This window comes from Pongo pygmaeus, chromosome 7, assembly GCF_028885625.2.
Source record: "Pongo pygmaeus isolate AG05252 chromosome 7, NHGRI_mPonPyg2-v2.0_pri, whole genome shotgun sequence".
In the NCBI taxonomy this organism is placed as follows: domain Eukaryota; kingdom Metazoa; phylum Chordata; class Mammalia; order Primates; family Hominidae; genus Pongo; species Pongo pygmaeus.
This window is the reverse complement of record NC_072380.2, coordinates 122,736,817-122,808,905: the sequence shown is the minus strand read 5'-3', so window position 1 is coordinate 122,808,905 and position 72,089 is coordinate 122,736,817.

Genomic DNA, 72,089 nt, shown 5'->3' with positions numbered 1-72,089 from the left:
GCTGGGGTGGATGAGCTGCCTTATACTTGTGTTTTTTTGTTTATTTGTTTGTTTTAATTTTCTTACTTTTTATGATATCTTCCCAATCCCCCCCTCTTAGCTTATAGGGCATTCCAAACACCTACTTTGTGAGATAGTGTTTGGATTCAGTTTTCTTATGTTTTAGGTATATTAGCTTTTCTAAGCTGCTCCTCTACTTCACCCACTGCTCCTGCTCCCAAGAGGTATGGCTCTGAGATTTTACCATTATTCAACTTCTCACAAAGGAAGTTAGAAAATATATTTTAACATTTAAACTTCTAAATTATTTTTCACATACTTCAGGCTAGTAAGTTTGGATTTACCTCAAATCCACATATTTTGTAAGCGTTCTATACTAATAAGCTCTCTCCAATAGAACTTTATGAGATGATGGAAGTTTCTATGTATGTTAAATATGGTAGCATGTAGCATAGCCACCTGTAGCTATTAAATACTTAAAATGTGGCTAAAAACTACATTTCAAAATTTCTGTATTTAAAGGACTTCATGTGAGTAGTGGCTACCATCCTGATCAGGACAGCCACAGATCTTCAAATAAACACATTAGAGGAAAATGTACAAATTGCTTCAAGTACTACTATTCTGTTTATTTTGCCAAATTTTTCTATCAATTCAGAATGAAGTTTAAAATACCTCTTTGGTGTTACTATTGGAAGAATATTTCTTCTGAATTATTTTAACATATATAAACATATAACACCTGATTCTTTGTGGTAGGCAGAAATCATAAAGAATGAAGGTAAGTGGGTACATGTCAGAAATCTATGCTTCATTTTTTGTTCTTATCTTTTGTAATTCATCATCAGTCCTTAAACTTCCAATTCTGTTTATCAGGTGCTCAAATAATTTCATTTCCTTCCCACCAACTTTGCTCTGTGCCTTACACTTAAAAAATATAAAACTACCTATTTGTTTGGTCCCCAATGTCATGAAATATGAGTAGGAATTTGTCAGGTAATGAAGGAGAAAAAAGTGTTGCTTCAGCCAGAGACAGCAGAATATGGGAATGCCTGTAAGCAGACAAAATGTTCAATGAGGCTAGAAAGATAGTTCTGGAACAAATTAATGTAGAGCCCGTTAGGGCATACTGATGATGCAGAACTTTATGCTATGAATGACAGAAGAAAATATTGACATATTTTGGATAAAACATGGCCTTGCTCTGCCACCAAGGCTAGAGTGCAGTGGCACAATCTCAGCTCACTGGAACCTCTGCCTGCCAGGCTCAAGCAATACTTCTACCTCAGCCTCCTGAGTAGCTACTCAGGGACTACAGGCACAAGCCACCATACCTGGGTAATTTTTGTATATTTTGTAGAGATAGGGTTTCACCATGTAGCCCAGACTGGTCTCAAACTCCCAAGCTCAAGCCATCTGGCCACCTCAGCCTCCCAAAGTGCTGCGATTACACATATGAGCAACCATGCCCGGTCCCAGAGTAGAACCTTTAAAAAAAAGTTTGGCTACTATGTAAGAGAACAAAGTGTGAGGACAGTATAGTATTATCATATAAGCAATGATACTGATATTGACTAGGGAAATGTCATCAGACATGGAGTGAATACATTTAAGATATATTTAAGAATCAGACTCAAAGAACTTGAAGGTGAGTTAAAATAGAGCAATTAAGTAAGAGGAAGAATTAGTAATATAAATAGTCTCTGTCATGAGCAGCTGGATGAATTAGGATGACTTTTACTGTGACAAGAAACCTAAGTAGAGGAAAAGATTTCCCAGGGTGGTGACACTTTATTCTCCTAAACCCATGACCTAATTATGGTGTTATTTAACAAATATGACAGCCATTTATTTAATAGTTACCATTCATATCTGTTAGCAGTGGGTTAGAAAAACGATGTAATTAGAATACCACAAAAGTGACAGAATATATGTGATTACATGATGTCAATGATTATATTACATATGATTGCAATTTGCCTTCCTAGGAACTCTTCCTGGCTGACTTTGAGGAAAAAGACTACTGTGTTGGGAGCCATGACACATCAAGGAGCTGAGGGAAGCCTCCAACCAACTGTTAGGGAAAAACTGAGACCTTCAATCTGGCAGCCTGTTAGGTACTAAATACTGCTAAAAACCACAACACGAGTGTAAGAGCGGATTCTTCAGCTGAGCCTCAGAAGAGACTGTAGCCTTGGTCAATATCTTAACTGCAGCTTTTTGAGACCCTGAAGTAGAGGACCTAGTTAAGCCATGCCCAAACTTCTGACCTACAGGAACTGTGAGATTTAAAAACAAGTGTTGTTTTAAGCCTTAATGTTGTTAGTAATGTTGTTATGTGGCAATCTTTAATTAACACTTCTACTCACAAAGAAGAAAAAATCTAGACATGCTCTCTGCCTGCAGTCCTAAATTAAGGAAGTACCCTTTTTTTAGATATTCCCAGAAATATTATCCAAGCTAGCTTAGATCAAGTGGCCGTTATTGAACTATTCACATTGCACTCTGATTTGCAAGGTTGGATCATATGTAAATGCCAAGAGTTATGGATACTGATAATATTGGAGGGCCATTTCTAGAAAGAAAAATAATGGCTGGATATGACAGAGAGGAAGGAATTCTTACAAAAACATATTTCTACCACAACACTCCTGCATTGCAGCATGAATCTTGCTCTCTATTCGAAAGTGATCCAGGCTAACATGATAAGTGGTTGTTGCAGTTAAATCTAACTTACATTTTGAAAACAATTAAACATAAATATTTTGGAGGTCATAATAACAAAAAAACTGAATCTGTTACTAAATTACCAGGTGTTTGCTCTAGGTCTCATTGCTTATTACACAGAAAGCCAATCACTGAGAAGAGTATTGCCAAGGAAAAAGGCTTTATTCAGGTGCTGCAGCAGAGATGGGAGGTTAGTATCAAATCCATTTTTTTTAGCCAGTGAAAATTATGTGTTTATATGGAAGGGAAGAAATGTATCCATGTTTGAGAAAACAGAAATGTGGGGGTAAGAAAGAGGAGTTGGACAACAGGAAGCAGGTGGTCAGATAAGCAATCATAATGGTTGAGGGATCTGGTGTCTAATTTTCTAGATGCAATGATCTGGCAAATTTCAGTTCCTTAATACTCTCTGGGAGGCCTGATGGTTGGTTTCTGGAGAAAGGAACTCAGAGATAAGACAAATGTAACTTTCTCAAGTTTTAAGACTGGGGGGTCAATTTCTATATTTATTCAAAAGAAACCATAAATATGAGTTTTATGGGACAATTAGGCCAGTTTCAAATCCTTGAAGAGTATTCACTGATATGTGACTATGAAATACAAAAATATTTCCAAAAATAAAAAATAAAATTTTGAGTTTTATACATTTAATACAGTTGTCTAAAGACTATTAGATCACTGTATTTAAGATGATGACAGAATATCTAAAATATTCAAGCCATAAGTATTTTCTCTGGGATTAACTTTCTATATTGGGCTTAGAGCATTCACCAGAAAAGCTAGAGTTTCTGATTTTCTTATTTGTCATTGATAGAGAGTTTTAAAGTTATTATTGCAAAAGCAAGGCTACTATGGCAATCACCTACTTATCAAGTAAATGCATCCAAAGACTCAGGTTTGTTTGCAACTATAGATACATAAGCTTATTGAACCTATTCATTAACTCTTTGAAGACATTTTGTAAGAATTAGTTTTTAGATATCATGATGTTTCTCCATATTAATACAATTGTAGCTCATCTCCTATACAAAAATCAACTCAAAATCAATGAAAGACTTAAATGTTTGACTCGAATCTATAAAGCTAATAGAAGAAAATATAGGGAGAAAGCCCTAAGACATTAGTCTGGGCAATGATTTCTTGGGTAGAACTCTAAAAGCAGAGGCAAAAATAGAGAAATAGAGAAATGTGATTGCATCAAACTAAAAAGTTTCCACACAACAAAGATAACAATTAACAAAGTGAAAAGACAACCCATAGATTGAGAGAAAATATTTGCAAACAATACATCTGAAACAGAGCAAATATCCAAAATATATAAGAAACCCAAATAACTCAATAGCAACAAAACAAATAATCCAATTTACAAATGGTCAAAGGTCTGAACAGACATTTCTCAAAAGAAGAGATACAAATTGTCAACAGATGTATTAAAAATGATCAACATCTCTAATCATCAGGGAATGACAAATTAAAACCACAACCAGATAGCTCCCCACTCCTGTCAGAACGGCTACTATCCAAAAGACAAATGATAACATGTGTTGGTGAAGACATGTAGAAAAGGGAACGCTTGTACACTGTTGGTGGGAATGTAAATTAGTACATATTGGAAAATAGCATGAACGTTTCTCAAAAAAAAAAAAAAAAATAGAGCAACCATATGATCCAGCAATCCGCTTTCTAGGTATATATCCAAAGGAATTGAAATTGGTATATGGAAGATATATCTGCGCTTTCATGTTTATATAAGCATTGTTCGTAATAGCTAAGATAAGGAAGCAAACTAAGCATCTATCAGTGAATTAATACATAAAGAAATATGGTATATACACATGATGGACTACTATACAGCCTCAAAAATGAAGAAAATTATGTCATTTAAGACAACATGGATGGAAATGGAGGACATTATGCTAAGTCAAATAAGCTAGGCACAGAAAGACAAATACTGTAAGGTTTCAGGTATTTGTGAAATCTAAAAAAGTAATATATGTGGAATTTAAAATGTCTATCTCAGATACGAGTAATATATTACTCACATATTTGAGAATATTCTATGCCCATTCAGCTTCTCTTCCTCTATAGCACTATTTTTCATTTATTTATTTTTAGTTAACAAATAATAATTGTGTAGATTTATGAAGTACAATGTGATATTTTGATATGTATTCATTTTCATTTTTTAAATTTTTATTTATTATTTATTTTTAAATTTTATTTTAGGTTCACAGCTTTTCAAAATACAAGCAGCCAAGTAACAAAAACATTACCCAATTTATTTGTATTCTTTCTGTTCATAGCCAATAACAAAAAAGTTTGGCTGGGAAATTTCCCCTCATTCTAGAAAATCAAACATATTTAAAGAAGTTTTAGATAAAACACATCAGAAAGCAAATTTTGTCTCTTTATTAAGAAACTAATGCTATGTTCATGCGGCTTGATTTATCACTTTACAAAATACTGCCTTGTCATTCAGTGTAGTAATGAAAAATAAGTTTCAGTTTCTCAACAAAGGAGAACTCCAAGAATTTGAGAATGAGTTTAGAAAATGTTATTACTGAAATGAAAGCTAGTAAGCAGATTGCATAAGTCAAATAAAGTAACTATTTCCAAGAGTGCACCTATGTGTGGAATTCAGATATATCTTAAGTAGCTTAATGTGAAATGAATCTCAAGTCACCACTGAAAACACAGAGATGACCTACTTCACTGACACAAGAGTAAGGCAGCATTTTATGTAAAGGGGAGAAAGAAGCTTGGGTATCATTCAAAACAATCCAGAATTTAAGTTGTGTAAGTAATTATTATAAGTAACATAGGACTGGAAAATTAGAGGCATATAAGGGAAGATCAATAGAGAAAACTATCAAATTTGCCCATTTAGTAAAAGTCTCAAAACAATATAAATACATCACTAGATCTAAGATGATGATGGAGTAGACAAGATGTGCATGGCATAACTGATTTTTCTGGATAGATATGTTGTAGAGAAAGACGCATCAGATATTATTCATGACTACCATGTCTTTTTGCTCTTGATATGTGGTTCCTAAACCATTTCCATTGGTCCAAGGGAAACAATCAAAAAGTAATTGAGCATCTTGTATTATTAAATAGAGATTTCTGTTGACCTTTGCATTCTGAACCCATGCCTTTCAGCCTGACCTACATCAAGGTACAGATATGAGACACCACTGAAAAAGGCTGCCGTCTCTTTTTCCCTCTGTCTCTATCCCGTACATTTCTTAAGTACACACCAGGAATATGAAAGCTTAAGTACTTTAAACAGAAGAAATTTTCTACAACTCATATATTACAGTGATAATATGCAATAATAGTTCCAAAGTATACTGACTAATTGGATATTTATTGTGAAGAAGAGCCATTCATATGAGCAAAACAGAAGCTATGAAATGGATATTGAAATAAAGAGCTATAGAAAAGTAAGGGAATTTTAAATTAACTTATATTAAAATATTATTAAAACTGAGGCAAGCCTAATTGTACATTCTTGGTGTTTGATGAAGATACTTAATCAATTGTTACATAAAATCCATTTTATACTCTACTGTATGCCAACATTTTTTTTAATTGCCAATACATAAGTAGAGCTTAAAACAATGAAAATGTCAGAATATCAGTAAGATTTCATCTAACTTTGACTCTTGTTAACCTGAGCATTAATAGAATTTGAATTGATATTAAATTAGCAAAGATAATTTATTTAAACTAAATTCAAATTTACCTTAACCCCATAATCCTGTTAAAGAAAAAATGTGCTATTGAGTTTCTTGAATTAAGAAGATTTATGAAAAATATGTTTATGACTTGAAAACAATGTCTAATCATAACACATAAGTTATGTTTATCTACCTGTTCCCTATTTTGGTCATGAGAAAAAAGAAAACTATATCTATATCCTTCTTGCTTAATTGATGATCAAGCTTTCTAATCCAGCTTCCAAGATTCAGACATCAGATTGCTATTTCCAGCTACAGATGGAGAGTAGGCAAGCCTTTCTAAGATATAGAGGCAGACATAGAATTGGGTGAGAAGTTAGTTGAAGAGAAGCCAGAAGTAAGGCCTGCCTGAAAATAACCGAAGTCAAAGAATGTCTGAATTTAAACCTCACTCACAAAAACTGTGATGAGGAATGAATAAAGATAAAAGTTCACAAATGCAAGTTGGAACTAAGATTATCTTATAGTACAGGGAGAGGAGTCAAAGGAAAGTGCCACCTCTACGGTATGCCATGAAGAACCCCAAAGACATAAGTCTGTGGGCATGTTATTCACATTTTTTAAAAATATAAGTTTCTAGTTCTAGATCCTTGAGGAATCGCCACACTGTTTTCCACAATGGTTGAACTAAATTACACTATTATTTGACCCAGCAATCCCATTACTGGGTATATACCTGAAGGATTATAAAGACATATGAACATATACTATAAAGACGTATGCACATGTATGTTTATTGCAGCACCATTCAAAATAGCAAAGACTTGGAACCAAACCAAATGCCCATCAATGTTAGACTGGATAAAGAAAATGTGGCACATATTCACCATGGAATACTATGCAGCCATAAAAAAGAATGAGTTCGTATCCTTTGCAGGGACATGGATGAAGCTGGAAACCATCATTCTCAACAAACTAACACAGGAACAGAAAACCAAACACCACATGTTCTCACTCATAAGTGGGAGCTGAACAATGAGAACAAATGGGCACCGGGAGGAGAACATCACACATTGGGGCCTGTCAGTGGGTGGGGATCAAGGGGAGGGATAGCATTAGGAGAAACACCTAATGTAGATAAGGGGTTGATGGGTGCAGCAAACCACCATGGCACATGTATACCTATGTAACAAACCTGCACATTCTGCACATGTATCTGATAACTTAAAGTATAATAATAAAAAAGATCAATGCAGAAAAAACTCAAAAAATATGTTTCTTCATCTTTTAAATCAAAGTACAAGTAATAGATAGCTCATGAAAATAAAAATTCTGTAAAAGTTAAGTCAAATAATAAATATAAAACATGTTGCTGCAACTACTACTTAAGTGGCCAATAAAGAAGGATTATTAATAGAAGAATTATCTACTATAATTATTCCTAGGAGATGTAACATTTAAGTCATTTCAGATAATATTTGTAAAGGAATCAATTGACTTTCAGCTGAGAACTAGAAAACTATCAGAAGCAGCTGGAATGGGAAAATGAAAAATTTGAAAATCAAAATTGATGGAGTCCTGCACAAAAACAACAACAAAAAAATTGGAAACATTGTCTAGGATAGGCCCTTGTTGACACTGAATGAAGTGCTACTTAGTAATTATCCAGAGTTAAAATATGTGAACTTGATTTTGTCACTTTTCTATAATGTCAACGTGTACAAATAGCAGGTATTTTAAAACACAACCCAGACCCTCTATATCTTGGCAGAAATGCTAAAAGAAATACTCAGTGGATTTAATAAGAACTTTCTATAGGCTTTAAATTTTGATTTCCCAACTCTCCCCTTTGTAATTTATTCTTGGGAGACACATTTATTTGCTATACTAATGGATCAGTAAAGAAAATATCACTCAGTTAAGCATATGCACATAAAACAGAGAATTACAGAATTTCTGATAGAGTTCTGAGGTCTATAGAAAAGCCTTTGTTTCATTTGAGACTTTACAGATTTTTTGAAAACTTAGCACTGAGATTAAATATGTGAAAATGTTCTACTATAGTGTTTGGGATATTGTTACAAAAATACACCATTTACAAAAATATACACATGTAACCCATTTATTTTTATTACATATTAAACATTTCTAAACACCTTTTACATTATAACACTGCTGGGGTATATAGGAAATTATAGAGGAGTTATAGTTTCTCTAGAAACACAATTTTTTTCCTATTTATGCAGCTTTTGAATTATTCTCACAAGCTAAAATCAAGCAATTGGTCTTCATTTTCCCTATTTACAATTTATTGATTTATCTTATACAGGTAATAAAAGAAAATGTCAAATTAAGATAAGAAGAGTTTAAAACTATGGAAATATCATTTACATACGACACTGCAAGAATAATAGAACAAAGAGTTTGCCACATTTCAATCTCAGAAGGTTTTGGTGAGGTAGATTTAGACCTAAAAGTATGATTCTATTATACGAAATGAGAATGTAACTCCATAGACAGCAAGAGCCTACACCTTGCTACAGTTATAGCTGTTACCCAGGCCTACAGTTTAACCTTCAACATCCTGAACAAAGAAAACTATAGATTATAACCTTACTTCACATATATTCATAGAAATAGCCATGAATAAAAACATTGCCTAATCCAATTTAATCTTCAGAGCCATATAAATTAAGGTAGATGTATTTCTTAGTATTTGACAGTCTAGATATATCCTTAGGTTTCCAGCCCATGTAAGCGTTTACAACACTTTTAACCTAGTATTTATAATAACATATTTGAACAGTCAGGATGTTACAATGATACTGTCAAATATTTGCATTAACTAAATGAAATTTAGCCCCATGGGCAATTATATCCTAATTGGCATTCTAATATGTGTAATTAGAATGTTAAAAACCTACTTTCTATGGAATATTACACACAAAATAATATGCTTAGGCACATGTTAGCACCTCACAAAACAATGTATTCATATATTTGAATTTCTGTATTGCTCATTTTTTTAAGTAACTAAATATGAAAAAAAATTCATGATGAAAGTCCATTTCACAGTAACCCTAGGGCCCACCTTATAATGCTCCTGATTTCTAACCTCATTAAAATTTAATAAATACCATTTGAAAACCCAAATACTGTGTGCTTGGGGGGAAGGTCTTTTACATTCATGTTGTGAGAACACTGCCTGCTTTTCCTTTCCCTGAAGCACTCGGCTCTCCAAAGCTGTAAGTAACAGAGGTGGAAACAACAAACTCCCCAGAGGATGGCCAAGGATTATACTTTATTAGATAGCACATATAGAAACTGCGGCATATTTTTCAGTATTTTGAAGGCGTTTTTGCTTTCTCAAGTAAACCACACTTACCAGGTAAATTTTTGATATAATGAATGAGACCAACCTTATGGGCTAAAACTCTTCAGGGCTTTGTTATTGCATTGTTCTAGAGGTTAGAGTGATTAAAAAAAAAAAAAAACTCTAAAGTATCAATATGCATGGGAGATGTTTCTGGAGTGTGGGTAAAGAAAGCAGAGGGAGGAGATAAATTAGACTACCATCCACTAGTCAGACATTTTCTTTATTTTTATGTTTTATCCTGCACCCACCACCACTCCTGGCTACTTTTTTGTTTTTTAGTAGAGATGGGGTTTTGCCATGTTGGGCAGGCTGGTCCCGAACTCCTGACCTCAGGTGATCTGCCCGCCTCAAACTCCCAAAGTGCTGGATTACTTCCATGAGCTACCATGCCCGGCCACAAAAACTTGATTTTTATGCTGTCCAGAACCAGGGGAATACTATTATATTTCTAGTCCTCCCTACCCCCAATTAGAATGCAAGCATTTTCAAGACAAGGAATTTTGACTCTTCGGTTTACACATGTAGCCACAATTCTAAGAACATTGCCTGGCACATAGCAAATGCATGATAAATACTGAATGGACAAGTACATTTTTCATCACATTTTCCACAGTTTAATATTTTCTCTCTGTCAAAACAGTAAGTGTGAAGAAGACATAGTATGAGTGAAATGTTGGGATACAATTTCTGAACATAGGCATAGACTATACTTCTAAACCCAGAGAGGCTTTCCTAAAAACACATAACCTTAATCACAGAGAGGATCAGGTACAAATGTGACTTAATAGAAATATATCATCACACTAAAAGAAAAAATGGGATTTGTCAGAAGGCTTAAAACACTTAGTCAAAATAGAATCACAACTCACTGTGAAATAAGTCATTGATTTCACCAGAGGGACAATCAAAATATTTCAAAGGCAAACGCAGAAAGTTGCATGGATATTAAACACCCACACACACACACACACACTCACACACTCATGAAGCACAGAAATTATCTTGATAAAAACACAAACATTTTATTTTTTAGGCCTAGACCAAAAGGTAAAGCAACAACAACAACAAAAAGCCCTCCTACACTGATTGCTTCTTCTTATGGGAATCCCATTTTGATAATCTGAAAGTCAAACCTGATGAAAAGATACTTCAATTCAATTAAACACTGGAAAAGCATATTCCCAAGGTTATGTGTGTACTTCATATAATGGAAGAAATAAACAAGAAGACCAGTACCTTAAGCATGGGAATGCATGGCTTTTAGGAAAAAAAAAAAGTCGAACACGTGAAATTTTCTGGTTGCATTGAGCAATTCAGATACATCAAGAAAAGCAGAGTACAGAATCAAGTAATACCAGAGGGAAACGTTGCTCTCCTGGGCCTTCAAGACAAACATTTTTAGTGTGGGGCTTCAATAGCAGAGTCAGAAGGAAATGAAGCTGGAAACCATAATCCTCAGCAAACTATCGCAAGGACAAAAAACCAAACACCGCATGTTCTCACTCATAGGTGGGACTTGAACAATGAGAACACTTGGACACAGGAAGGGGAACATCACACACCGGGGCCTGTTGTGGGGTGGGGACAGGGGGGAGGGATAGAATTAGGAGATATACCTAATGCAAATGAGGAGTTAATGGGTGCAGCACACCAACATGACACAGGTATACACATGTAACAAACCTGCACTTTGTGCACATGTACCCTAGAACTTAAAGTATAATATATATATATATATAAAATGCAACAAAAATAAAAAAATTAAAAAAAACATGGCAGAAGCTGTAGAGATAATGCTCTGAATATCAGAGAACAGCGACTTTTGAAAAATATTTCTTAACTTACTATTGTTCAATGTATCCACACTGAAGAGGGTAAAGCTAGCAAAGAGTATGACCTGGCAAATCAAGGTACAAAGTTCTATGGTGTGAAAACAGAATGGCAAAACTGATTTAACTTTCTTTGCCAAAATTAAGGTAGCATAGAATAACCTAAAGTGATGGAAGATTTGTAAATAAATGCACTTTATTAATTATTGCTGTCTTTCCTTTCCAATTCAACAGCTAATGCACGTGTTGAAGAAAATACATACACCCATATGTATGTTTGTAGGTAAAAAAAGGAGAGGGAAGGAATAAATCAGATAGCAATCCAGTAGTCACAAATTTTCTTGTTTTCATGTCTTATCCTGAACAAAAATTTGATTTTTATGCTGTCCAGAGCCAGGGGAATACTATTATATTTCATGTTTCCCCAATTAGAATGCAATCATTTTCATGACAGGGGATTTCAATTATTTGTTTTACACATGTACCCACAATTCTAAGAATAGTGTATACATGTATACACACATACACACATTATACACACACACACACACACACACACACACACACACACATATATATATATATATATTTCTTCTCTAGCTCCCTCATGGCAATTGAACACTTGGAGTCCTTAAAGAGTTTCAACTATTTATGCAACTGAATATTCCCCTTCAATATCATGAAATGCTGAAGCTAACTAACTGCTCAATAATATTAGAAATCAATATACATCTAAGCTAGAACTGTCTTAACTATATTAACTTTACATCACAGCCTCATAAGAACACTGAACAAAGTCAAGCCAAGTGTGAGGTGTGAGTTTTCTGGAAAATCTTCAATGTGGGGGCGAGAGGGGTGTTAGAATTTAAATAGGTTCCCAGAGTAAAAATACATGTCAGCAGGAGGAAACCACAAGTGGAAAAGGATGGAGCTGATGTTGCAAGGAATGTGTCAGAGATGTTATAATTTGACTCAAGCAGAACACCCACACCGGGGGACAATGGGATCAGTTTGCAAGCAAGCATGTGTTAACAATGAATGCCTTCTCTCTCCCTTGCTTGAATTATGATCGTTTCACAAGACTCTTTTTGACATTCTCATCTTAGTGATTTTACCTAAGCCAGTAACTTCAACATTATCCTTTTCATAGCTTCCCAAATTATTATGCAGTGGTTTTGAGTTACACAGACATGGATCTAAATCTTTCTTTAAAATACTCTTTTTAAAATTTTTATTTATTTGTGAGTACCTAGCAGGTACTCACAAATAATTAAAAACATATATATGTGTGTTTTAATAATTAAAAATGTGTATATACATATATATTTATGGGTTACATAAAATATTTTGATACAGGCATGTAATGCATAATAATCACATAACAACAACTGGAGTATTCATCACCTCAAGTACTTATCCTTTGTGTTACAAAAAATCCAATTATATTCATTTAGTTATTTTTAAATGTACAATTAATTTATATTTGACTATATTCTCCCTGTTGTGATAGCAAATAGTAGGTCTGATTCATTCTTTCTAACTATTTTTTGTACCCATTAACCATCCCTGCCTTCCCCCCACCCCCACCCCTACTACCTTTCTGAACTTCTGGTAATCATCATTCTACTCTCTATCTCCATGAGTTCAATTATTTTAGTTTTTAGCTTCCAGAAATAAGTGAGAACATGCAACATATGTCTTTCTGTGTCTGACCTATTTCACTTAACATTAACCTCCAGCTAATCCAAACTTTTGCAAATAACAAGACATCATTTTTCATTATAGCTGAATTGTGCTCCATTGTGCATAGGTACCACATTTTCTTTGTCCATTCATCTGCTGATGGACATGTAGGTTGCTTCCAATTCCTGGCTATTGTGAATAGTGCTGCAATAAACATGGGAGTGCAGATAGCTCTTTGATAAACTGATTTCCTTTTCTTTGGGTATATACATAGGAGTGGTATAGTGAGATCATATTTTGCTCTATTTTTAGTATTTTGAGGAACCTCCAAGCTGTTCTCCATAGTGATTGTACTAATTAACATTCCCACCAACAGTGTATGAGGTTTCCCTTTTCTCCACATCCTTGCTACCATTTGTTATTGCCTGACTGTTGGATTTAAGCCATTCTAACTGTGGCAAGAGGGTGTCGCATTGTAGTTTTAATTTGCATTTTTCTGATGACCAAGGATGTTGAGCACCTTTTCATATACCTACTGGTCATTTGTATGTCTTGCTTTGAGAAATGTCTATTCAAATATTTTGCCCATTTGTTTATAAGATTTTTAGGTTTTTTTCTATATAATTGTTTGAGCTCCTTATATATTCTGGTTATTAATCCTTTGTCAGATGGGTAGTTTGCAAGTATTTCCTCCCATTCTGTGGGGGGTCTCTTTATTGAGTATTGCCCTTGCTCTGTGATATGGTTTTGCTGTGTACCCACCCAAATCTCATCTTGAATTGTAACTCCCATAATCCCATGTCATGGGAGGGACCCAGTGTGAAGTAACTGAATCATGAGGCCAGGTTTTTCTCTGTGCTGTTCTCATGATAGTGAATAAGTTTCATGAGATCTGATGGTTTTATAAAGGCAGTTCTTCTGCACACACTCTCTTGCCTGCTGCTATATAAGATGTGCCCTTGCTCCTCATTTGCCTTCTGCCATAATTGTGAGGCCTCCCCAGCCATGTGGAACTGTGTGTCAGTTAAGTCACTTTCCTTTATAAATTACCCAGTCTTGAGTATGTCATTATTAGCAGAATGAGAACTGACTAATACACTGTGCAAAAGCTTTTCAACTTAATGTGATCCTATTTGTTCATTTTTGCTTTGATTGCCTGTGCAGAAAGGGTATTACTCAATAAATCTTTGCATAGTCCAATATCCTGGAGAGTTTCTCCTATGTTTTCTTCTATCAGTTTCATAGTTTGAGATCACAGACTTAAGTACTTAATAAATTTTTATTTTCTTTTTGTGTGTGGTGAGAGATAGGTGTCGGCTTTCATTCTTTTGCATATGAATATCCAGTTTTCCCAGCACCATTTATTGACCATAGTCTCCTTTCCCCAATGTATGTTGTCAATGCCTTTGTCAAAAATGAGTTCACTGTAGGTGTATGGGTTTATCTATGGGTTCTCTATTCTGTTCCACTGACATATGTGTCTATTTCTATGCCAGTACCATACCATTCTGGTTACTATAGCTCTTTATTATAATTTAAAGTCTAGTAATATGATTCCTCCAGTTTTGTTCTTTTTGCTCAGGATAGCTTTGGCTATTCTGGGTTTTTAGTGGTTCCATATAAATTTTAAGATTATTTCTTCTATTTCTGGGAAGAATGTCATTGGTATTTTGACAGGAATTGCATTGAATTTGTAGATTGCTTGAGGTAGTATGGACATTTTAACAATATTGATTCTTCCAATCCATGAACATGAAATATCTTTCCATTTTTGTGTCTTCTATTTCTTGCATCAATGTTCTATAGTTTTCATTGTAGAGATCTTTGACTTTTTGATTAAATTATTTCCTAGGTATTTAATTTAATTTGTAGCTATTATAAATAGGATTACTTTCTTGCTTTCTAGTTCAGATTGTTTTCTGTTGTCAAATACAAGTGCTACTGATTTTTGTATGTTGATGTTGTATCCTGCAACTTTACTGAATTTGTTTATTAGTTCTAATAGTTTTTTGGTGCAGCCTTTAGGTTTCTCCAAATATAAGATCATATCATCTGCAGACAAGGATAATTTGACTTTTTGCTTTCCAATTCAGATGCCCTTTATTTCTTTCTCTTGTCTGGTTGCTCTAGCTAGGACTTCCAGTACTATGTTGAACAATAGTGGTGAAAGTAAGCATACTTATTGTGTTCCTGAATTTATAGGAAATGTTTTAAGTTTTTCTGCATTCAGAATAATACTAGCTTTGTGTCTGCTGTATGTGGCTTTTACTATGTTGAGGTACGTTCCTTCAATAAATACTCAGTATTCTTTGTTTTTAATTATAAAGGTACATTGAATTTTATCAAAGGCTTTTTTCAGCATTAATGGAAATGATAATATGATTTCTATCTCATTCTGTTGATATGATGTATCACATTACTTGATCTGCAGATGCTAATATACCCTGGCATCCCTGAGATAAATCCCAATTGGGCATGGTAAATAATCTTTTTAATGTATTGTTGAATTTATTTTGCTAGTATTTTGTTGAGAATTTTTATGTCATTATTCATCACTGGTATCGGCCTATAGTTCGTTGTTGTTTTTTTTTTTAACTTGGTGTGTCTTTGTGTGTTTTTGGTATTAGTGTGAGAATACTGGACTCATAGAATATGTTTGGAAGTGTTCCATCCTCCACTATTTTTCAGAATAGTTGGAGTAGGATTGGCATTATTTTTTCTTTAAATATTTAGTAGAATTCATCAGTGAAGTCATTGGGTCGAAGGCTTTTCTTTAGTGGAAGACATTTTATTATGGCTGCTATCTCTTTACTTGTTATTGGTCTGTTCAGGTTTCATGTTTCTTCATGGTTGAATCTTGGAGGGTTATATATTTCTAGGAATTTGTCTATTTCTAGGTTTTACAACTTATTGGCATATAATTGCTCATAGTAGCCTCTAGTGATCCTTTGAACTTCTGCATTATCAGTTGTAATGTCTCATTTTTTCCCCAGTTTTATTTAATCTGCATCTTCTCTCTCTCCTTTTTATTTCTTAGTCTGGCAAAAGGTTTGTCAGTTTTGTTTAACTTTTTAAAAAAATAACTTTTTGTTTCATTGATCTTTTGTATTGTTTTCTTCATTTCATTTATTTCTGCTCTGATCTTTATTATTTATTTCTTCTACTAATTTTGGGTTGGGATGCTCTTGCTTTTCTAGTTAAGACACATAATTAGATTATTTATTTGAAATTATTGTCATGTTTGATGTAGGCACTTATAGCCATAAGCTTCCCTCTGAGTACCACTTTTGCTGAATACCACAGGTTTGATATGTTGTGTTTTCTGTTATCATTTGTTTTAAAAAATTTTTCAACTTGCTTCTTAATTTCTTCATTGATCCACTGGTCATTCAGGAGTACATGGTTTAAATTTCCTGTACTTGTATAGTTGTAAAAATTCGTCTTGTTATTAATTTCCAGTTTTATTCCATTTTGGTCAGAGAACATGCATGATATTTTATTTTTTGACTATTTTAAAACTTGTTTTGTGACCTAACATATGTTCTGTTGTTGAGAATGATCCACTTACTGAGAAAAAGAATGTATATTCTGCAGCCATTGGATGAAATGTTCTATGAGTATCTATTAAGTCTATTTGGTGTATTGTGCAGATTAAGTTTGATATTTCTTCATTGATGATCTGTCTGGAATATCTGTTCAATGCTGAAAGTATGGTGTAAAGTCAAAAGCTATTATTGTATTGGGGTCTATCACTCTTTAGCTCTAATAATATTTGCTTTATATATTAATATCTGGTGTTCCAGGATTGAGTGCATACATATTTACAATCATTATATCCTCTTGCTAAATTGACCTCTTTATCATTATATAATGGCGTTCTTTGCTGTGTCTTATGGTATTTGTTTTGAAATCATTTTGTCTGATATAAATAGAGCTACTCCTGCTCTTTCTTGATTTCCACTGGCATGAAATATTTTTTTCTATCCTTTTATTTTCAGCTTACGTGTATCTTTATAGGTGAAGTGTGTTTCTTGCAGGCAAGAGATAATTGGGTCTGGTGTCTTCATCCATTGAACCACTCTATGTCTTTTGATTAGAAAATTTAGTCCATTTATATTCAATGTTATAATTGATGGGTAGGGACTTACTCTTGCCCTTTTGTTATTTTTTCTGCTTATTTTGTGGTTTTCTCTTCCTGCTTTCCTTTCTTCCTGTCTTCATTTTGGTGAAGGTGATTTTTCTGTGGCGGTATGTTTCAATTTCTTGCTTTATACTTTTTGTGTACTTGGTGCATGTTCTTTTTTTTATTTGAGGTTACCATGAAGCTTGCAAATATTATATTGTAACCCATGATTTTAAACTGGTAACAAATTAACACTAATATGCATTAAAAGACACTAAAAACTACAGTGCAATTTCATCCTTCCACTTTTAAACTTTTTTGTTTTTTCTCTTTATATCTTATTGTACTGTCTTGAAAAGTTGTTGTAGTTATTAGTTTTGATTGGTTCATTATTTAGTCTTTATAGTTACAATAAGCATAGTTTACACACCACAATTATAATGTTATAATATTCCATGTTTCTCTGTGTGCTTACCATTACCATGAGTTTGGTACCTTCGGATTATTTCTCCTTGCTCATTAACATCCTTAACTTTCACATTGAAAAATGCCTAGCATTTCTTGTAGGATAGCTTTAACGGTGATGAAATCCCTCAGCTTTAATCTGTCTGGAAAGGTCTCCATTTTTCCTTCATTCTTGAAGGGTATTTTTGTTACATCTACATTCTAGGGTAAAATTGTCCTCCCCCACATTTTTGGCACTTTAAATAAGTCACACCCCTCTCTCATGGCCTGTATGGTTTCTACTGAAAAGTCTGCTGCCAGATGTACTGGATCTCCATTGTATGTTATTTATTTTTTCTCATGCTGCTTTTCAGATGCTTTATCCTTGAGCTTTCAGAGTTTAATTATTAAATATTAAATAGTCATTGGTAGCTTGATGGGGATGGCATTGAATCTGTAAATTACCTTGGGAAGGATGGCCATTTTCATGATATTGATTCTTCCTACCCATGAGCATGGAATGTTCTTCCATTTGTTTGTATCCTCTTTTATTTCCTTGAGCAGTGGTTTGTAGTTCTCCTTGAAGAGGTCTTTCACATCCCTTGTAAGTTGGATTCCTAGGTATTTTATTCTCTTTGAAGCAATTGTGAATGGGAGTTCACTGATGATTTGGCTCTCTGTTTGTCTGTTATTGGTGTATAAGAATGCTTGTGATTTTTGCACATTGATTTTGTATCCTGAGACTTTGCTGAAGTTGCTTATCAGCTTAAGGAGATTTTGGGCTGAGACAATGGGGTTTTCTAGATATACTATCATGTCATCTGCAAACAGGGACAATTTGACTTCCTCTTTTCCTAATTGAATACCCTTTATTTCCTTCTCCTGCCTAATTGCCCTGGCCAGAACTTCCAACACTATGTTGAATAGGAGTGGTGAGAGAGGGCATCCCTGTCTTGTGCCAGTTTTCAAAGGGAATTCTTCCAGTTTTTGCCCATTCAGTATGATATTGGCTGTGGGTTTGTCATAAATAGCTCTTATTATTTTGAGATACGTCCCATCAATTCCTAATTTATTGAGAGTTTTTAGCATGAAGGGTTGTTGAATTTTGTCAAAGGCCTTTTCTGCATCTATTGAGATAATCATGTGGTTTTTGTCTTTGGTTCTGTTTATATGCTGGATTACATTTATTGATTTGCGTATATTGAACCAGCCTTGCATCCCAGGGATGAAGCCCACTTGATCATGGTGGATAAGCTTTTTGATGTGCTGCTGGATTCTGTTTGCCAGTATTTTATTGAGGATTTTTGCATCAATGTTCATCAAGGATATTGGTCTAAAATTCTCTTTTTTTGTTGTGTCTCTGCCAGGCTTTGGTATCAGGATGATGCTGGCCTCATAAAATGAGTTAGGGAGGATTCCCTCTTTTTCTATTGATTGGAATAGTTTCAGAAGGAATGGTACCAGCTCATCCTTGTACCTCTGGTAGAATTCGGCTGTGAATCCATCTGGACCTGGACTTTTTTTGGTTGGTAAGCTATTGATTATTGCCACAATTTCAGCTCCTGTTATTGGTCTATTCAGAGATTCAACTTCTTCCTGGTTTAGTCTTGGGAGGGTGTATGTGTTGAGGAATTTATCCATTTCTTCTAGATTTTCTAGTTTATTTGCATAGAGGTGTTTGTAATATTCTCTGATGGTAGTTTGTATTTCTGTGGGAGAACCAAAAAAGAGCCCGCATCACCAAGTCAATCCTAAGCCAAAAGAACAAAGCTGGAGGCATCACACTACCTGACTTCAAACTATACTACAAGGCTACAGTAACCAAAACAGCATGGTACTGGTACCAAAACAGAGATATAGATCAATGGAACAGAACAGAGCCGTCAGAAATAATGCCACATATCTACAAGTATTTGATCTTTGACAAACCTGACAAAAACAAGAAATGGGGAAAGGATTCCCTATTTAATAAATGGTGCTGGGAAAACTGGCTAGCCATATGTAGAAAGCTGAAACTGGATCCCTTCCTTACACCTTATACAAAAATCAATTCAAGATGGATTAAAGACTTAAATGTTAGACCTAACACCATAAAAACCCTAGAAGAAAACCTAGGCATTACCATTCAGGACATAGGCATGGGCAAGGACTTCATGTCTAAAACACCAAAAGCAATGGCAACAAAAGCCAAAATTGACAAATGGGATCTAATTAAACTCAAGAGCTTCTGCACAGCAAAAGAAACTACCATCAGAGTGAACAGGCAACCTACAAAATGGGAGAAAATTTTCGCAACCTACTCATCTGACAAAGGGCTAATATCCAGAATCTACAATGAACTCCAACAAATTTACAAGAAAAAAACAAACAACCCCATCAAAAAGTGGGCGAAGGACATGAACAGACACTTCTCAAAAGAAGACATTTATGCAGCCAAAAAACACATGAAAAAATGCTCACCATCACTGGCCATCAGAGAAATGCAAATCAAAACCACAATGAGATACCATCTCACACCAGTTAGAATGGCAATCATTAAAAAGTCAGGAAACAACAGGTGCTGGAGAGGATGTGGAGAAATAGGAACACTTTTACACTGTTGGTGGGACTGTAAACTAATTCAACCCTTGTGGAAGTCAGTGTGGCGATTCCTCAGGGATCTAGAACTAGAAATTCCATTCGACCCAGCCATCCCATTACTGGGTATATACCCAAAGGACTATAAATCATGCTGCTATAAAGACACATGCACACGTATGTTTATTGCGGCATTATTCACAATAGCAAAGACTTGGAACCAACCCAAATGTCCAACAATGATAGACTGGATTAAGAAAATGTGGCACATATACACCATGGAATACTATGCAGCCATAAAAAATGATGAGTTCACGTCCTTTGTAGGGACATGGATGAAATTGGAAATCATCATTCTCAGTAAACTATCGCAAGAACAAAAAACCAAACACCGCATATTCTCACTCATAGGTGGGAATTGAACAATGAGAACACATGGACACAGGAAGGGGAACATCACACTCTGGGGACTGTTGTGGGGTGGGGGGAGGGGGGAGGGATAGCATTGGGAGATATACCTAATGCTAGATGACGAGTTAGTGGGTGCAGCGCACCAGCATGGCACATGTATACATATGTAACTTACCTGCACATTGCGCACATGTACCATAAAACCTAAAGTTTAATAATAATAAATAATAATAAAAGAAAAAAAAAAAAAAAAAGAAAACATTCTGGAAAGGGATGTTGGGGATGGTTGCACAACCCTGTGAATGTACTTTAAACTGTACAATTAAAAATGGTTGAAAAGGTAAAAAAAAAATAAAAATAAAAATAAAAATAAATAAATAAATATTAAATAGTGTTTTTAGGTAGTTTTATTTGGGTTACATCTGCTTGGTGTTCTATAGCCTTCTCATACTTGAATGTTGATATCTTTTCCTAGGTTTGGGAAGTTCTCTGTTATTATCCCTTTGAATAAACTATCTACCCCTATCTCTTTCCCTTCCTCCTATTTAAGTTGAATAACTCTTAGATTTGCCCTTTTCAGGCCATCTTCTGGATCTTATTGGTGTGCTTCATTTTTTTTTTATTATTTTTTCTTTTGTCTCTTCTGATTGTATATTTCCAAATAGCCTGTGTTCAAGCTCACTAATTCTTTATTTTCCTTGATCAATTCTGCTGTTAAAAACTCTGATACATTCTTGAATATGTCAATTACATTTTCAACTCTAGAATTTCTGCTTCATTCTTCTTAATTATTTTGATCCATTTGATGAATTTATCTGATAGAATTCTGAATTTCTTCTCTGTGTTATCTTGAATTTTTCTGAATTTCCTCAACACAGCTATTTTGATTTCTGTGACTGTAAAGTCACATATCTCTGTTTCTCTAGGATCAGCCCCTTGTGTCTTAGTGTGTTTGGTGAGATCATGCTTTCCTTGATGATCTATATGACTGTAGATGCCCATCGGTGTCTGGGCATTTAAGAATTGGGTATTTATTGTAGCCTTCACAGTCTGGGCTTTTTTGTGCCTGTCTTTCTTGAGAAGGATTTTCAGGCATTTGAAGGGACTTGGGCCCCAGGCCTAGTAACAGTGTGTTTTTTTCAGATTCATAGAGGTAGGTCTTGGGTAAGATCTGAAAGAATTCTGTAGATTACTAGACAGAGACTCTTGTTCTTTTCTCATACTTTCTCCTAAACAGAGTTCCTCTCCTTGTGCTGATCCACCTGGACCTGAGTGTGTGGTGATGCAAGCACCGTATAGCCACCACCACTGGGGCTGCACTGGGTCAGACCTAAAGCCACAGCACCAGGTGTTGCCCAATGCCCACCATAACCACTACCTGGCTACCACCTATGTTCACTCAAGGCCCTAGGGCTCTATAATCAACAAGTAGCAAAGGCAGCCATTCTGTGTTCTTTCCTTCAGGGTGATGTGTTCCCCTGGCCCTATTCAAGTCCAGAGATTCTGTCTGGGGAACAGAGATTGGAGTCAAATACATTAAAATTTTATTTGATATTTTATTCTAAGCTGGAATGCACACCACAATACAAAGTCCTTCTTACTCTTCCCTCTCCTTTCCACAACAGCACCAGTGGCACCAACAGCACCAGCCCACAGGGTGTTCTGCCAGGCCACCGCTGATGTTCACTTTAAGCCCAAGAGCTCTTCAGTCTGCTTGTAGTGAATGTTGCCAGGCCTGGGACTCCAAATTCAGGAAAGTGGGCTTTACTGCTTTACCAGAGCTGTTTTCAGAAATGTTGTCTAAGAGCCTAGCCCTGGACTCAAAAACTCCAAGAGACTGCTTATTGTTCCCCTACTATGGTTGACCTGGCATCTAAGGTGCAAAATAAAGTCCCCTTTATTTTAACGTCTGCTTTTCTTAATCAGAGGGAGTCTTTCACCATAGTCACCACAGCCAGGAGTTTGCTGAGCCACACTTAAAGTTAGCATGTCTCAGATCCCAAGGCCCACAGTGTACTACCTGGGTATTGCTGATAGTTATTTGGTGCCCAAGGGCCCTTCACTCAGCAAGTAATGAATCCTCCCAGGACTGAGTCCTTTCCTTCAAGGCTGAAGGTTTCCCTTTGGCCTGGATGTGTCTAGAAATGTCATCTGGGAGCTGGTTGCCAGAAAGGAGGGCACATGCTTCTGACTGGTGCCCTATTGTACTGTGGCTGAGCTGATATTCAAGATGCAAGTTCTTATTACTCTTCTCTCTCCATCCTCAAGTGGAATGAAGGTGTCTTTTTTGGAGCTATACACTGGGCAGCCTGAGGTTGGGAAGGGGTAGCCCAAGTGCTCCCTTAATTCCCCTGGCTAGGTTCTCAGTTGGTCACATGTCCACCTGGCTCATTGGCTCTGAGCTCAGTTCAGCACTTGTACTCACCTAGGAATTTCAGTACTTGTTGCCTAGACTGCCTTTCAAGTTTATTTAGGACCCAAGTGCACTTTAGTCTGTGGAAAGTGCTTGCTGGAACTCAAGTTCTGATCTCCAGAATGAGAAATTTCTCCTCTGGCTAGAGCTGGTTTAAGTACTCCCTCTGTGGGTTGGCAGCAGGTGAGTTCAGCCTGGTTTTGCGTTCTGCTGTGACAGGGCACCACTGAGTTCAATGCAATATCTCACAATTGCCACATTCTCCGTCTCTCAAGTGCACAGATTCTCTCTTTGTGCTGTGCAGCTACTGCCAGGTGATGGGGAAGGGGTAGTGTTGACAATTCAACCCTGTCTCCTACCCTCCTTAGTGCCTCTTTCAGTGATATGACGTTAAAATCAGATACTGTTAGTGCTCACCTGATTTTTCATCTTATGAATGTGCTTTATTGTGTGTAGGTAGTTGTCAAATTGGTTTCCTTGCTGGGGTAACAAGTAAAGGCTTCTATTTGGCCACCTTGCTCTCGCGCCCAGGTCTGAATCTTGACATATCAAATTACTAAAAAGGAAATATTGCAATAAAACTCTTTTATTTGCACAATGGGTATAATATTGGCCTTAACATATTAAGTTTATTGTAAGGATTAAATAGCAAAATATATTTTAAAGTGAATAACAAAATTATCAGGCCTAGCAAGTACTCAATAAATGTTGTAAATTTTAATGATTATTCCTATGCAAATTTAATCTTATATTTTCATTGAATCTACACACTGATTCATCCTTTTAAGCCTATTGTCTGCAGTTGCTCTTCTTTTTTAGAAGTGTCTTTTTTTCTCCATGTTTACTATTTGAACAATGAAAAATGTAGATTTATTTTCTACGCACATAGTTTAGTTTTTACAAAAAAATATATAATCTGCCATCTTAGCAATTTAATTATGGCATTTTCCTCATTAAATAATTGAATAAATATTGTTTCAATGGTTTTATAGCATTATTTTATGCTAACATATTAGAATCTATTTAACCACTTATTCTGTTTTTTATTGTGTAAGGAGTATTACAATGATTGTGTATAAGAATTTTTTTGTGTTTGGGTGTTCTGTGAATAATTTTCCCCCTTAATATAAATGCCTTCAATTGATATTTCTGACACATATAGAATGAGTTTATACATTATATACTTTTATAAGTAAATTAATGTCCTAAAATTTTGCAGCAATATCCATGCTGAGCAGTCATGTACATTTTACTTTATTCTCACATGTACTTGGTAGTGGTTTTTAAAAACAAGTGATAATTTGATAGTGCTGGAATGGCTTTCCATTTCATATGCCTCACTTCAGCTTTCTTTTCATCCCATCCACCATACCACCTCTAGGTTAATACTCATTAATCACTGATTTTATATGGCAGTTCCTACACAGATAATTCAATATCTTCCATCATCTCCCAATTGAAATTCCAGCTCTTTATCTTAGAATCAAATACTTTAACAGTCTGACCATAACTATTGTTTGTGCCTTCACTTATTTATCTGCCTAAAATTGTAATTTTACATTTATTTGGGACTGACCATCAAGGCTTATTTTGTAAATTCTGAAGAATCTCTTATTTATACAAACTCTCTACAGATTCCCAGTTCTTACATTTAGCTGACTTCTTGATATCACCACTTGAATGTTTCAAAGACACTATAACCCTAACACATTAAAAATAGAACTAACTAAAGCATGTAGGTTCCACATTCTTTCCCATTTGTGAACATGGCAACACCACTCACACAGTTGCTCAGGTCAGAAACTCTCTTTATCAAATCCACCATCTAAACTGGCAGCAAGCATGACGTCCCTACCTGCACAATGTATCTCAAGTCCTGGCATGTGTCTCCATGCTCATTGCAGCCATCTCATCTAAGTCAGCTTCCTCTCTCTCTGGATAATGCTGCAGCTTGTTAACACATCTTCCTAACTCCATGCTTCACTCTCTCCCTTCTATTCTTATATCAGCCAAACTCACAGAAAAATTTAAAGAAATAAAAAACAATCTTGTCTTTTTTCTAAGCATGTGTCTACTTAAATTTTTCTAAGCATGTTTCTACTTATTTAGTATAAATAAAAAATATATTATGCATTTAAAATTGCATAAAATATTTTAACATTGTTATGTTGAGTAAAAAAACACAAATATAGCGTCATCTCTCTCATATGTGGAATGTAAAAATTTGATCTCAGAAATAAAGAATAGAATGGTGGTTATCAGAGACTGGGGCAGTTGTGAGGAAGGAGGATATGGCTATTGGGGAGATATTGGTTAAAGGATATAAAATTCAAGTTACATTGGAGGAATAAGTTTAAAAGGTCCACTGTATAGCATGGTGGCTGTAGTTAATGAGGATATGCTGTATTCTTGAAAAATGCTGAGACTGGATGTCAAGCATTCTTACTACAAAAATGACTATGAGAAATAATGCATATGTTAATTAGATAGATTTAAACTGTTTATAGTGTATAGGTATATACTTAAAAACATCAAATTGCACACTATAAATATGTACTATTTTATCTGTTAATTTAAATAAATACATACATAAATTTGAAAAAAAAAGTAAAATCTTCAATGGCTTTCTATTGCACGTAAAATAAGTGCAACCTCTTATCATAGTATATTAGGCCTTAAACAATATGGCCTTGCCAATCTTTCCACCTCCGTTTTATGCTACTCTCCCCCTTACACTATACTACAGGTACATTAGCCACTTCTCAAACCCTCAAAGATGCCAAGTTCTTTCTTGCCACTGTACTTCTGCACATGCCGTTTCTACATGAAAAATTGAGATCAACTTCTCCTTTCATTTTGGATGGTATGTTTGTTTTTACAAAAAAATACAGCTATATGCTACTTCTATATGATAGTAAATACTGTAGTGGATTCATGGGACCTGTGCTGAAAAAGGAAAATATATAATCACATAGAGGCAGTAACATGAACACCTTTATTTGGCACCTTTCTTTGGCTGGTTTGGATGCAGGGGAGCTTCCTTCTAGCATCACACCATCCAGAGGTTAATTATTAATAATAGCCATTCTGACTGGTGTTAGATGATATCACATGTGGTTTTGATTTGCATTTCTCTAATGATCAGTGATGTTGAGCTTTTTTTCATGTGATTGATGGCCGCATGTATGTCTTTTGAAAAGTGTCTGTTCATCTCCTTTGCCCACTTTTTTATGGGAGTTTGTATTTTCCTTGTAAATTTGTTTAAGTTCCTTATAGATGCTGGATATTAGACTTTTGTCAGATGCAGAGTTTGCAAAAATGTTCTCCCATTATTTAGGTTGTCTGTTCAATCTGGTAGTATCTTTTTGCTGTCTAGAAGCTCTTTAGTTTAATTAGATCCCATTTGTCAATTTTGGCTTTTGTTGCAATTGCTTTTGGTGCCTTTGTCATAAAATCTTTGCTCTTAACGTGTCCTGAATGGTATTGCCTATGTTGTCTTCAAGAGTTTTTATCATTTGGGGTTTTACACTTCAGTTTTAATCCATCTTGATTTAATTTACAGCAAAGACATGGAATCAACCTAAATGCCCATCAATGATAGACTAGATTTTTTAAAATGTAGTACATATACACCATGGAATACTGCACAGCTATAAACAAAAATGAGATCATGTCCTTTGCAAGGATATGGATGGAGGGCATGATCCTTAGCAAACTAACACACGAACAGAAAACCAAATGCCACATGTTCTCACAAATAAGTGGGAGCTAAATGATGAGAACACATGGACACATAGAAGGGAACAACACACTGGGGTCTATTGGAGGATGGAGGTTGGTAGGAGGGAGATGATCAGGAAAAATAACTAATTGGTACTGGGCTTAATATTTGGGTAATGAAATAATCTCTAAAACAAACCCCCATGACGTAAGTTTACCCATGTAACAAACCTGCACTTGTATCCCTGAACTTAAAAGTTAAAAAAAAAAAAAAAAGGCAAGGAAATTCCTAGGGGAGACTGGAATCCAGAGAAGAGCTTTAACGTATCTAAATGATGTTGTACAGCAACATGGTGTGAGACTGTGGGTTAGAGAATTCTGATGTGTAGCAGTAGGTTGGGTCTTCATAGCCCCAGAGTTTATCAAACCCATAGCTAGTAGATGTTGGGCACAGTATCTCTAGCCATTCAAATAAGTCAGTCTCTAAATGATTAAAAGTCTGCTATTTTGGGCTATTTTAAAAACAACTGTATTAAAACAATTGCCACAGGCACAAAAATGTATATTTTCTGTTACTAACCTATTGTCTTCTTTTATATGCAAAACAAAGATTATGGTTCCTGTCATTTATGCGTTATAAAGCTATTTTTACTTGTTTACGAGATAGCTTAGTGTTAGTTGAATCCTTTAATTTTTATTATATCTCCATACAACCTGAACTATTGTTTTTAAGTTTATTTTAAATCAGTACCTTTTAGTAAGACAGTATATCACTACAGTCATATTGAATAGCTATTCATATATTTTTCTAATATATACAACATAAACTATATTTTGTGTAGACTAAATATATAGTCTTGTTTGTAATTTCAATCTTTAATAACTTCTGAAAAATGAATGCTACAAACTTACCAAAAAATTTTAAATTGCTACTAAATTCCCTTTATACTTATTTTATTTTGTTAATTTTGAATAACGAATGCATTTTTAAATGTTAGTATGGTACAATATATATAACATAAACTGTGCCATTTGACCTATTTATAATTGCACAAGTAGTAACATTAATTATATCCACAATGTTATACAACCATCATTACTATCTATTTCCAAAACTTTTCATCACACCAGAAAAACTCTGTACCTAATAAGAAATAAGTCCTCATTACTATCTCTCTCTAGTACATGGTAAACTCTTAATCTGATTTTAGGGGAAAAGCTTTTGATTTTCACCATTACACATGATATTGCATTTGTTTTTGTTTATGTTTTTTTAATAAATACTCTTGATATGTTGAAAAAAGTTGTCATCTATTCCTAGTTTCTGATTGTTTTTAATCATGAAAGGGTATAGGAGTTTGTCAAATGCCTTTTCTGTGTCAGTTGAGATGATCATGTGGTGTATGACATTGATTATCTTTTGTTGAGCTACCCTTGGAATCCTTGGATAAATCCCACTTGGTCATTGTTTATGCTGTTGAATTTGACTTGCTAGCATGATGTTGAGAATCTTTGCATCTACTTTCATTAGAGATCTTTGTATTTTTTCTTTTCTTACAGTGTATTTATCTAGCTTTGGTATCAAGATCAGGGCAATTCTGGTCACATAGAATGAGTTAGGAAGTGCTCTTTCCTCTTTTATTTTTTGGAAAAGTTTGAGACAGATAGGTATCAATTCTTTTTAAATATTTGGTATAATTTTACCAGGGAAGATATCTGGTCCGGACATTTGTTTGATGGGAGGTTTTTGATTACAGATTCAATCTTATAATTGTTACAGATCTGATGATATTTTTCTATTACTTCTTAAGTCGGTTTAGGTAATCATGTATTCCCAGAATTTGGCCATTTCATCTAGGTTGTTTTTTGGCATATGATTGTTCATAGTATGCTCTCATATGCTTTTGTATTTCTGTAATATCAGTAGTAACATCCCTACTTTCAACTCTAGTTTTAGTTATTTGTATATTTTCTCTTTTTTCCATTAGTCAAACTAAAGGATTGCCATTTTTTATTTTTTTCAAAGAACCACCTTTTGCTTTTGTTGATTCTCTCTGTTGTTATTCTATTCTCTATTTTACTTATCTCCAGCCTAATCGTTACTAGTTCATTTCTTCTGTAAGCTTTGACTCAGTTTTTTCTTCTTTTTCTAGTTGCTCAAAATGTTAAGTTATTGATTGAGATCTTACTTCTTTTTAATGTAGGATTTAGAGCTATATATTTCCTTTTAATTACTGCTTTTGCTACATCATAAGACTTTTTATTATGTTTTGTTTTCATTCTTTTCAAATTATATTCTAACGTTCTTATCATTTCCTTTTTGACCCATTGGTTGTTTTAGAGTGTGTTTAATATACACATATATATTTTTAATTTTTCAATTTTTCTTCTATTGTTGATTTCTAGATTCATTCTATGTTAGTAAGAGAAGATACTTTGTATGATTTCACTGTTTGCTTTTGTGGAATTTTGTTTTTAATCTAGCCTCGGTAATACCCTGGAGAGTGAGTCATATGTCCTTGAGAAGAATGTATGTTATGTTGTTGCTGAGTAGAGAGTGCTGTATATGTCTGTTAGATGTGGTTGCTTTACAGGATTGTTCAAGTCCACTCTCCCTATTGATCTTCAATCAATATGTTCTAGTACTTATTGAAAGTGAGATATTAAAATTTGTTTGGTTTCCATATTTGTCTGTTTTCCAGAGTTCTAACAATGTCAATTCTGACAATTTCCATTTGTTCTTTGATGTTTTTGTGGGATAATAATATAATCTTGGAGCTGCTTATTCTGACATTTTGCTGATTCACTTCTCTATAATTGTTTTTTAAATCTTTTCTATGTATCACCTAAAGGCTTCTTGAAGATGACCAGAGGAACACACATTATACTTTATAAAAACAATAAACTATGGCATATTCTGAAAATTCAAGCAGGGGCATTCTATGTTAGAAAAAAAAACTACAATTAGAGTATCTTACCCTTGTTAATCGTTTCTGAACTCAAACTCTTTTGGCTTTAAAGAAAAACATTTTACTGGATTGACAGAAATGAAGAAACGTAAGAAAATCTAGCATGTATATTTAACTTTGTAATAGATGGAGATAAATTTCTGGGTAAAGGAATGTTATTGATCTTTAATAAACTGAATTTAGGATAGATAAGAAATATTCTAGAAGTAAAGATTTGGGGGAAGGATGTTTAGAAGGATGATCAATACCAAGCAGATGATTGATAATAATCATTTCTACATTTGTTCAGTCCCATTACTAGTAGTAAAGCAGAAATGAATTAGGAAAAACTGATGAGTTCAATATGGTACAGTTCCCAAAAAGATTTCTTAGAAAAAAATAGAAAAATGTGTAAATTTTATAAATTATTTTGGACCCAGAAGATTGGGTGACCATATATGTAGGAGAATCTCAATGAAACAGTTCATATTATAATTTCTTGTGCTATAATAAGCTTTCTTGGAAGAAGTATTTCTTATAAGAATGAGCCAGAAATGGTCTCTGCTTGTTGGTCTAGGTTCTTCACAGTAAGGTTCACTAGGTTCTTCACAGCCTGTGCTTCTTCACAGTACAGTGAAACTCCTTAGCTGAACAGCCTGCTGCTGCCAAACTCAAATTTTTAAACATACAATTGTATGTACATAGAAGAATGCTCAGGACAGAGCAGGTACTAAGTATAAATGAATATTTTTGAATTGACTAACATTGAGCCAATGTCAAATATATATATGTGTGTGTGTGTGTGTGTGTGTGTGTGTGTGTGGTACTTAAGAAAAAGGATAAATCACTAAGATTAAATGGAATAGATGTCAGCTGGTTTGGTATAAAGCAACTTCCCAGTGAGTCTTCCTTAACTAAAATTAAAGTTTATTGGCAGCAATCTATCCTGCCATGGCCATCAACTTTGCAAGTGGCCAGGTGAGATTTTAAGTATTAAAGCCACCCTATGAATCTGCCACATCTAGCCACCAGAAGCTTTTGTGTACTTATAAAATGTATTTCCATCTGCCTGCCTCTCGTAAACTCTCCATAATGCCATACTGACCTCAATCCTCATTGATTATGTCTTGTTAAATGGGATCCTACCGAGAGGTGACAGCGTGCTGGCAGTCCTCACAGCCCTCGCTCGCTCTCCGTGCCTCCTCTGCCTGGGCTCCCACTTTGGCTGCACTTGAGGAGCCCTTCAGCCCGCTGCTGCACTGTGGGAGCCCCTTTCTGGGCTCGCCAAGGCCGGAGCCGGCTCCCTCAGCTTGCGGGGAGGTGTGGAGGGAGAGGCGCGAGCGGGAACCCGGGCTGCGCGCAGCGCTTGCGGGCCAGCTGGAGTTCCGTGTGGCCATGGGCGTGGCGGGCCCCGCACTGGGAGCAGCGGGCCGGCCCTGCAGACCCCGGGCAATGAGGGGCTTAGCACCCGGGCCAGCGGCTGCGGAGGGTGTACTGGGTCCCCCAACAGTGCCGGCCCACAGGCGCTGAGCTCGATTTCTCGGGCCTTAGCTGCCTCGCCGCGGGGCAGGGCTGGGGAGCTGCAGCCCCGCCAGGCCTGAGCCTCCCCCGGCTCAGTGGGCTCCTGTGCGGCCTGAGCCTCTCGGACGAGCAGCGGTCCCTGCTCCACAGCGCCCAGTCCCATCGACCACCCAAGGGCTGAGGAGTGCAGGCGCATGGCGCTGACTGGCAGGCAGCTCCACCTGCGGCCCGGTGCGGGATCCACTGGGTGAACGCAGCGGGGCTCCTGAGTCTGGTGGGGACATGGAGAACCTTTATGTCTAGCTAAGAGATTGTAAATACACCAATCGGCACTCTGTATCTAGCTCAAGGTTTGTATTCACACCAATCAGCACCCTGTGTCTAGCTCAGGGTTTGTCAATGCACCAATTGACACTCTGTATCTAGCTAATCTGGTGGGGAAGTAGGGAACCTTTGTGTCTAGCTCAGGGGTTGTAAAGGCACCAATCAGCGCCCTGTCAAAACAGACCACTCTGCTCTACCAGTCAGCAGGATGTGCGTGGGGCCAGATAAGAGAATAAAAGCAGGCTGCCCCAGCCCGCAGTGGCAACATGGTCGGGTTGCCTTCGGCACTGTGGAAGCTTTGTTCTTTCACTCTTCGCAATAAATTCTGCTGCTGCTCACTCTTTGGGTCCACACTGCCTTTATGAGCTGTAACACTCACCGCGAAAGTCCGCAGCTTCACTCCTGAGCTAGCGAGACCACAAACCCACCAGAAGGAAGAAACTCAGAACACATCCAAATGTCAGAAGGAACAAACTCCAGATGCACCACTTTAAGAGCTGTAACACTCACCGTGAGGGTCCGCAGCTTCATTCTTGAAGTCAGTGAGACCAAGAACCCACCAATTCTGGACACACACACACTACCATACTGATTTGGGTCACTTTTGTTATTTTTTGAATTTTAGGCCTTGCTAACACAGAATCTATAGTATTCGTATCTGTTTTAATCCCTAGAAACTAGAATCTCATCCATCAGACAGTAGTTTTAAATTATTTGGTAACAGAATGTTTGGGGTGAGAAGGAATATAATAGAGAAAAACATACTTTTAAAAATATTTATCCTTTAAATAAGGAATAATATATTCACAGAAGAAATGAAAGTAGAAGTCACACTGTGCTTTTAGAAAAGTGGTTTTTCTGGCAAAAGTCTCATTCAAGACACTGTAAACTTTGTCAAAGCCTAAATAGGCCCTGCCTCAAAAGCAGTTTTCACATTGAAATAGAAAAGAAAAAAAAAATTCTGTGAGTTTCCTCTACAAGTGGGATATATTTAATACAAATTAATGGATTCATTAATATGAAATTGTGTGCTAAAGATTGTTAGATGCAAAATGAAATCCAGAGAAGGAGCATTAGGGCTAAATTGCTTGTCATTGTTTTTTGTTTCCATGTGTAGCAGCATGGCCTCTTAAAGGCAAAAATAGAAATGGAATGAGCTTGTAATCATAGAAACTGCATGTGGCAGTGAAGGAAAAGTGCACCGAAGATGTAAAAGCACCAAGTGAATATACAGCACATAACAAAAACATATTGTTGTCAAGCTAAAGTACGGGCATTAATGTTGTTCACAATAGGCTTCGACACTAATCCTAATTCTTAAGGAAATGCCAGCTGAAAACATAGAGTCTAGGGAATATCTCCAAAGAGAAAAGGAGAAAAAAATATCCTTACTGGTATTACTAATTGTAGTCTTTGAGCGTGCAAGTAAGAATTTAATGGAAAGCATATTAAACTGAATTTAAATTTCATTTACAGTTATATTATTACAGTCTGTTTTCAATAATCAAAGAGTATTATTTATTGATTATATAACCATGAACTTTAAAAAATCTAACATTGAGCATTATTTTCTAGAGGAAATATGAGAATATTAAATTCTCAAACTAAACTTACAGACACATGAACGTTATGAATAAACAAGTGATAAAATCAAGGGATTATATAAAAGATCAAAGGTAGAGAATTGCATTTTTCACAGGAAAAAGAATACATCAAAATTGTATAACACTATATTAAAAGTCATTAGTAAATATGTACACTACACTTTTCTATGTAATGTTTATTGCAATAATATTTCAATAAAAGTCAGAGTTTTCTTTTGTTTGTTGTGTTTCTCCCCAGCCAGACAGTAACTGCTATGGAAGTAGGGATCACACTGTTCATTATCGTATCTTCAGTGCTTAACACCATGCCATCCATGGAGTAGACAACTCAAATATTTGCGGAATAACTTAAGAAGAATACTTTGGGGAAATCAAAGTGGTTAGGTTCAGGTGAAAAACAGATTACAAACTGAGAAAAAAGAATAGAAGAAATGAAACTGATACTATTAGAAATTCATTGGCATTTCAAAGTCAAGAAAGAACCACACCTATTTCTAAAGTATTATGTCAGCTTTTCTACACCCACATTGTTTTTGTAGAAAATCAGAAGGATTTTGAAGCAGCTCTAAGGAAAATGCTATTATATGAATAAGAAAACTTGAACTTATGAAACTCTCTATAAATGTGTGTATGAGAAGTCTCTCAACTTTTTAAACAAGTTATACTTCTAAAAGAACCAGAAGCCTGTGACTGCTCCCAAAATAACCAAAGTCCTAAAACTGTACCAACAGCAAGAAAACTAAAAGTTTTACTGCCCCCAAGAAGTCCAGTCTATCCAGTGGACATTAATAATGGACAAATCACAATTTCTGAGTTTAAAACAAGGCCAAGAAGGACAATAGACAATATACAAGGGGAACCCACACTTCTACCCCTGAAATACAGACAGAAGGGCCACCATGTCTGGCAACCAGAGCTGTTACTCCATTTCTGGTGCAGAAAGGGCAGATAGATTTCATTATTTTTGTTCATGGGGATTTATTGATTACTACGGACCAGCGATTGATGTCTATTTTAGTCTTTACATTACTCAACAGCAGTTTTATGGCATCTGTTTTATTCTTACACTGTTATTTTAAAATAGGCATATGTTGATTATGGGTAGGGGTCAATAGATAGCTTATCTTTTTATTTTATAGTGGGTCATACCGTGAGTAGTCATATCCTGACATAATGGAAAGAATGACACTTCATTTCTATTTTGAACTGGACACAATAACTATGGTCTTTAGGATTGTTCCTTGGAGAAGGGGTGAGTAGATTCTGTGTGTAGGGAAAAGGGTCCATAGGCACTTAACTAGTCACAGTACTCTGCTTTAGAAGAGATTATTTGATATTTATTTTTCACTTCTTCAATAACAGTTTTGGCTAAGAACATAGCCACCCAGCAAATCAGTATGTTTTCAGCCTTCCTTGCAATTAGGTATGGCCAGGTTTCTGTGCTTTGGACAATGGAGTGTGACTGAATCTAACATAAGCAACTGCCTGGTCAAATCCTTAAAGGAAAAGAGACACTCAGCATTTATTTTTTCTACTCTTTCCACTGATAGATTTCAGATGCAATGCCAGGTGCTGAAGATGCCATCTTATGTGACAAGATGGATGTGTAGAGAAGACAGAGGAAGCAGACAATCCAGGTACTATGGTGGCTACCATATTATCAGCTTTGAAATTTATTACACTAGTTGTTACAGAAGATAAACCAGTATTTTGATTATTAAAGTAACAATGAACAATTTTCATATTTTCCCTTTCAATTTCTCCATATCTAAAATGAAGATAATCGTAGCTACTTCTTAGGATTAATATGAGGATTAAACAAGATCATGCCTTGAAAGTACTTAATATAGTCTGCGGTATATGGCAAGGATCAAAAATGATAACTATTTTAGCAAGTTAATTTTAACTCTTAGTATACGAGACTGACCACAATTAAGAGTGACACTCAGCTGGACGTGGTGGCTCATGCCTGTAATCCTAGCACTTTGGGAGGCTGAGGTGGGTGAATCACTTGAGGTTGAGATTTCAAGACCAGCCTGGTCAACATGGCAAAAACCATGGCGAAACTTAAAAAAAAAAAAAAAAAAAAAATTAGCCGGGCTTGGTGGTCCATAGTCCCAGCTACTCCTGAGGCTGAGGCAAGAGAATTGCTTGAACCCAGGAGGCAGAGGTTGCAGTGAGCCAAGATCATGCCACTGCACTCCAGCCTGGGTGACAGAGCGAGACTCCGTCTCAAAAAAAAAAAAAAAAAAAAAAAAAAGAGTGACACTCTACCTACTCCATACCTGGCCCTCCTCACGCACCAATCTACACTTTAGTATGTTAAAAAGTAACATATTTTTGGTAAAGTTATATATAGATTTATGTTGAGTCTTAGTTATTGATCATACTCATCACTCCACACATACCACTCCACACAGTAAGTTCTGAGAAGTAAATGACACTATTGAAAATGTCACACAACTAAATTATTTTTTCGACTATATTAAGACTGTGTACAAAGTAAATCTTTTTTTTTTTCCTTTTTTGTGAGTCTATTTTATTTTCATAAGAATATTTTGACCCAGTTTTCGGGTAGATATCCCAAAATAAATTATTTTCCTATGTAAACCATTTATGTAGCTCGCCCATCTCCATACTAGGGAATTAACTTCCTTCAACATTCAATATTTATTTTCAAAGTTTTGCATATAATGAGCCTAACAGACCCTAATAGCTATGATATACGTTAATAGAATATTTTATTAATATGTGTTAAGAACAGAATCAGACAACAATTAATTGGAAAGAAAACTTCATAATGCTTTCTGATAGTCAATTACATTTAATGTCTTTATGGATAAAGCTCTAACCCATTATTAATCTCAACACATAACCTTTCAGGGATCAACTTTATTAAATAATGCCAATGAAGGCTTAGCATTATATTGACCATGGCAACATTAATTGATACTGCTACACACCTAATAGATCATAGACAAAACTGACCATCTAGGTGACAGGATGCCTGATTTATGAGAAAGAAGGGTTGGCATATATTCTGGGATTCTATATTTAGCTACAAATATTCATTTACTTGAAAATATGGAATACAATTGAAATGCTTATTTTGGTCCTTCTACTTGACTATATGGTTCTTAGCAAGTCAGCTGCTCAACATTGCACTTTTCTTATCTGTAAATAGGAAAGAGTAATATTGTACATCAAATTGATATTGCAAAGATTAAAAGTAATAATACATATATAGTGCTTATTGTGTGCCTCGAAAAGCGAGTCCCTGCACATTATAGATACTACCCTATTTTGTGAGTTTTTATTTTGAAATAATTATAGATCTACAAAAGTTGGAAAGAAATGTGGGTCCTCATCTATTTGCATCCTAATTTCAAGGTTTTTACCATTGATTGCACAATAGCCTCAATCTGCACTATGCTAAAGCAAAGCTTGCATCTTTTTGAAAGTTTTCTTCAATACATTTGCTGCTAAAAAAAGAAGAAATTACAAGTAAGTTCCAAGCATCCTTTACTCAGCCTCCTTCTATGTTAATATCTTGAATAATTAGAGTACAGTATTAACAACAGGATATTGACATTAGTACAATCTATAGATCTTATGGATTCTTAGATTCTTTCCATCACAGATGTATTCGTGTGTGTGTGTGTGTCTGTGTGTAGCTGTATGCAATTTGTCAGATGTGCAGCTTCCTGCAACAGTCACCAAAATCAAGATACTCATTTGTACCACCACTACAAGGCTCACTGATGCTGCCTGTATTTGTGTATTCTCCATAGAAACAGAACCAATAGGATATAGACATACATATTATGAGGGGATTTATTACAGGAATTGGCTCATGCAATAATGGAGGTCAAGAAATCCCACAATACATCATTTGCAGGCTGAAGAACCAGGAAAGCCACTGGTGCAATTCAGAGTCCAACAGCCCAAGGAACCAGGGCGGCCACTGATATAAGTTCCACAGACTGAAGTCCCAAGAAACTGGTCAGGAAAATATGGATGTTTCAGCTTAGGAAGACAGGGGGAATTGTCCCTGACTCCACCTTTGTGTTCTATGTGGGTCCTCAAAGGATTGGATGATGCTCATGCACATTAATGAGGGCAGATCCTCTTTACTCAGTACATTGCTTCAAAAGTTAATTTCTTCTGAAGAAACTCTCACAGATACATCCAGAAGTAATGTTTTACCAGCTATCTGGGAATCCTTTAGCCCAATCAAATGAACAGATATAATTAATCATCACACTGCACCTTGATAGCTATACTGCCTCCTCAGCCTTCCCATTCCTAACTCCTGGCAAGAAATAATCTGTTTGTTGTCTTAAAATTTCATGTCACATTTTACTGTAATGTGAATAACACAATAATAATTGTTCAATGCCAATTGTGTCTTAAGCAATAGTTGTGTTTCATAAAATATTATAAGAGTTCCTTTTGGTATAATATAGTTGAAATACTTATGTTTCACTCTTTTCTCCTGATCACTGTGTACAACAAACCGCCATGATACATGATTACTTTTGTAACAAACCTTCACATGTACCCCCAAACCTAAAATAAAACTTAATAAAAATAAAATAATAATAATAAAGATATATTTTTCATAAGTAGCAGAAACAAAAATGTTTTAAAGTATGTTAAAGGACCACATACTTCAGCATTTTATTTTTAGTTTGCAGTGTTTACTAGGTTCTACACTTAGTTCAAGATTTTAGAGTCCTGGCTTACAAAAGGATTTTTTTGTTAAGAATAGCCATGTGCAGAAAACTGTAACTGGACCACTTCCTTACTCCTTACACAAAATTTAACTCAAGATGGATTAAAGACTTAAGTGTAAGACCTAAAATGATAAAAATCCTAGAAGAAAACCTAGGCAATACAATTCAGGGCATAGTCATGGGCAAAGACTTCATGTCTAAAACACCAAAAGCAATGACAACAAAAGACAAAATTCACAAATGGGATCTAATTAAACTAAAGAGCTTCTGCACAGCAAAATAAACTATCATCAGAGTGAGCAGACAACATACAGAATGGGAGAAAATTTTTGCAATCTCTCCATCTGACAAGGGGCTAATATCCAGAATCTACAAAAAAACTTAAACAAATTTACAAGAAAAACAAACAACAACCATATCAAAAAGTGGGCAAAGAATATGAACATATGAACAGACACTTCTGAAGAGAAGACATTTATGCAGCCAACAAACATATGAAAAAAAAAGGTCATCATCATTGGTCACTAGAGAAATACAAATCAAAACCACAATGAGATACCATCTCACGCCAGCTAGAATGGCAATCATTAAAAAGTCAGGAAACAACAGATGCTGGAGAGGATGTGGAGAAATAGGAACGCTTTTACACGGTTAGTGGGAGTGTTAATTAGTTCATCCATTGTGGAAGAGAGTGTGGCGATTCTTCAAGGATCTAAAACTAGAAATACCATTTGACCCAGCCATCCCGTTACTACGTATATACCCAAAGGATTATAAATCATTCTACTATAAAGACACATGCACATGTATGTTTATTGTGGCACTATTCACAATCGCAAAGACTTGGAAACAACCCAAATGTCCATCAATGATAGACTGGATTAAGAAAATGTGGCACATATACACCATGGAATACTATGCAGCCATAAAAAATGATGAGTTCATGTCCTTTGCAGGGACATGGATGAAGCTGGAAACCATCATTCTTAGTAAACTAACACAGGAACAGAAAACCAAACACCACATGTTCTCACTCATAAGTGGGAGTTGAACAATGAGAATACATGGACACAGGGAGGGGGAACATCACAAACAGGGGCCTGTCGGTGGGTGGGGGTCTAGGGGAGGGATAGCATTAGGAGAAATACCTAATGTAGGTGATGGGTTGATGGGTGCAGCAAATCACCATGGCACGTGTATGCCTATGTAACAAAACTTCACGTTCTGCACGTGTACCCCAGTCTTTAACATCACAGTTAAAGACTCTTAGCTAATTTCCAAAGCTGAAGAAAAAAGTATCTGTGTTAACATATTTTATTTTAATGTTGATTGTTTCATTAAGAGAAAATGAGACTAATGTGTATAGGGTTCCAACAATGTGTTCATGTACAGCGTACTGTGCTAATAAGCACTTTATGTATTTTTGGTTGTTTAATCATTATAAAAACTCTGAAAGACATGTATTACCATTCCAGTTTTAAAGATAATCAATCTAAGTCTCAAGTCAACTAAATATCCATTTGTGTTTCTTTTTGATCCATCAGCTAACAGATGGGTATAAATCTTAATATTTGTACAATATCTCCTTACAATCTATAAAGTTTTAATGATCCTCTTTGGGTTCTACCTATAAAAATATCAACCACTTATTACTTAAACAAAATATAGTTTTTATATCTAATAAAGTAGTTGCTCATTGTAGCAGAAATACTATAGTAGTACAAGCTTCTGGTTGTTTTAGATTATCAATGTCTTACCTTATGCCAAGTTTCCAGCCATTTCATGGATATGTATATATATATACTTTTTAAGCTCTGGGGTACATGTGCAGGATGTTCAGATTTGTTACATAGGTAAAAGTGTGCTATGGTGGTTTGCTGCTCCTACCCACCCATCACCTAGGTATTAAGCCCAGTATGCATTAGTTATTTTTCCCTAATGTTTTCCACCCCCAGTCTCCCCACCCTCTCCTGACAGGCCCCAGTGAGTGTTGTTCCCCTCCATGTGTCCATGTGTTCTAATTGTTTAGTTCCCACTTATAAATGAGTGCATACAGTGTTTGGTTTTCTGTTCCTGCATTAGTTTGCTGAGGATAATGACTTCCAGCTTCATCCATGTCTCTGCAAATGACATGATCGTATTCCTTTTTATGGCTGCATAGTATTCCATGGTGTATACGTACCACATTTTCTTTATCCAGTCTATCATTGATGGGTATTTGGGTTGATTCCATGTCTTTGCTATTGTGAATAGTGCTGCAATGAACAAAGGCAGCATATATTCACATAATAAAAAATCATAATAGAATGATTTATATTTCTTTGGGTATATTTCCAGTAATGGGATTGCTGGATCAAATGGTAATCTGACAAAGGTTTAATAACCAGAATCTACAAGGAACTTAAGCAAATTTACAAGAAAACAACAAAGAACCCCATTAAAAAGTGGGCAAAGGATATAAACAGACATTTCTCAAAAAAAGACATACATGTGGCCAACAAACATATGAAAAAAAGCTCAACATCTCTGATCATTAGAGAAATGCAAATCAAAACCACCATGAGATACCTCTCACACCAGTCAGAGTGGTGATTATTAAAAGTGAAGAAACGCCGGGTGCGGTGGCTTACACCTGTAATCCCAACATTTTGGGAGGCCGAGGCAGGCGGATCACAAGGTCAGGAGATTGAGACCATCCTGGCCAACATTGTGAAACCCTGTCTTTACTAAAAATATAAAAATTAGCTGGGCATGATGGTGCTTTTTGTGCCTGTAGTCCCAGCTATTCGGAAGACTAAGGCAGAAGAATCCCTTGAACCAGGGATGCAGAGGTTGCAGTGAGCCAAGGTCGTGCCACTGCACTCCAGCCTGGTGACAGAGCAAGACTCCACCTCAATTAAAAAATAATAATAATAAAAAGTAAAGAAAATACAGATGCTGACGAGGTTGCAGAGAAATAGGAATACTTTTACACTGTTGGTGGGAATGTAAATTAGTTCAATCATTGTGGAAGACAATGTGGCAATTCCTGAAAGATTCAGAACTGGAAATACCATTTCATGGATATAATTATGAGGTCTTAAAGAGGACAATGATCACCCACAAAATTCCAACAGTTTCTTGGTTCAGGGCTGATTTATAAAATATGCAGAATCTGGTGGCTGTCATAATCATCCTGGCCATTTATATACTCCTCAGTTGAAACATTTTAGAAAACTCCTCCTTCTGTTTCTACTAATTAAAAAGAAGGTAACAATACAAACTATATTTCAGGCTGCAGGAAATGGTGACAATTGGGTGCTACAATTTGCAACTCTCATGCATATCACAAGAAGACAAAGAAGAAAAGATAGTAAGATTAATGAACAATAAAAGATTTTTGGAAAATAACGTATCTCTGATCTCTAAATTTTCCTTGAACAGATAAAAGGAGTAATTTTTATGATGGCAAGGTCATGGGTAAAATTTCCTGTCTAGATACTTCAAATGGTGGGTATAGAGCTGCATATTTGGTAGAGACTGTATGTGTGTAAGCATTTGAAATGAGCATGGCCACTACAATGCATTCAAAGCCCAGCAAGTCTTAAGTTGCAGAGCAAATGGCAAATCAATTCTGTCAAACTACAATGGCATTTATTTTGCCTTGAGAAACAAGCAGGCGTATCTTCATTCCCTATCGCAACATAAAGCATACATAATTTCTTATAATACCAAATAATTATTCATGTTAACTGATTTATAAATAAACAAAAAAGCCTATTGCTTTTTTTTCTTATTTAACCTTACAGTTTTTATTCCTGACATCTATTCATTAAGCTAATTTTTTTATATACTAGGTCTAGGGTTTGTCTCTAGCAAGTCAATACCCCACAGTTGCTCAGTATGTCTTATGACATGATGGGCAATAAAAGAGGTTCTCTCAAGAGCCAGATAATCTGGGTTCGAATTTTGGCTACACTGTTAACTATAATGTGATCATGGGCAATTAAACCACCTCTCTGACTCTTTTTATACTAGTAAATCAGGGGTTTTAATAATACCCACTTCAAGGGCTCCTATGTTAAATTACATCAGTCATCTAAGAGTTATAGTATATTTTCTGGTATAGTAAGCATATTGAATTGGAGATATTACTATTATAGTAATAAAGATACATCAGATACTATATTGATTCTCAAAGACTTAAAAGTGGATAAAATAGGATAAGCTTATATAAATAAGCTCCACATCTAGTAGGCATAACTTCTGAAAAAGAAGTTTACACAAGGTAAAGTAGGAACATATCAGAGAGTTACCAACCATGTCTAAAGAAATTAGCAATGGTTTTCTTCAACAGGTGTCATTTGATCTGAACTTTAAAGAATAAAGAGGAGGGGGCCAGGTGCGGTGGCTCATGCCTGTAATCCCAGCAATTTGGGAGGCTGAGGTGAGGTATTCAATACCAGCCTGGTCAACATGGTGAAACCTCATCTCTACTAAAAATACAAAAATTAGCTGGGCATGGTGGCACAGGCTTGTAATCCCAGCTACTCGGGAGGCTGAGGCAGAAGAATCACTTGAACCCAGGAGGTGGAGGTTGCAGTGAGCCGAGATTGTGCCACTGCACTTCAGCCTGGGTGACAGAGTGAGACTCTGTCTCAAAAAAAACAAAAAATAAAAATAAAAAAAGGAATAAAGAGGATATCAAGACAACAAAAATGGGTCAAAGTATTCCAGAAAGCATGAAAAATTATGTGCAAAGTCAACGAACAAGGCATTTTCAGGGAAAATGTGGTATGGCTCTGCTAAAGAATCAAGTATGATAGAAAAAATGGTGGCAGCCAGAGCTAGATGGGAAATTGGGATCCTGGTAATGTATTCTGTTAAGGTATGTGAGCATTTTGATTAGAAAATTGGAGTAAATTGGTCTTTAAAAGATTTTTTAATAAGGAAGAAATAGGATTCCTTGAGGGTCAGTAAAAAGTTAACTGCAGGGATGTTTAACAAAAGAATTAAAGAAAATTAAACCATGCCCATAAATAATCACAATAACTGAGCTGGAACTAATGTTTCTGAAGCTTTATATTCCTGTCTTACTCTCAATTGGAAAAAAAATCTACAGATTGTGGCTTCTAGGAAAGTCAATAAAACAAAATCTAAATATAAGGAGCAAGCTGAATTAACAAACCAGGTGGTGTGGAGGAGTGATTTAGACGTGTCTCAACCACCCTACACAAATTAATCTATTTATATTGCATCATTATCATTATCATTATTAGACAGAAAAAAAAGGGACAGGAGGCTAAGGATGCATTTTACAGATATAAAATACATATTTAAGTATTCTAGAAAGTTGCAGAGCCAAAGTAGATATAGATTAGTTTTAATAAAATTATTTTGATGAATTCCATAAAAATGAATAAAATGAAAAGTTCAAATAGAAATTAGTTTTAAATGACAAACATTCAGTGAGGTTGTGGAAAAAGTAATAAAAGTGTTGTCACTGACATCTTTAAAATGAAAAGATTAGTTTTTACTGATACAATATTTTCAAAGTGTTTTACCTGATTATATCTACACACTAAATGAAATTTAAATTCTCCTAAAATAGCTTTATTTCTTATAAGGTGTATTAAACTTATAACTTGTTTGAGGGCCTGAGGACAGACCAGCTCACCAACATATGCCCACCAATGGCCACATGCATCATCTGGGGGCCCGGGGATTGACTCACCCTGCCTGCCACAGCCAGCATCCACTCCTACCCAGGGCCTGAGAAGGAGCCTTCCAATCCTGCCAGTACCTGCCCATGTCAGCTGGGAGCCTAGGGATTGATATGCCTGACCCACCAGTATGTGCAGTATCCACACACTCCTCCTGGGGTCTTAGATGGCCTTCCCATCCTGCCACTACCACAACGTGTGGCTGGCGCTCACACGTGCCACCTGGGCACCTGGGGAGTGCTATGTCTAACCCACTGCTGCCACTGCTGGCACCCCTGTGTGCCATCTGGTGAAATGAGGGTTGGCCCACCACCGCTACTGCCAGGTTCACTGCTGGAACCTGAGCAGGCCACCTGAGGTCCCAAGGATTGACCCACTTCAACCCACTACCACCAGTGCCCATGTATGCCTCCAGGGTATCCAAGAATGGGCACACTTGGCCTACCACCAAAACCACTGGGGCCCAAGGACATGCCCACTTTTCATCCCTGTCTCCAGAAAATTGTGCCACAACCTACACTGAAAACTGTAGGCAAGCCACTAAGAAACTCAGAGACACCACTGGTGCTCACTACAGCCAAATAAATTATACAGAGACTATACTACTGCACGCACCCAGAATCAGAGCTAAAGTGCCCCATATAACCAATGCTATAGATATATCTACAGACAAAGTATTTCCCTATGAAAGCCAATCCAAAAAATTTGAAGTAAAAGAAAGATGACATCTACAAAGGAACACAATAATTCTCCAGCAACTATTTCCAAAAAAAAGAAATTTATGAAATTCCTGAAAAATCATATGAATGAAAATATTAAGGAAGTTCAATAAGTTATGAGAACACAGATAATCAATATTAAAAATAAGACAAATGAATCAGAATCTGAATGAGAAATTCAAAACAGAGATAGACGTCTTTAAAGAGAACCAAACAAATACTGGAAGTAAGGAATTTAAATAATAAAATAAAAATAAGAGCTTCAATAATTGACTAGAGCAAGCAGAAGAAATAATTCTTGAACTTGAAGACAGGTCTTTTAAAATACCCAGTCAGAATTTCAAAAAAATGGAGAATCAAAAAATAAAGCCTACATGATATATGGGACACTGTTTTAAAATTTTTTTATTATACTTTAAGTTCTAGGGTACATGTGCACAACATGCAGATTTGTTACATACGTATACATGTGCCATGTTGGTGTGCTGCACCCATTAACTCATCATTTACATTAGGTATATCTCCTAATGCTATCCCTACCACCTCCCCCAACCCCACAACAGGCCCCAGTGGGTGATGTTCCCCTTCCTGTGTCCAAATGGTCTCATTGTTCTATTCCTGTCTATGAGTGATAACATGCAGTGTTTGTTTTTTGTCCTTGCAATAGTTTGCTGGTTTCCAGCTTCATCCATGTCCCTACAAAGGACATGAACTCATCCTTTTTTATGCCTGCATAGTATTCCATGGTTTATATGTGCCACATTTTCTTAATCTATTCTATCATTGATGGACATTTGGGTTGGTTCCAAGTCTTTGCTATTGTGAACAGTGCCACAATAAACATACGTATGCATGTGTCTTTATAGCAGCATGATTTATAATCCTTTGGGTATATACCCAGTAATGGGATGGCTGGGTTAAATGGTATTTCTAGTTCTAGATCCTTGAGGAATTGCCACACTGTCTTCCGGAATGGTTAAACTAGTTTATAGTCCCACCAACAGTGTAAAAGTTTTCCTATTTCTCCACATCCTCTCCAGCACCTGTTGTTTCCTGACTTTTTAATGATCACCATTCTAATTGGTGTGAGATGGTATCTCATTTTGGTTTTGATTTGCATTTATCTGATGGCCAGTGATGATGAGCATTTTTTCATGTGTCTGTTGGCTGCAAAAATGTCTTTTGAGAAGTATCTGTTCATATCCTTTGCCCACTTTTTGATGGCTCCTAAGCCAAAAGAACAAAGGTGGAGGCATCATGCTACCTGACTTCAAACTATACTACAAGGCTACAGCAACCAAAACAGCATGGTACTGGTACCAAAACAGAGATACAGACCAATGGAACAGAACAGAGCCCTCAGAAATAATACCACACATCTACAATCATATGATGTTTGACAAATCTGACAAAAACAAGAAATGGGGAAAGGATTCCCTATTTAATAAGCGGTGCTGGGAAAACTGGCTAGCCATATGTAGAAAGCTGAAACTGGATCCCTTCCTTACACCTTATAGAAAAATTAATTCAAGATGGATTAAAGACTTAAATGTTAGACCTAAAACCATAAAAACCCTAGAAGAAAACCTGGGCATTACCATTCAGGACATAGGCATGGGCAAGGACTTCATGTCTAAAACACCAAAAGCAATGGCAACAAAAGCCAAAATTGACAAATGGGGTCTAATTAAACCAAAGAGCTTCTGCACAGCAAATGAAACTGCCATCAGAGTGAACAGGCAACCTACAGAATGGGAAAAATTTTTTGCAATCTACTTATCTGACAAAGGGCTAATATCCAGAATCTACAAAGAACTCAAACAAATTTACAAGAAAAAAACAACCCCATCAAAAAGCAGGGGAAGGATATATGGGACACTTTAAAGCAACTTAATATTCAAATTGTGTGTGTTCGAAAGGTAGAGTTATTGTATAAAGATATAGAATACCTATTTAACAAAATAATAGCTGATTTGTTGTCTTTCAAGAAACATAAACATTTGGATATAAAAGTTTAAAAATTTCCAAATAGGTTCAACTTAAATAGGTCTTCTCCAAACCTATATATTCAAACTATCAAAAGTCAAAGACAAAGAATAAATTCTAAAATCAGCAAGAGTAAAGCATTAAGTCATACGTAAGGGAATATCCATCAGATTAAAAGTGGATTTCTCAACAGAAATCTTACAGGCAAGGAGAGAATGGAATGATAGATTCAAAGTGCTAAAAGAAAATTTAAAAAAAACTGGCAGCCACAAATATTATGTCTAGCAAAGCTATCCTTCAAAAATGATGAAGAAATAAAGTCTTACCCAGACAAGAACAAATTGAGGGTGTTCATCACCACTAGACCAGCCCTACAAGAAATGTTTAAAGGAATACTACAACTGGATGTGAAAGGAAAGTATCTAACATCATGAAAACACACGAATGTATAAAACTCACTGGTAAAACAGATGCACCAATAAAAAAAAGAAAGAGCTCAAATGTTACCAGTATTGAAAACCATCAAACCACAATGATAAAATATAAGAGAGTAAGAATGGAAAAAGGATACAAAAACACCCAGAAAAAAATTGACAAATGACAAGAATAAGTCATCAACTATCAACAATAACCTTAAATGTGAAAAGATTACATATCCCACTTAAAATATTTAGAATGACTCAATGGGTAAAAAAGAAATAACTCCACTATATGTTTCCCACTAGAAAATTGCTTCACCTATGAAGACAGATATAGGCTGAAAAAGTTAAGGGATGATAAAAATGTCTTTTACACAAACAAAAGCCAAAAGAAAGTAAGAGTGGCTATACTTATATCAGATAAAACAAATTTTAAGTCAAAACTGTAAAAAGAGACAAAGAAAGTTATAATAAAATAAAAAAGGATCAATTCAGCAAGGGAATATAATAAGTATATATATGTGTGCGTGTGTGTGGTATTAGCTCCCATAGTTTCCACATGTTGTGGAAGGGACCCAGCGGGAGGTAATTGAATCATGGGGTCGGGTCTTTCCCTTGCTGTTCTTGTGATAGTGAATAAGTCTCAAGAGATCTTATGATTTTATAAACAGGAGTTCCCCTGCACAAGCTCTCTCTTGCTGGCCACCAATAAGACATCACTTTGCTTTTCCTTCATCTTCTGCCATGATTGTGAGGCCTCCCCAGCCATGTGGAACTGTGAGTCCATTAAATTCTTTCTTATATAAATTACCCAGTCTCAGGTGTATCTTTATTAGCAGCATGAGAATGAACTAATACAGTAAATATACATATATATATATATATATATATTTGAAACAATATACACGCACCTAATATTGGAGCACCAGATACCAGATACATAAGGCAATTATTATTAGACATAAAGAAAAAGATAAACCCCAATACAGTAATAGTTGGGAGCTACAACACCCCACTCTCAGCATTGAACAAATCATCCAGACAGAAAATAACAAAGATTGAACTTAAGCTACACTTTAGACCAAATGGACCTAATACACAGTTACAGAACATTTTATTTAAAAGCTGAAGAATACACATTCTTCTTGTAAGCATATAGAACATCCTTCAGAATACACCATATGGTAAGCCACAAAGTGAGTCTCAACAAGTTTTTATACTTGAAATCATATCAAGTATCTTCGCAAACCACATGGAACATATAGAAATCAATTACAATAAGAACCATATAAACTATACAAATACATGAAAATTAAACAATATATTCTTAAACAAGCATTGGGTCAATAAAAACATTAAGAAGGAAATTTTAAAAATTTGAAACAAATAAAAAAGGAAACAAAATATACCCAAGCCTATGGGACAAAGAGAAAGTAGTGCTAATAGGAAAGTTTATATCAATAAACACCTACATAAAAAAGTAGATACATTTCAAATAAACAACCTGACAATGGACCTTAAGAAACCAGAAAAGCAAGAACAAACTAAACTCAAAAATTGTGAATGGACAGAAATAATAAATATCAGTAGAATTAAATAAACTAGAAACACAAAAATTCATCAACAAAGTAAAAATTGGATATCTTGAAAAGATAAACAAAATAGATACACTGCTAGTTAGACCAACTAAGAAAAAAAGTAAGCAGACCCAAACAAACAAAATTGGAATGACAAAAGAGATATAAGAACTAACACTACAGAAATAGAAATAATCATCAGAGAATATTATGAACAATGATATACTAACAATTGTAAAACCTAGCAGAAATGGATAAATTCGTGGACACATACAACTTACCAAGATTAAATCAAGAAAAAATAGAAAACCTAAAAAGAAAAGAAATAACAAGTAATGAGATTGAATCTTTAATTAAAAAAATCTTCCAACAAATAAAAGTCCAAGACTGGATGACTTTACCGCTGAAAACAATCAAACTTATAAGGAAGAACTAACACCAGTACTTCTTAAAATAGTCAAAAAGTTGAAGAGGAAGGAAATATTTCTGATTCATTCTAGGAGTCCAGAACTACCCTAATACCAAAACCAGACTAGTACATTAAAAAAAAGGCCAATATCACTGATGAATATTGATACAAAAATGCTCAAAAAATACTATCAAACTACATCCAACAACACATATAAAGATCATTCATTATGATCAAGTGAGACTTATCCCAGGGATGCAAGATAGTTCAACATATGCAAATCAGTAAATGTGATATATGACACACATAGAATAAAGGACAAAAATCATATGATCATCTCAATAGATGCAGAAAAAGCATTTGATAAGGTCAACTTCCCTGCATGATAAAAACTCTCAACAAATTAAGCATAAAAGGAATATATCTCAACATAATAAAGGCCACATGCAACAAACCCACAGCTAATATTATATTGAATGGGGAAAAGCTGAAAGTCTTTCCTCTAAGAACTGGAACAACACACAGGTGCCTACTTTCACCACTCTTATTCAACATAGTATTTTAAGTTTTAGATAAAGCAATCAGCCAAGAGAAAGAAATAAAAGGCAACCAAATTGGAAAAATAAACAAGTAAAATTATTGTTCTTTGCAAATGAAGTGATATATGTATTTAAAACTCTTAAAAACTCCACCAAAAAAACTCTTAGAACTTATAAACAAATTCAGTAAAATTGCAGGATAGATAATCAATCTACAAATTCAGTACATTTCTATATGCCAGAGAATAATATGAAAAAGAAACCAATAAAGAAATCTCATTTGCAATAGCAACGAAAAAATTAAATTACCTACAAAAAAAAAATCCTACAAGGAAAACTACAAAACACTGATGAAAGGAATTGAAGAGGACACAAATGGAAAGATATCCCTACTTATAGATCAGAATTAATATTGTTAAAATTACCATATTACCCAAATGAATCTACAGATTTAATGCAATATCTATGAAAAAAATAAAGATATTCTTCAGATAAATAGAAAAAAACTATCCTAAATTTCATGTGGAACCAAAAAAACAGTCCAAAGGGCTAAAACAATCCTCAGCAAAAAGAACAAAGCCAGAGGCATTACACTGCCTGAATTCAAAATATATTACAAATTAATAGTAACCAAAATGCATGGTATTAGTATAAAAATAGACAAATAGACCAATGAAGCAGAAAGATAACCCAGAAGTAAATCCACATATTTACAGCCAACTGATTTTCAATAAAGATTCCAACAACATACTTTGTGGTAACAACACCCTTTTCAATAAATGATGCTAAGAAAACTGAATTTCCATATGCAGAAGAATGACAGTAGACCCATATCATTCACCATACGTAAAAATCAACTTAAAATGGATTAAAGACAAAAGTAAGAGTGGAAAGTTACAGAACTACTAGAATGAAACACGGGAAACACTCCAGGACATTGGGCTGGGTAAAGATTTTACGGGTAATACCTCAAAAGCACAGGCTACAAAAACGAAAATAGCCAAATGGGACACTCTTAAGCTAAAATGCTTCTGCACAGCAAAAGAAACAGTCAGCAGATTGAAGAGACAACCTGTAGAGTAGGAGAAAATATTTACAAACTATTCCTCCAACAAAGGACTTATAGCCAGAATATACAAGAAATTCAGACAACTTAATAGAGAAAAAAACAAATAATATCATGAAAATGTGAGCAAAAAAATCTGAATATGCATTCCTCTAAAGAATATTAGCCACGGTGACATACACCTATAGTCCTATCAACTTGGGAGACTGAGACAGTAGAATCACTAGAGCCCAGGATTTCAAGTTCAGCCTGAGCAACATAAAAAGACCTCATCCCTAAAACATGCACACACACACACACACACAAAAAAAACATAGAAATAGTAACACATATGTATATATAAATAAATAACAAATACTGATGAAGATGCAAAGGGGACTGTTACACATTCTTGGTGAGAATGTAAACTACTATAGCCAATATGAAAAACAGTATGGAGATTTTTCAAAAGACTGAAAATAAAACTACCATAAGATCCAGCAATCTCAGTACTGGGTATTTATCCAAAGGAAAGGAAATCAGTATAACAAAGGAACTCCCACCCCTCCTATGTTTACTGCAGCACTACTCACAATAGCCAAGGTAAGATCAACCTTTATCCATGAATAAATGACTGGATAAAGTGTGTGTGTGTGTGTGTGTGTGTGTGTGTGTATGTGTGTGTGTATGGATGACTGGATATATATACACTTTAGTCATCCATTCATGGATAAAGATTGATTCTTAGCCAGATTTTATATATATACACACACACACACAATATAATACTATTCTGCCATTTAAACAATGGAATACTGTCATTTGCAGCAACATGGATAGAACTGGATGTCATCATGTTAAGTGCAACAAGTCAAGCAGAGAAAGACAAATACCACATATTCCCACTCATATATGGCAGTTTCATAGTGTTTGATAGCACAGTAGGGTGATTAAAGTTAACAACAATGTATCACATATTTCAAAATAACTGGAAGACTTGAAATGTCCCCAAACAAAGAAATGATACATATTCAAGGTAGTAGATATTCTAAATACCTTGATTTGATTATTATATATTGTATGTATATATAAAAATACTACATGCACCCCATGTATATGTACAAATGTGTGTATCAAAAAATGTTTTAAAAGCAAACAGGCAAACAAATATTTTAAAAACCCTTTGAAAACAAGACAAAACCAAAAATATTACCATGTAATATTTCTTTATTGAGAATTGTGGAAATAATTTTCTAAATCATAATTTGTTAATTAATAAATTATCTAAAATACTTATGGCTAGTTAGCTTACTGGTTATTTTTCACCTATAGATATGTGCATTGTTTATTTTTCTGTCAAAAACAAAAGCTAATGTATGTTTCCAGGTCTTGTCAACAGTTTATAAAACTTAGTTTTGTTTTTCTAAAATGATTAAGTCTATCTCAGAATAAAGAATCAAATAAAAATCAGTAGCATTTGTTAATAGTGAAAAATCTGAAAAACAAAAAGTTATCTCATTTACAATAGTCACAAATAAAATTACATATGTAGGAATTAACCAAGGAAGTGAAAGTTCTGTATAATGAAAACTATAAAACACTAATGAAAGAACTTGTAGAGCACACACAAATAATGAAAAAAAATCTCATGTTCATGAACTGGAAAAAAAAACAACATTGCTAAAATGTCCATACTACTCAAAGCAATCTACAAATTTAATCAAATTTCTATCAAAATAGCAATGATATTCTTCTAAGAAATAGAAAAAAAAATCCTAACATTTATTTTTTTGTTGTTTTGAGACAGGGTCTCACTGTTACCCAGGCTGGAGTACAGTGGCACAATCTCAGCTCACTTCAACCTCCGCTTCCCAGACTCAAGGGATCCTCTCACTTCAGCCTCACGAGTAGCTGCGACTATAGGTACATGACACCATGCCTGGCTAACTTTTTGTATTGTTTGTAAAGATGGGGTTTCACTGTGTTGCCCATCCTGGTCCTGAACTCCTGGGCTCAATGTGTCCACCCACCTTGGGCTCCCAAAGTGCTGGGATTACAGCCATGACTCGCCATGCCCGGCTGAAAAAACAATCCTAAAATTTATATGGAATCACAAAAGACCCAGAATAGCCAAAGCTATTCTGAGCAAAAAATAACAAAACTGGAGGAATCACATCACCTGACTTCAAATTTTACTACAGAGCTATAGGAACCAAAACAGCATGGTACTGGCATAAAAACAGACACATAGACTGATGGAACAGAATAGAGAACCCAGAAACAAATCCACACACCAACAGTGAACTCATGTTTGACAAAGGTGCCAAGAATATATCTTGGAGAAAAGACAGTCTCTTCAATAAATAGTGCTGGGCTGGAAAAACTGGATATCCATATGCAGAACGATAAAACTAGACCCCTAGCTCTCACCATGTACAAAAATCAAATCTAAATGGATGAAAAAAGGCTTAAATCTAAGACCTCAGACTATGAAACTGCTACAGAAAATATTGGGGAAACTCTCTGGGACACTGGTCTGGGCAAAAATTTCTTTAGGATTATCCCACAAGCAGAGGCAACTAAAGCAAAATTGGACAAATGGTATTATGTCAAGTTAAAAAGCTTCTGCACAGCAAAAGGAATTATCAACAAAGTGAAGAGACAACCCACAGAAAGGGAGAAAGTATTTGCAAACTATTCATCTGACAAAATATATAAGGAGCTCAAACAACTCTACAGGAAAAAGTCAAATAATCCGATTTTGAACATGGGCAAAGAATCTGAATAGACATTTTGCAAAAGAAGACATGCAAATGGCAAATAGGCATATAAAAACGTGCTCAACGTCACTGATCATCAGAGAAATGCAAATCAAAACTACAAAGAGATATCATCTCTTCCCAGTTAAAATGGCTTATATCCAAGACAGGTAATAACAAATGCTGGCAAGTATGTGGAGGAAAGGGAATCCTCGTACATTGTTAGTAGGAATGTAAGTTAGTAAAACCACTGTGGAGAACAGTTTAGAGATTCCTCAAAAGCTAAAAATAGAACTACCATATGATCCAGCAATAACACTCCTAGTTATATTCCCAAAAGAAAGGCAATCAGTATATCAAAGAGATATCTGCACTCCAATGTTTGTTGCAGCACTGTTCACGATAGCCAAGACTTCTGAAAACAATCTAAGTCCATCAACAAATGAATGGATAAAGAAAATGTGGTACATATACACAAGGGAGTACTATTCAGCCACAAAAAGGAGAACGCGATCCTGTTATTTGCAACAACATGGATGGAACTGAAGATCATTATGTTAAGTGAAGTTTGTCAGGCACAGACAGAAACACAAATATTGCATGTTCTCACTTGTTTGTGGGATCTGAAATTCAAAACAATTGATCTTACGGGCGTAGAGAGTAGAAGGGAGGTTACCAGAGGCTGAGAAGGGTAGTGGGGGACTGGGATGGGGGGGAGGTGGTTAATGTGTACTAAAACAATAGTTATAATGAACGAATAAGACAAAGTATTTATATCACAACAGGGTGACCGTAGTAAATAATAATTTAATTGTACATTTAAAAAGAACTAAAGGAGTAACAAAACAATAGTTATAAAGTTATATACACTTAAAGATAACTAAAGCAGCATAATTGGATTGTTTGTAACACAGACAATAAATGTTTGAGGGGATGGACACCCCATTTCCATGATGTGATTGTTACGCATTGCATACTTGTATGAAATATTTCCCATATCCCATAAATACAGATACCTATTATGTATGCACAAAAATTAAAAACATTTTAAAGGAAAAAGAAAATGATTCAGTGTGAAAAAGAAATAAAATATGAATAGAATCTTGCTTTGTTTAAATGGGACCAAGAAGGTTCATCTTAGCCATTATGCTTCTTAGTGTGATGAGAAGTGGCTTGGTTCAAGTGGGCACAGCCGTCTGCTAGGGCTTGACTCTGGTACAGGTGTTAACTTACATATTGCTATTTTTGCTTGCATGACCTTGGATAGATTAATTGACTTCGTTTATCTCATGGCAAAAGAGGTATCATCTTTTATCTATCAGATGAAAATTAAAATAGCATCTAAGCCGTAATGTTGTTATGAGACTCAAATAGCATTATAATTTAAAGCACTTAGAACTGTATCAAGAGTAGAGTCAGGACTATATAACTATTATCTATTACTTTTTATAAACATCTTTTTATTGTAGTTTTTCTCTCCTCCACTTCTACACATATGCATACACACACACACACACACACACAAAACACACACAAACACACAAACTTACATATCAAGGTATTTCAGGAAACAGCAACCACATATGCAAAGGCTAAGAGACAAGGCAATGTTTTCAGGCATAATGTGGTTCGGTTCTAGGAGAGAATCGGTGTAAGATGAAAACTGCTGGGAACTAGGGAAGACAGGAAATTGAGATCCAGGTAATGTTATGTAAAGAGAGATACCGTTTTCAAATACTTACTGATCTTACTACACTTGCCCAAAAAGACAACACTAATTTACACCTTTATTTCAAAAATAGACAAAAGCATTTATCAAGGGCCTACTAAGTGTGTGAAACAGAAGCTTGGTGCTGCAGCACACCCCTTAATAAACAGAAAATGATTACAGCTTTCACAAGTCTTAATCTATCAGAGTACATCATAGTAATAGAACACCAATCTTTTCAATAGAAGACTGAATATGCGCCATCCTGGGTCACATAGCAAGACCCCGCGTCCACAAAAGTTAAAAAAAAAAAAAATAGCCAGGCTTGGAGGCATTTGCCTGTTGGAGTTCCAGCTACTCAGGAGGCTAAGATGAGGGGATCGCTTGAGCCTAGGAGAGCAAGGCTGCAGTGAGCCATGATGTCACTACCACACTCCAGCATGAATAACAGAGTGAGATCCTGTCTCTAAAAAAAAAGCCTGAATATGATGAATGCTCTCAATATTTACTATTTAGAAGAATATGAAAAGGTTACATCTCATTGGAGAGATAGGGGACAGTTTTAAGAATGGAGTGACATTTAAGGACATGCACAAGAGAAGGGTCAGATTTCAGTTTCTGTAAGTGTAGTTTCCAGCACCTTTCCATGTCTTCAGTGGAATGTCACAATCCCTTTCTTTTTGAGGCAACATAGCCATACACTCCATTATATGTAATTTCTAGTCAAAGCCTGGTTAATGTAATTCAGGTTGTATTCCTCAATATCTTCCTTAAGGGCACCTTGAAATTAAATAAGTGATATGGTTGAAACATCTTCTAACTTCATGACATCAGAATCCTGGGCCAGATGTGGCTTTTGCTGGCAGGGGGCCCTGATTTTTCTTGGGCTGGAACAACAAAGTCTAACATACTATTAAATATTTACTCATACATTTTGACAAATTCAAGACTAAATTACTGGACAAAATTCAAAAAATTGAAATAATTCCCAGATACATACATTTATGTTGATAATATTTTCACAATTCTATTTATTAAAATCAAACATTATGATATATACCCTTTAAAAATGTCATTTAGTAAACAAAAACGAAAGCAAGTATTGACCAAACTTTTTTTGGGTTTGACTTTAACGCTATAAACTTTTGAATATGAAAGATATGAACCAAAAGATAAGGTCATTTTCTGGGCCAAACATACATTATTCAAGAAGGAAGCACTAGCAGACCATGGTGACCTCAAGAAAGCTAGAAAGTGCAGCCATGCATACTGCATTCCAAACATGGGAGAAGCGAATAAGCAACCCTGATGCTTGATTCTAGAGAGATGTCTTTTCCTTAACCTTTGTTTCTGTGCTCAATATTAAGTGTTTCAGTCTCTAGCAATCTTATATTTTCCCCAGCTTTGCTTGCTTGGAGTTGCTTCAGGTAACAAGATATAAAAGATTGCAATAACAGACAAAGGCATATTTGAGACTGAATATTGTCAGGAATTTAGAGAATGCAACGTGGTATAGGAGGAAAATCACAATATTTTGTAAAAGACAGCCTGGGTTCCATTTCAGATCTGTCATTTAATGGCAGGGTAATCTTTGCAGGTATTTGATCTCACTAAGCATCACCATTAAAATGACTGGTAATGGCCTCCCTGAGTTATTGGGAAAGTTACATATGGTAAGATATGTGGAGCATCCACCTTACCATTTCCTATGCCATGCAGACTCTGTAATGTAGGTTATTGCACTTTCTATAAAAATACACATATGGAAACCAGAATTATGCACGTGATTTTTTTCAAATACAACCAATGATCTAATTACCAAATTTAATTTTCTTGTTCTTTTTCTAGTTCTCATATTATTCATTGAAACTTTTTGCTTCCCCATGTCCACCAATACGATTTCTTCTTCCTTTAAATACTTTCCTTTCTGTTTCTCATTGTGTATCTCAAACGATTGTTTCTTTCATTTGTTCTTCTTTTTACTGAATATCCTTAAATATTAGATATGCTGATATTCATTAGGGTTCCGTTCTTTGTTCTCCTTCTCTAACTTACAGATTGACAATTCATCTATGTGGATTAACTTCTACTTTTAATTCAATAGCTCCAAAATCTTAGCTCCTATGATTTATATATATTATTTGTAAATGCCTAAGTTGCATTCGTATTCATATACCAAACCAAATTCAATATCTTTCCTGCCAAACCTAAGCTTCTGTAGCAGTCAACAAAATTAAAATCTCAGATATGTGATTCTTTTCCTCACTTCTCACTCACAATATTAAATCTATAACTAGGTTCTGTTGACTACATTTTCTAAATAATCTCTTCAATTGATTCATTTCTCACCATTCTTACTGCACCACTCTAGTTTTAAACCTCATCAATGTTCTTTACTAAGAAAAATATCTTTATCCATTTCCAAGGCTTTAACCATTTATCCCTCATTATCCAGTGTAGAAGGCACTAATCACATGTGGCTATTAAGCACTTGAAATTTCATGGCTAGTCCAGATTCAAATATAGAATAAGAACAAAGTAAACACACCAGTCATTATATGAGGAGAATATAAAATATTAAGTTAATAATTTTTATATTCATTACATTTTAAAATCATAAAATTTGGGTATTTTGGATGAAATAGTATATTATTAACCTGAATTTTACCTGTTGCTTTTTACTTTTCAGACATTTTCAGAAGTACATATATAGCCTGCATTCTACTTCTGTTAGATGCCTCTGTCTAACCTACTCCTCCATTTTCTTGGCAGAGTCATTTTTGATACAAATTGGATTGTGTCATTTCCTGCATTAATCATCTTGAATAGGTCTGTCATATCTTGAAGCAAGGTTACCTCATTGTGCAATTATAGAATAAAATGAGAATGGTGTTGCCTTCAGTTGTACAATTCTACCTGCAAGACAAGCTTAAATTCTCTACCAAGGATTAAGAGTTCTCTTAATTTATTTTACCATCTTTATCCATCCCATGCCCTGACCTAATATTGAACCCTGATCACCTTAGCCACACTTGATTAGTTGCATTTCCAATCTACTCACTTTTCTGACTTTATGCCATTTAAGATCCTGTTTATAAAGCTTTGAAATGCCCTATTCTAAGCAATCACTTACTAATTTTAAAGGCCCAGCTGAGACTTCAACTTTCCAGAAAGGATTTTCCTTCTAACCCTCTATCAAAAAAACTAATTACTTTCTTCTTTCTTCTTAATAACATTTAACCCATGCCTGTATTTTGTACTTATTACTTGTAAGGATTAGTTTATATGCATCTCTCACTTTAGAATGCAAGTGGTTCAGACAAGAGACCACTTGAATTCTAATGTGAGTGACATGCATGTAAATGCATGTATAAAAATATGTGGGCTATGGTTAAGCCCACATATTTTCTCTCTACCTATATTCTATTCTGCAGTAGTCTAATTCCTTTTCCTTAACAGAAAGACAGAGACGTGGCTGGGCCTGGAGAAAATACTGGAGATTCTAGCATTCTTTAGAACATTTTTAAAAATACAGTTATTTTTCATCTAGTAATAAAAGCCAGCCATAAAAAAGATAAATAGCACATGATCTCATGAATAAGTGAAATCTAAAATGTTGAACTCATAGCAGTAGGGAGTAGAATGTTGGTTACTAAAGACTGTGTTTGTGTGCCTAGTGGAAACTGGGGAGATGTTGGTCAAAGTTTACAAAATTTTCAGTTAGATAAGAGAAATAAGGTCAAGAGATCTATTGTACAACATGGTATCTGTAGTTAATAGCAATGTATTGTACTGAAAATTGCTATGACAATAGATTTTATGTGTTCCCATCACAAAAAAAAGGATGTGAAGTAATGCATATGTTAATTAGCTCAATTTAGCCATTCCACAATGTATACATATTTTAAAGCAGCATTTAATACTCAATAAATATTATAATTTTAAAATAAATTTTATTGTGTATATTTTAGGTATAAAATATGACATTATGAGATATATACAGATAGTAAAATGGTCACTATAATGAAGTAAATTAACCTATCAGTCATCTCACATATTTACCCTTTTTTTATTTTTGTTTTGGTGGCAAGAGAAGCCAAAATATACTCATTTAGCAGAAATCCCAAATACAGTACAATGTTATTAACTATAGTCCTCATGGTGTACATAGGGGTCTCCAGACTTGTTTATTTTACATATTTGTAACTTTGTATCCTCTGACCTGCATCTCCCCATTTCCTCTCCCTCTCCACCTCCTGCTTCTGGTAAACACTATTTTATTCTCTATTTCTGGTATATCTGACTTATTTTTTAAAAACAACTTCACAGGTAAGAGAATCATGTAATGTTTTTTGTTTCTGTATCTGATTTGTTTCACTTAGCACAATGTCCTCCTGTTTCATCCATATCATGGCAAATGGCAGGATCTTCTTCATTTTCAAAGGCTTAATAATATTCCTTTGTATATGTATACCACAATTTTTTTAGCTTTTGTCTGTCTACAAAAATTTAGCTTGCTTCTCTATCTTTGCTGTTGTGAATAATGCTGCAATGAACATGGGATTGCAGATATATTTAGGAGGTGATGATTTTATTTTTTTGCAGATATGCCCAGAGAGGGATTGCTGGATTATATGGTAGTTCTAGTTTTATTTAGAACCATACCGTTTTCACAATGACTGTACCAATCTGCATACCCACCAACAGTGTTCAGGTATTTCCTTTCCTCTATATTCCCACATTAAACAAATGGTGTGTATGCCATTTATTATCTCTTTATTTTTGCTAATATCCATCCTAATAGGTGTGAGGTGATATATTTGTGGCATTGATTTGCATTTCCCTGATGATTAATGATGTTGAGCATCTTTTTATTATCTATTGTACATTAAGTCTTCTTCAGAGAATGTATCAGCAAGTCTTTTGCCCATTTTTTAATTGGGTTTTTTGTTTTCTTACTAGTAGCTATATGAGTTCTTAATACATTTTGGACATTAAGATATATGGTTATAACTCTTATCAGATACGGTTTACAAATATTTTTTCCCAATCTGTAGGCTGCCATTTTATTTTGTTGATTGTTACCTTTGCTATGCAGAAGTTTTTAGTTTTTATATAGTCCCATATGTATCTTTTGTTTTGTTTTCACCACAGAGAACAAAGCTGCCATAGTCTCACTGAAAAATACAAATGGTAATTTGGCCACGTTATGCCCCGTTTTGCTTAAAGAATCAAAAATTACCCAAATTTACCTGAGAGTCTTTGTCTCAACATCTATGCTATTTTACCAGTTTTAATTTCAGTGGCTGTTCTGAGTTCATAAAACCACAACAACACAAAATTATAGCTGTGTATTAGTCTGTTCTCATGCTGCTAATAAAGACATGCCCAAGACTGGGTAATTTATAAAAGAAAGTTGTTTAATTGACTCACAGTTCCACATGGCTGGGGAGGCCTCACAATCATGGTGGAAGGCATAGGGGAAGCAAGACATGTGTAACATGGCAGCAGACAAGAGAACATGTGCAGGGGAACTGCCCTTTTATAAAACCATAAGATCTTGTGAGACTTGTTTACTATCACGAGAACAGTAAGTGAAAGACCTGTCCCCATGATTCAATTACATCCCACCAGGTCCCTCCCATGACACATGGGGATTATGGCAGCTACATTTCAAGATGAGATTTGGGTGGGGACACAGCCAAATTATATCATTCTTCCCCTGACCTCTCCCAAATCTCATGTCCTCACATATCAAAACCACTCATACCTTGCCAACAGTGCCCCAAAGTCTTAACATATTTCAGCATTAACTCAAAAATCCACAGTCCAAAGTCTCTTCTGAGACAAGGCAAGTCCCTTCAACATAGGAGCCTGTAAAATCAAAACAAGTTAGTTACTTCCTATATACAAAGAGGGTACAGGCATTGGGTAAAAACATCCATTCCAAATAGGAGAAATTGGCCAAAACAAAGTGGCTACATGACCCACCCAAGTCCAAAAACCAGCAGAGCAGTCAAATCTTAAAGCTCCCAATTCATCTCCTTTGATTCCATGTTCACATTCAGGTCATGTTGATGTAAGAGGTGGGTTCCCACGGTCTTGGGCAGCTCTGCCCTGTGACTTTGAAGGGTACAGCCCCACTCCTGGCTGCCTTTACAGGCTGGTGTTGAGTGTCTGTGACTTTTCCAGGCACACAGTACAAATTATCAGTGGATCTACCATTCTGGGGTCTGGAGGATGGTGGCCCTCTTCTCACAACTCCACTAGGCAGTGCACCAGTGGGGGCTCTGTGTGGGGCCTCTGACCCCACATTTCCCTTCTGCATTGTCCTAGGAGGGGTTCTCCATGAGGGCTCCTCCCCTGCAGCAAACTTCTGCCTGGACATCCAGGCATTTCTGTACATCCTGTGAAATCTAGGTGGAGTTTCTGAAACATCAGTTCTTGACTTCTGTGCACCCACAGGCTCAGCATCACGTGGAAGCTGCCAAGGTTTGAGGTTTGCACCCTCTGAAGCCACAGTCTGAGCTGCACCTTGGACCCTTTTAGCCATAGCTGGAGCAGCTGCAATGCAGGGGACAAAGGCCCTAGGCTGCACACACCAGGGGGGCTCTGGTCCAAGCCCATAATACCATTCTTAACTCCTAGGCCTCTGGGCCTACGATGGGAGGGGCTGCCATGAAGGTCTCTGACATGCCCTGGAGACATTTTTCCAATTGTCTTGGTGATTAACATTGGACTCCTTACTTATGAAATTTCTGCAGCAGGCTTGAATTTCTCCCCAGAATTTTTTTTTTTATTTTCTATTGCATCATCAGGCTGCAAATTTTCTAAGCTTTTATTCTCTGCTTCTTCTTGAACAATTTTCCACTTAGAAATGTCTTCCATAAGAGTCCCTAAATCATCCCTCTCAAGTTCAAAGTTCCACAGATCTCTAGGGCAGGGGCAAAATGCTGCCAATCACTTTGTATAGCAAGAGTGACCTTTACCCCATTTCCCAGCAAGTTCCTCGTCTCTGTCTGAAACCAACTCGGCCTGGACTTTATTGTGCATATTACTATCAGCATTTTTGTCAAAGCCATTCATCAAGTCTCTGGGAAGTTCCAAACTTTCCCATGTCTTCCTGTCTTCTGAGCCCTCTAAGACTTGATGAAGTTCCAAACTTTTACACATTTTCCTGTCTTCTTCTGACCCCTCCAAACTGTTCTAACCTCTGCCTGTTACCCAGTTCCAAAGTTGCTTCCACATTTTCGGGTATCTTTACAGCAGCACCCCACTCCTGCTACCAATTTACTCTATTAATTTGTTCTCACACTGCTAATAAAGACATGCCCAAGACTGGATAATTTATAAAGAAAAGAGGTTTAATTGACTCACAGTTCCACGTGGCTGGGGAGGGCTCACAGTCATGGTAGGAAGCAAGGGGGAACCAAGACACATCTTATATGGCAGCAGGCAAGAGAGTGTGTGCAGGGGAACTGCCCTTTTGTAAAACCATCAGATCTCATGAGACTTCTTCACTATCATGAGAAGAGCATGTGAAGGACCTGCCACCATGATTCAATTACCTCCCACTGGGTCCCTCCCATGACATGTGGTAATTATGGGAGCTACAACTCAAGATGAGATTTTGAGATATGGATGGGGTCACAGTCAAGCCATATGAGGCTGACTTTGAAAAAGATGGAGAATGTATTTGGAAGATTAATAAAGGTCCACACAATTAATGGAGATTGAAATTATTGACTTGATAATGAACAGAAACTAAGATATCTCCATATTTTAACAGGCAGGGAATTCTATCAGTCTTTGATTGCAATGCCCTTACCATGGATATGTAGGTTGTCTTCAGAGGTCCTCAGAGGCCTCCACTGAAAATCTGGAGTAGATATTTATTTTGTGGACCTAGAACCTCTGCCACCATAACACCTCATGATTGTTGAAATCTCTATTTAATTATTTAGCTTCTCAGTGACTGCAGCTTTGTTCTTTGGTGTCTTGCCCCTGTAAGAATAGCTAAGAATGGGGCCACAAATAGAGGCATAAGTGAGGCTCACCTCAAAGTTTAACCCTTTACTCTGAGATATTTCCCTCAGTTCTGAGTGTGTTGATTGTTCTCTGATGTTTCAATCAGTTAATTTTATAGTTTGTATAGATTTCAAAGATATACTACTAATTAGTAATATATTAGAAAGTACTCCATTACAGGCAGAAGGTGATGACCCTCCACTACTGGCATTTTGTTTAGAGGTCTTTGAATCTAAGTCAATAATTTAGACTTTCTAATTGGCCTACATGCTGGATTATAGAATAATTTACCAACGCAGTAGATATAGGAAGAAGAAAAGGTTGAAAGGGATGCATAGAGGGGACGTTGAGTAATAACTCCACTTTAATATATGATGAATTAATATTAGAGGGAAAAATTGGTGAAATGTGTAATGCTTCATAGATTTTATGCATACTAAAGTTATTACTAGACATATATGACTGAGTCACTTGCTTATAAACAAATGTGTCCTGGCCATATAGCTGTTAATTTGACTTCATCTTTCTAGTAGCAAGGTAAGTCACACATGTAGGAAGCATAAAATTTGAAGCAAACATAACGATACACTTTCTCTAAGTGAACACATCCAGTGATGCTATGGCAATACTAAGAATTTTCATATAAATCACTTTATTTTAAATATTGTCAAGATGATATGTCAAGTGTTCTAATTAGCTATCCTGAAATATTCAATTAAAAGAAACAGGAAGTCAACGAATTTTCACAAAATTCTACCTAGAGCTAACTTGCAACCTCACAGTTCTTCTAGGATGTATCTTGATATTCATTGGTTCAAAATATTGGAATATGTTAAATTCTGAAAGAAAAACTACCATCTCTAATGTCTTTTATGCTTTATTTGTATTTATCAGTCTAAAGTTGGTAAAGTTGGCTTGGCAATACCTCTTTACCATTGTCTGATCTATGATTTGTCTTTTTTTCTCATCACATAATAAATTTCAAAACACATGGATATCTTTAAAACTCAGGCTGCTTCCTCAGGTTACCCACAATTTTTCTAACCTAAGTGCTATTTTTAAGACTAGAACTTTAATAAAAATGAAATATCAAATATGGTAAGATTTTATATATTACATTTGTCAATTGCTAAAGAAAGTTCACAGAGGCCTAAGGGGCAAAAACCTTTTCAAATGGATAACTGTTCCAAAGGTCGTAAAATGTACCCAGAGCCTTTAAACTAATTAGATTGAAAAGCTTGATTCAGCAAATGCAGTTTACTTACTACAAACCCCATTTGACCTCCACCAAGTTTAGAAATGATTAACATTACTTGTGACATTACAATGATGCCTCTATAACTTTTCTTCAATGTAACAAGGCAAATTTTCAACCCTGGAGATGATCTATGGTCCACCTCCTTACAATTATTAGCAAATGCATATAATTCATGAGTGCTTTAGAGTACGATGTACTGACTTATCTTTTGCTATGGTTTGAATGTGTCCTTAAAAGTTCACATGTTGGAAGCTTAATTCCGATGTTGAAAGGTGGGGCCTAATAATAAGTGATTAGGTCATGCAAGCCCTGCTTTCATTAATGGATTAATGTTATCACAAGAGTGGGTTAGAGTGAGAGTGAGCTTGCTGTAAAAGTGAGTTCCAGCTCTTCTGCCCTTCTGAAATCTTCTACCATGAAATGACACAGCAAGAAGGCACTCACCTGATGTTGAAATCACAACTGTGAGAAATAATTTTTTTATCTATCTAAATTACCTGGTATGTGGTATCCTGTTATAGCAGTATAAATAGACAAGATACCTTTAACATTGTTTTTATATATGAGAATATATCCCTTTAATTAACATCTATTGAGTGCAATGTCCAACCTTGGTGACAGACAACACCATTGTGAAAATCACAAGTGAAGGGAATTAATCTGTTTTTCTAATTTAATTTACCTTATAATTTTGAACAAAAGTCACATAGTGTATATCTATGCTACTAATCACAGATGTTTAGTTAATCTGCTTGTTAATCACCAAAATTAATTTTTGTCATTATTACATGGATCTCATTTATCTTGAATATGTAACTAGAAGTATATTTTAAAATGTTAGTATATAAAATTAAGGAGAGATGTGTGAATGGAGAAGCAATTTGTCTTAATTTGTATATAGTTCAGCTAAGGTGTTTTATTTCTGTTTGAAGTCAAACACATTACATAAGACATAGAAAGTGCATTATATATTGGGAAAATACAAACCAAGTATACTGGCTGCCTGGCTCACAATTCTTACCTCTTCTCTAAGAATGGCCAGAGAATTCAAGGGTGCCATCACATCTACCCTAGTATCCATAAACGTTTGCTTGACCCAGGCCAATTTGATCCACTATTCCTATGGAAATTTAAACTTCAATGAAGAATCAAATTGACCTGGAGGTCACTGAACCTGAGTGGTTTGAACTTAAGAAGCAGCAGCCACTGAAACCTTACCTTTATAATACTAAAGGAACCCTAAGCCTTAGTTTTTTGCTGTTACATCGATTTTATTAGTTATTCCAATATATTTCCAATAAATTATTTTCTTTTTCAAAACCTTATAGGTAAACAGTAGGAATTCAACTCTGAAACTGGTAGAAGGTAGCCAGATGTTATCTCTTTTGCATATTCTCATACATGTATTTCTAATGCAGAGAGATAGTATTGTATAATGATGAAAAATAGATATTTCTGTGATCCAGTCTTAGCTCCAAAATTTATTTAGCTATTTAACCTGGGGAAAACCATGGTTTTTCTATGTCTCTGTTTTCCCATTTCTAAAATAGAATAATAGTTCCATATGTCTAATATAGTTGTTGGCATTAAATGAGCAAACATAAATAAAATAGGAGATTTAAACCTAGTACATAGAAAACAATATTTGAGTGTCATCCATTACTATTTCATAGATATTAATTCATAAATAACTGCAATTTATAGAGAAAAAGAGAACTCAGAGCTGGGGCAAATCCGAAAGCAAAGACAAAAGGGGCAGACTAAAGGTTAGGATTCAGAAGCAAGTTATGCAATGAAATTTTCCCAAATAATTGCTTTCTATGGACGAACCTTATTTGAAAAGCCATGTGCTTGTTTCCAAAAGTCCTGCCTCTTTTTAAAGAAATCACACTAAGAATATAAAATCCAAAAATTGTATGCTTTTCTCATGCAGCTCTTTTATACCAAATGAGAACTAAACTGTGAACTATTGATATTATTTAGGTGGTGCCATGTTTTATTTGTTTCATTTTCTTAAGGAAAATATAGTAGAAAATAGGTGTGATTGAAATAACTTGTACTTCAGGATTGTGGTATAATAAAGTCATGTCAAATGGTAGAAAAAAATCCTTAACTAAAATATTAATAAAAGGAAAAATACTCAGTGACTCAAGAAACAAAACACCATAGCTTGGTGTCTACAAAATGAATGCTTTGTGAAAAGGAGTTATTTGAAAACTGTTTTTTAAAATTTGGTTCAATGAAATAAAGACTCATAATAAAATATGTATTGTTTCATTTTATGCTATGTGGCTAAAACTTAAGATATAACACATCTTAGGCATAACTAACAAAATATTTATTATCTTTCAATGCTTTAAAAAAAGTATTATGCTGGCTGTGTTGGATAAGCATTCTGTATTGGTTCGTTTCCACATTGCTGTAAAGAACTACCTGAAACTGGGTAATTTATGAAGAAAAGAGATTTAATTGACTCACAGCTCCACAGGCTTTACAGGAAGCATGACTTAGAGGCTTTAGGAAATTTACAATTATGGAGAGAAGCAAAGGGGAAGCAAGGATCTTCTTCACCTGGTGGCAGAAGAGAAAGAGAGTGAAGGGAGAAATGCCACACAATTTTTAAACCATCAGATCTCATGAGAACTCACTATCACAAGAGCAGCGAGGGGGAAATCCGCCCCCTGTTTAATCACCTCCCACCAGGCCCCTCCCCCAATTCGACATGAGATTTGAGCAGGGATAAAAATCCAAACCATATCATATTCTAAAGTTAGTAAAAATTAATTGTTTTTGCTATAAGGGTAAAATGATAAAAATATATGTAAAAGTATGACTTGCATTTTTATACAATTTAAATTTATTAGAGAGACAGATGTGTACCAATAAACAAGTACTATGCAAAGTAACATGAGTTAGAATGGAGCAAAGTAGAAGATGGAGTGTAAACAAGGAGAAAGAAGTTACTAAGTCCTTCTGTCAGACTAGGAAAACCACAAGAAAGTAACACTGGAGCTGAAGGGCACTGTATGCAAAGATATGCAAACATGAGAGAGCATTTCATCTTTAAGGAATTAAAAATGGTATTATGTTTCTGAAGTTTAAAGCATCAAAGAGGATACCTAAGGGGAAAAAATACTGGACATACAGGCAGGGACCAAATCTATATTAGATATATGAAATTATTGTTCAACTTTAAAGATGAGAAAATTGAGACATAGAAAATTGAGACTATCTTGTCCAAGTTCATATAGGTAAATTATAAAGGAACTATGCTGGGTCCAGGAGTCAACATTATATCTTAGAATAAAAATACATACATTGAAGAAATTTGAAGAAGCTCTATGATACTTGGATAAAACATCTTTATTTGTAGGAATTTGGCTATAAGTCATTAGTATTTGATACGCATTCAGTGAAAAAATGAATTGATCAATTGCAGTAGAAATATTAAATTACAAAAACATATACTTGAAGTTACTCATGATGAGATATGAACCTTACTATTAATTGATTTGAAAACTACTATGAAGCACTTAAATTCATCAGGTTTGACAAAATGATTAGAGAAAAAAATGGCAACAAAGAAAATTAAGTGTTCGCTCAAAGCAAATGACTTTCTTTAAACTTAGTATAATCAGAAAAGTCCCTGGATTAGGAATAAGGAGGTCTTAATTCTAGACCTCTTACTATTTTTATTATCTAACTACCTATTAACAGAACATGACTTAAAAACTAGTAAAAACAAAAAAGTACTGATTAATGCATTCTCTATTCTTCTGATGAAACATATGAGCATCCTGAGTTTTAAGCAGCAGTAATAAAATTTAGGATGTTATATCCTTATTTATGTTATTAACATTAACTTTTTATGACGACCATAAAATATATGGATTCAAAGGTTGTAATTTATATTTTACTATACAGACCATCTGCTTCCAAGCACTTGTCATTTAATCTAAATGATGGGAATAGATAAGAAAATTCTACTTTCTGGATTTCCTGGCTAATGACAACTTAAAGCCACTTACACGGCAAATGGGTACATTCTTCATTTTACTTCAGAAAGCAAATAAGTGGTGCATGATACAGGATTTAGGTTATTAACAAAAGCACAGTCCTCTTGGCTAAACAGAAGACTACAAATTATGACATAGTTTTGGCTAGTCTAAAAGTGACCTAAATAACAGTGGCTTAAGCAAGATAGATGAACATTTCTGTTTAAGTATAAGTAGTCCATCAATAATATGTTGACTCTGTGGTGGGAGGCATCTGATACTCTATCTTTTTATTTCACTATTGAGTCTTGTCCTCTTTTTCATGGTTTGAGATCATTCACCACTACCATATAAGTATTACAGCCAGTGAGGAGGGGATATCTCACACCTACTTAGTCATATCTTCTTGGCTAGCACTTAATCACATGGCCATTCATACCTCCAAGAGAAATTTGTTAATCTAGTTTTTATTATGGGTAGCCATGTGTTAATTTAAAACCTGCAGATGTTATTCCAACGAATAGCTGTCAGGAGCATTCCATACCTGCCGCATCCCTGATAAAATTTTCATGGAGAAAACAGTGATAAGCTTAGAATTGAGGCATTAATTATATGATATAAAAAGAGTTTCAACTATTTGCAGTAAACATCTATAAATCTTCTACAAATTTCTCTCACTCTCAAACAGACATTTAATAAGGGGATAAAAGATTTTTACTAAGTATATTTAAATCTGTATAGCTATTATTTGTAAATGAGGTTTTAAATAGTTATTTTTATTTATTTTACCAATCAAAACTCAATTTTCTTTTTTTTTTCTTTTCATACCCTGCAGATTACTAGGAAAATCTCTTGTTGGGAGAATGAATGAATGAATGAATGAATGAATGAATGAATGAATAAATAAATAAATAAATAAATAAATAAATAAATGTTTAGTACAGGAATACTTTAAAAACATAGTTTGATTGCTTTGTATGTGAAAAGTATGTCAATATGGATTCTCATGTCAAGGATTATGGATTCTTGTGTTACGGGTTCTTCACTCACTAAGGGTGAGGAAGCTTATTACATCAAGTTATGGGCTCCAAGTTTATTACACCTTCTTTATCTTAATTTTTTTGTGTATTTATCTGCACATTTTCTACCTCCTTCCATGATCCTATATTCACCAAGCTTTTGTATTAATCCTATTCATCTCCTTTAAGATGCCCCATAAACCAATCCATTATATAGTGTTAGTGAGTCATGATACTTCTCTTTGCCAAATGATTTTATTTCATATGATAACTGACAATGAAGGATAATGATGACCAGAACAAATGAATCTAGAGCAACTATTTTTAAGAGACTGAGGCACTGAGTAGGAGAAATAATTTTCAAACATTTTTGCCTTCTCAATGCTCCTCAATTCACAACCCATTAATAGATATCTATTCTCTTACATAAAGATTGTTTCATCTCAACACATGAGACATAAGTTAACCACAGACATTTCTTTCATTGAATTAAATTGAATGCTTTATAAAAAGCTGAAATCACTTTAATAATGGTATATCCAACAAATTAAACACATCAATATAATTAAAACATTGAATTCTCATTCTATCATTCAATTTGTCATTTTTTGCCAAAGATAAAGCTACAGAACTTACTAAGCTCTTTGTAGAAGAAATATTTAAACATTATAAATAATATACTTAAAATACTTTTTGAATCTGTATGATTGAAGCTTAATTTTTGACTTAAATCAGGACGTGTGATTATCTTCTTAAGTATGGGCTGCATATTTTTCTACTGATTGAGAATTTTAGTAGGATAATTTTATTAATGAATCTTTTTGAAATAAGTCATACATCTTCATGGAGATGTAATTATTATTTTCTACATAGCATTGTATTTCTAAATGCAATAAGAAAGTGATGTCATTCAATGCACAAATTGGGTCATTAGAATTTATTTGCATGAAGATATGATAAATAATAAATCTTTAAATTTTAAAATAGATTTTAAGATTAAAGTAAGATACTTCAACACTGTGTTTTGGATTGTATAACTTTTATATAAAAGCTTTAAGTTTAGACAATGAAGAGCATATATATACAATGTGAAATAGAAACTTTTAAACAAAATCTGAATTACTTGACACAATTATATGAATTTGGTGTAAAAGTCACTATTTCTGAACTAAACTGATAATTTTTAAAGCCTCAAGTATATGATGTGCACCAAGTATCTTATTCCATATAACATTTTTGTATACTGAAGTAATTGAATTTATCTCATATTGTCACATGAGTCCAAAAATGTGTCAACCTGGTAAAAATGTAGGCTTTAAAAAAGAGGCAACATAGAACAGTTGAGAGTGCAGACCCTGGAGCTATACTGACCAGCTTGAAATTCTGGCTCTGTTGCTTATTGGCTGTGCAACCTGTGTTGAGTTACTTAACCTCTCTGGAACTCTGTATATCCATTTTTTAATTACAATAATAGGGTACTTAGGATTGTTGTGGAATTAAAATTATTTGATACAACATAGCACTTTTTCTCATGTGGAACAAAATGGTCATTTAATTCCTTAACCAGGTGGTTAGAATCGTCACTGTTATCTTTATGCCTTGCTGTTATTGCTGTTGGGTAGTTGTTTCCAGTGTAGATGATGAATGGAAAAATTTTCTAAAGGCATGGCTTGTCTCTCATTTATCATCTCTATACTCAAGCCACTAACTTAAGTTTATCAAAATATGTAATAACAAGTGATAGAAATTATATTTTGCCTAATAAATATCAGATGATCAGACATCCATTTTAATCTTTATAATATACTAGTTTTATATTATTTTAATCAATTATTTTTTATAATTTTAATTTTATACATTTTTATTATGAAAGCAAAGAATGAAATTTTTTAAAAATTATAAAGTGAGAAGAAAAATCGTAATGCTCTAATGCCATCACTTTTAGTATTTTCTTTTCTTTCCCTATATTATTTTTCTCTGCACATTTTACTTAGCCATAATTATAGTGCATGTAAAATTTTATATCCTGCTTTGCTTCCTTAACTTTGTAACATAAACTTCTTCTTACTAGTACATAGTCTTTATAAGCAATATCGTTTAACAGCTGCATAACATTTCTTATGAGTCTCATAACAATTAACCATTTCACAAACAACTTTGCTTTTTATTCCCTATCTCAGTGAATAACATGCTTAATGTCTAAACCAGAAGCTGAAATCTTGCTTGACTCCTTTTTCATCCACTTCCACTTTTCACGTATCTCATCAACTGTAAAATTGGATATTCTTATTTTCTCAATTTAAGGTGAATATAGACACCTTTCTCCAGCAACCCTGCTGCTATCTCAATTCGGGACATTATTTTCCCTAGTATGAATTATTGTACAATCTCTTAACTAACCTTCCTGCTGACTATCTTGCCTGTTAGAAATCTATTATCTACTCTACAGTCAGGGTGATTCTTTTAAATGACAAGTTTAAGCAGTAGCTTTCATGCTTAAAATGTTTAGCCAGTATTCTCAGGGTAAAGTTCCAACTCTTTAATATGTCACATAGGCCTTCCCTGATTTGTAAGTCTGATAGCTGCACTAGCCTCATTTCATCATTCTACTCTTTGTACTCTGTCCTCTGTTCATAATGAAACTTTTGCATTTGTCAGTATGAGTCATTATTACCCTGGACATATGTACGTGCTATTTCCTTTACATGAATTACTTCCTTGCTTTCCATTCTACCTTTACTTCCAACAACTGATAATCACTGAAAATTAATTTGAGATATTCACAATTAAAGCAAGGTCTTGATTAC